At 40.1% G+C, this 60,647-nt stretch overlaps 3 protein-coding genes and 1 long non-coding RNA gene across 9 annotated transcripts; 2 read left to right on the top strand and 2 right to left on the bottom strand.

Moving 5' to 3' along the window:
* Positions 1-11,424: 11,424 nt before the first annotated feature.
* Positions 11,425-20,559, bottom strand: LOC122873781. The gene is made up of 2 exons (XM_044190932.1): positions 20,422-20,559; positions 11,425-12,671 (listed from the first exon to the last, which is right to left on the bottom strand). The coding sequence occupies exons 1-2, from the start codon at positions 20,435-20,437 to the stop codon at positions 11,737-11,739; spliced, it is 951 nt and encodes a 316-aa protein (XP_044046867.1). The 5' UTR covers positions 20,438-20,559; the 3' UTR covers positions 11,425-11,736.
* A 4,396-nt stretch (positions 20,560-24,955) lies between these two features.
* LOC122873725 (ladderlectin-like) lies at positions 24,956-30,034 on the top strand. 3 transcript variants are annotated; one of them, XM_044190824.1, is made up of 8 exons: positions 24,956-25,110; positions 25,219-25,327; positions 28,101-28,148; positions 28,584-28,637; positions 28,784-28,875; positions 29,013-29,138; positions 29,319-29,418; positions 29,612-30,034. In XM_044190824.1, the coding sequence occupies exons 2-8, from the start codon at positions 25,264-25,266 to the stop codon at positions 29,683-29,685; spliced, it is 558 nt and encodes a 185-aa protein (XP_044046759.1). In that variant the 5' UTR covers positions 24,956-25,110; positions 25,219-25,263; the 3' UTR covers positions 29,686-30,034. The 3 variants fall into 3 exon arrangements, with proteins under 3 accessions (XP_044046759.1, XP_044046758.1, XP_044046757.1); XM_044190823.1 differs by having other exon boundaries at positions 28,095-28,148; XM_044190822.1 differs by having other exon boundaries at positions 28,092-28,148.
* A 1,328-nt stretch (positions 30,035-31,362) lies between these two features.
* Positions 31,363-36,241, bottom strand: LOC122873799. The gene is made up of 5 exons (XR_006377515.1): positions 33,368-36,241; positions 32,818-32,868; positions 32,329-32,709; positions 32,035-32,135; positions 31,363-31,801 (listed from the first exon to the last, which is right to left on the bottom strand). It is a non-coding gene; the product is annotated as an uncharacterized LOC122873799 (long non-coding RNA).
* Positions 36,242-48,192: 11,951 nt separating this feature from the next.
* Positions 48,193-51,764, top strand: LOC122873183 (ladderlectin-like). 4 transcript variants are annotated; one of them, XM_044189570.1, is made up of 10 exons: positions 48,196-48,280; positions 48,375-48,444; positions 48,685-48,714; positions 48,803-48,847; positions 49,349-49,444; positions 49,730-49,762; positions 50,155-50,246; positions 50,691-50,816; positions 50,946-51,045; positions 51,475-51,764. In XM_044189570.1, the coding sequence occupies exons 2-10, from the start codon at positions 48,396-48,398 to the stop codon at positions 51,543-51,545; spliced, it is 642 nt and encodes a 213-aa protein (XP_044045505.1). In that variant the 5' UTR covers positions 48,196-48,280; positions 48,375-48,395; the 3' UTR covers positions 51,546-51,764. The 4 variants fall into 4 exon arrangements, with proteins under 4 accessions (XP_044045507.1, XP_044045505.1, XP_044045508.1 ...); XM_044189571.1 differs by having other exon boundaries at positions 48,201-48,280; positions 49,364-49,444; XM_044189572.1 differs by lacking the exon at positions 49,730-49,762 and having other exon boundaries at positions 48,193-48,280.
* Positions 51,765-60,647: the final 8,883 nt, after the last annotated feature.

The raw sequence follows: 60,647 nt of genomic DNA, 5'->3' as shown, positions 1-60,647 counted from the left end.
ACACCCCTTCCTTCCCTAACCCTACCCCCCCTTCCCTAACCCTAACCATACCAACTTACCTCTTCCCTAATCCTAACCACAACCCCCCTTCCCTAACCCTAACCCTACCTCTTCCCCTAACCCTAACCACACCCCTCCTTCCCTAACCCTAACCCTTACCTCTTCCCTAACCCTAACCACACCCCTTCCCTTCCCTACCCCTCCTTCCCTAACCCTAACCATACCAACTTACCTCTTCCCCTAACCCTAACCACAACCCCTCCCTTCCCTAACCCTAACCTCCTCTTCCCCTAACCCTAACCACACCCCCTCCCTTCCCTAACCTCTATCCCTTTACCAAATCCCACCCCCACCCTATTCCTAAAATTGATCCCTAAAGATATTAAAAAAATGTTTATACATAGACTTAAAACCCATAAATATATTTCAATAAAAACTATTAATAATTCATGTTTTGGGATATACAATATTAAAATCGGTTTAATTCTGATTAAAAACTTATATTTATCGACATACGAGGGGTTAAAAAACAAGTGGACAAAATACAAATTGTAAAACACAGATACAAGTTAAGAACACAAACCAAAGTTAAAACAAGTTACAAGGGAGGGTATAAATAGAGTGCAGTGGCTTTTTCTTTCATTCTTGCTCTGACCATCGAACAGTCAACATCTCTGCCAATCTGCAAGCCTTTTCAGTTTTCTTTTAAGTTGTGCCTTTGCCTGAAGAAGACCCACAGTGGTCGAAACGTTGCGCGTAGGCACACTTTATTATTAAAAAATACAAATATTATTTAGTTTGTTAAAAAAATATATATTATTTAGTTTGTTAAAAAATTAAAAATATAAAAAATAAATATAATTTGAGTTCACAATTTAAAATTTCAGTTAAATTTTGATTTTTGTTTTAGATATTTTTATTTACTTTCGTATAGGGATTCTAAAAACAGCAACTTCATCATGAGTTTTGCTCATGATGATGGATGGACCGTGGTGCGCCACGGCAAAAGACGTCGTCGATCCCCTGAACGGGATCGACAAAGACCATTTCAGGGTGGATATTACCACCAATCCGCCTTTGATAGAGGGGGTGGGGGTAGGGACTACCGGGGGAAGGACCGTGCACGTCCTGTCTCCCACTTTGCTGGGGGTCAGGTTCAGTTCCCCTACCCTAACCCCTAACCCTAACCCTAACCCCTAACCCCTAACCCTAACCCCTAACCCTAACCCTAACCCTAACCCTAACCTCCTCTCTAACCCTAACCTTTCCCCGTCTCCTTTTCCCTAACCCTAACCTCCCTTCCCCTTCCCTAACCCTAACCTTCCTCCCCCCTTCCCCTTCCCTAACCCTAACCACCTCCTCTCTAACCCTAACCTTTCCCCGTTTCCTTTTCCCTAACCGTCCTCCCCCCTTCCCTAACCCTAACCTTCCTCCCCCCTTCTCTAACCCTAACCTTCCTCCCCTTTCCCCTTCCCTAACCCTAACCACCTCCACCCTTACCCCTAAACCTAACCTTTCCCCCTTTCCTTTTCCCTGACCTCAACCCCAGGTTCTTGTCTTTTACTTACCTGTTTTCCTTTACCCTCTTACCTTCCCTACTTACCTACCTTAGTGGCATTTGATCCTCCTTACCTTTGGTTGAACGTCTCTCTCTTCTCCCCTTCTTTCCTGTCAGGTCCCTGGTGAGATCTCAGTTACCCGGAAGACAAAGATAAAAACCTATTACAAACATATCTTTCAACACGACATTGGCTCGTATTTTAAACTTTCAAACTGAATATTGATCAGGACCTTTATTTTAGTAATTTTTGGGGTGGGTTCCAGAGCTTTTATAAACCATATAGTAGAAAAATGTTGATTTTATGAACTTACAATATAAAGAAAAACTAGTGCCAGTGCATTATAACTCCCTGTGGGGAGTTAACCCCTTTTTTCACCTAACCTCGCCCGAGCCTAGTAATCTACCATTCTTCTGTCAACAAATATTGAAACTACTTTGGTTATAATCGCTACTCATACAACGTATGTTTTATTTTATGGGCTTGCTTTTACTTCTTTTATTTTTTTTATTTTTTTTAAATCTACTTCCTGCTTTTTCCTACCTCCATTCTTTTAGCAGCGACCTTGTGCCCCTCCCCCACAACACAAACAAACACACTGGAGGGTGGGTCCTTTACAAGGATAATGCCACACCCCACCAGGGGCTTGTGCACCTAATTAACCTATCAGCTAGGGACACATCAGCTCACACCTGTGTGGGGTAAGGCTATAAGTTTGCTGCCTTTCCTTTGTCTCCCATCTTCTGATGAAGCCGTTTGGCGAAACGTTAAGACAACTCTTTCTTCTCAGTTTTTTCTTATAAACAGTACTTGTTTATTCTTAATTCCATTTTAATCAGGAGGACTCCGCTTTTTATTGTTTTTTACAGCACTTGTCTTTTTATTGGTGTAAAATAGAAAACTTATCAGTGAACAATGGACCGGAAACCACCAACACAACAAAGCCTGTGAGGAGCATCAGGCCTACTCAGGCTTACTCAGGCCTACTACAACCTGCTACTATTACGACTGTGACCACACAAGTATCAGGCTCCTACAACTGCAAACGGTGAGTTGGTTTCCAACATAAAAGAGTGTGCGCACACAGAAGACTTCACAACGGCCTGGAGAAATATTCTCCAGAGATTCTACCTGGCATTTTTATGTCTGACACTGCTCCACTCTCCAGCAAAGCCCATCCAAGTTTACTGAACTGCTTTCCCACCTTGGACAAGACTGTTTTTCTTTTTTTTCCCCCCCTTCCTTCTTTGTTTAAAAATTCGTTTAGACACTGAAAACTGTTTTAACACACCTTCTCTCAGTTGGTGATTGTTTTAAGTGTGTAGTTCTGTTAACAGACCACCAGATGTCAGAACAAGCTTAGAAATCCCAGTGAGTCAAAATCTCCTCCTTTTTTCTTGGATTATTTGGATTTTTATGGTCTAAACAATTTACTGTTTATTATTACCTTTTTATCTCTTACTCTTAGATTTCTTAATATTTGCAGGTTGTTTATATTTGTTTTTTAATATTTTAAATTCATTTTTTATCTCTTTTAATTTTGAATTTTTTATGTTTTAAAGGTTTTAACCATTTTTTCCCCCTCCCCCCTTTTTTTTTTTTTATCAAAACTTACCTGTTTAACAGAGTTCTCTTTCCTCTGTAGTCTTTTAAAGAACCTACCTGTTTTTTTATGTCACCATGACTCTGCCACTCCAGAACCGGTTTACAGCATTGACCACACACAACCTGGGTGTGTGGGAAAAGGGCCCCCCCTCCTCCTTTGTGAGACCGACACAGGAAAACATAGTGACACAACCAGTAGTAGATCAGACCAAAAATTATTTTAAACTACTGCAGGCTATCCATCACTCTGAGATCCTGGTTAACTGTGTTCGGGATGACTCTTTCCCGGTGGGGATGATGAGAAAAGTAAATAAACTGACCTCGTTCATTAAACCTGCCTCACCTAACGGTGTCACGGAGGAGAGGGTCAAACTGAACACAGCACAATGGATGGATAACAATCTAGCAATTCTTAGGGATCATTACGATCAAGTCATTGCATCCATTCTTGGCAGTCTGGGTCCTTTTCAGGAGGAGGCTTTCGGTAGAGCCATCAAGTGGGCTAGGGCTAGATACAGGCGTAAACTTACAACTTCGTCTGTAGAAACTCTGAGGAATATGACCCTTCTGGGTAAGCCACCGCGTAGCCGCTTACCCAAGGAGTTGCCACTTGATGAGTTCTCACCTCTTCCACCTCCAGCTCAGTCTCAACAGATGGTTCAAAAACCCATAACAGAACAGTCAGGGAGCAATCTTTCTATCATTTCCTCACAAGACGAGGGAGGAGACGGTGAAAGCTCACTTACCAAAACCTCTAAGAGGCCTAGCACAGAGAGACGTGAGTCAAATTCCCATCGGATCTCACCCTCTCCTCCTTCTTCTACCTCATCCCCTAGAACTGTCAAGGCCCCTCCAAGTCCTGACCAAGACGGAGTAGTACAGGATTTGGAGTTAATCACAAATCAGATGGATTTTAGTGATACCAACAGGGCCCATTTCAGTAATGTGGCAGTGGAAATGTCTGACTCACTTTCTCCTTTGCTCACCCAATCACCTCCTTCTGTTCCCAAGTCTCCCCATCAGGATCCTGGGATGACGGGTGACCGTTCAGAGGCTTTCCAGACTTGTTCTAAGGTCATTAGTAAACCAAATCAGGTGACTCCTCAAACCAACAAACAAAAGGAGCATGGGGGACATGTGATGATGGGGAACACTGCTAAAACTATAATAGCTCAAAGCAGCAGCAGAAACAGCAGCCCCCAATCTGAGTCCTCCACAAAACCTTCCAAAACGCAGTTGCCTTCAATGCCTGGTCTTGCCTCTGTCCAGGAACCTACAACCCATCAGAGAACAGAACAGAAAATTAGAAATTGGCAATTACACATTAAAAAACCTGTCCTAGTAATAGGAGACTCTAACCTGGCTCGTATTCCACCATTCACCAGTGATGAAGTTCAAGTTGACAGCTTCCCTGGTGCACAGTTCCATCATATCGACCAGGTACTAAAGAAACTCCAACCTGTTACTACCGTCAGTGAGGTCATTCTCTCCTTGGGTCTCAACAATTGTCTGAGACGCCAACAACCACTTACCATGTCCAAACAATTGAATGCTCTACTGAAGACAGCTGAGGAGACATTTCCCAATGCCTCAATATACATTCCCATTATCAATTACTCACACAGATTGGAAAGAGAACAAAAGTTTTATTACAAAGCCTGAATCGGCAAATAACCAAGAAAAAGAATGCACTCCCGGAGATCAGTCCACTAACATTTAAGACAGAATCTTGTGATCCCATCCACTGGACCAGCGATACAGCAAAGGCTCTCATAGAGTTTTGGCTCGACCAGATAGACACGTAGAGGGGGAACAACCTGGACACATTTTAATCCATACTGTATTTTACGCTTTTACTTCATGGGCACTTTTAAATGTTTGTTTTTGAACATCTCAGGTATAGAGGCGTGGAGGGCAGAGACGGTTAGTCCACCCTACAGCGCAGACGAGCGGAGTGGAGAGGGATCGTTCAACTGAAGACGTTAGATCCCAGTGGATTAAATGAAAAACTGAAACATGCCCCCCCCTTTTTTCCTTTTTCTCTTAATAGGAACAAATCAAATTATCTTTTATTGGCTATGCCTGGGTTTGGCATTTGAAATTAACCGACATCCTCTCTGTAAAGAAATATAAATTTGGTGTTTTAACATGATTTTGAATTGTGTATATATGGTGTTTTTTAAATAATTGATTTGAATATGAACTTGCATGACTAACATAGCACTTGAATTCAGCACTTATGGTGCAATTTTAATGCACTAATAACTTACTTTTTTATCAATTTTGCATGCTTTCCTTTTTAAGATATATATATATATATAAATATGTTCATTTTTTATTATTTATTCCTTTTTATGAGATTATGTCGGCGGCAGTCATCTGCTAAACCTAATTCGCTTCCTATATTTTGATTTGTATCCGTCTGTCTTATTTTCTTCTTTTCCTTAACGGCTTTCCTTATACTTAACCTTCCACCCTTCCCCCTCCCTAACCCTAACCACCTCCTCTCTAACCCTAACCTTTCCCCGTCTCCTTTTCCCTAACCCTAACCTCCCTTCCCTAACCCTAACCTTCCTCCCCCTTCCCCTCCCTAACCCTAACCACCTCCTCTCTAACCCCAACCTTTCCCCATTTCCTTTTCCCTAACCCTAACCTCCCCCTTCCCTAACCCTAACCTTCCTCCCCCCCCTTAACCCTAACCCCTAACCCTAACCTTCCTCCCTTTTCCCTTCCCTAACCCTAACCTTCCTCCCCCTAACCACCTCCACCTTTACCCCTAACCCTAACCTTTCCCCCTTTCCTTTTCCCTGACCTCAACCCCAAGTTCTTGTCTTTTACTTACCTGTTTTCCTTTACCCTCTTACCTTCCCTACTTACCTACCTTAGTGGCATTTGATCCTCCTTTCCTTTGGTTGAACGTCTCTCTCTTCTCCCCTTCTTTCCTGTCAGGTCTCTGGTGAGATCTCAGTTACCTGGAAGACAAAGATAAAAATCAATTTTTTTCAACACGACATTGGCTCGTACTTTCAAACTGAATATTGGTCAGGACCTTTTATTTTAGTAATTTCTTGGGGTGGGTTCCAGAGCTTTTATAAACCATATAGTAGAAAAATGTTGATTTTATGAACTTACAATATAAAGAAAAACTAGTGCCAGTGCATTATAACTCCCTGTGGGGAGTTAACCCTTTTTTCACCTAACCCTAACCCCCTAACCCTAACCCTAACCACAACCCCTCCCTTCCCTAACCCTAACCACCATCCCTTTACCCAATCCCACCCCCACCCTAATCCTACAATTTATCCCTAAAGATATTTAATAAAAGTCTTATACATAGACTTAAAATACATAAATATATTTTAAATAGAAAATATTATTATTTCATCTTTGATTATATACAATATTAAGATCTGTTTAATTTTGAATTTAAAAAATATATATATTTTGGCATATAAGGGGTTAAAAACAAGTGGCTAAAACTCAAATTGTAAAACACAAGTACAAACTTATAACACAAACCAAAGTTAAAGCAACTTACAAAGGAGAGTATTAAAAAATACATATATTATTTAGTTTGTTAAAAAATGTATATTATTTAGTTTGTTAAAAAAATAAAAATATAAAAAATTCATAAAAAATAAATATAATTTTAGTTCACAATTTAAAATTTGAGTTAAATTTTGATTTTTGTTTTAGATAGTTTTATTTACTTTCGTATAGGGATTCTAAAAACAACAACTCCATCATGAGTTTTGCTCATGATGATGGATGGACCGTGGTGCGCCACGGCAAAAGACGTCGTCGATCCCCTGAACGGGATCGACAAAGACCATTTCAGGGTGGATATTACCACCAATCCGCCTTTGATAGAGGGGGTGGGGGTAGGGACTACCGGGGGAAGGACCGTGCACGTCCTGTCTCCCACTTTGCTGGGGGTCAGGTTCAGTTCTCCTACCCTACCCTAACCCTCCCTTCCCTAACCCTAACCCTAACCTCTTCTCCTAACCCTAACCACACCCCCCTCCCTTCCCTAATCTCTATCCCTTTACCAAATCCCACCCCCACCATATTCCTATAATTGATCCCTAAAGATACTCAAAAAATTTTTTAATACATAGACTTAAAATCCATAAATATATTTTAATAAAAACTATTAATATTTCATGTTTTGGGATATACAATATTAAAATCGGTTTAATTCTGATTAAAAACATATTTATTGACATACGAGGGGTTAAAAAACAAGTGGACAAAATACAAATTGTAAAACACAGATACAAGTTAAGAACACAAACCAAAGTTAAAACAAGTTACAAGGGAGGGTATAATTAGAGTGCAGTGGCTTTTTCTTTCATTCTTGCTCTGACCATCGAACAGTCAACATCTCTGCCGATCTGCAAGCCTTTTCAGTTTTCTTTTAAGTTGTGCCTTTGCCTGAAGAAGACCCACAGTGTTCGAAACGTCGCGCCTAGGCACACTTTATTATTATAAAATTTATTGTTTAGTTTGTTAAAAAATATATATTATTTATTTTGTTAAAAAATTAAAAATATAAAAATTTATAAAAAATACATATTTTAAGTTCACAATTTAAATTTGAATTAAAATTTGATTTTTGTTTTAGATAATTTCATTTTATTAATTGGGATTTAAAAACAACAACTCCTTCATCATGAGTTTTGCTCATGATGATGGATGGACCGTGGTGCACCACAGCAAAAGACGTCGTCTATCCCCTGAAAGGGATCGACAAAGACCATTTCAGGGCGGATATTGCCACCAATCCGCCTTTGATAGAGGGGGTGGGGGTAGGGATTACCGGGGGAAGGACCGTGCACGTCCTGTCTCCCACTTTGCAGGGGGTCAGGTTCAGTTCCCCTACCCTAGTCAAGTCAAGTCAAGTCTGCTTTATTGTCAATTCTTCCACACGTACATTACATACATACAGAGAATCTAAATTGCGTTACTCTCAGACCCCCTGGTGCATACAGATAACACTAACAGTAGAGCCTAAAATCTAGATCAAATATAAAATATAAGCTAAAACTATACAATAAATATACCCTAACCCCTAACCCTAACATTTTTTAAAATACCAAGTTTTTATAATTACTTTAAGGACATGGTAAATTAAAGGGACATAGTGGGGTTTATTCTTGCCTCGCTGCTCTCCTAAATCAGGCCTGAGTGCTTCATTCCTATGATTCAGAGGTGGTGTCTCAAATCTCCCCGGTACAGGAGCATTAACTCTGAGCCCCCTTGCCTGCTCGACTATGTGGTCACTTACTCCATTTCTTAGTTATTTTAGTATTTTTGTTTTTTTTTCCCCAATTCCTTTTTTGGGGTGGGTTTTAGAGCTTTTATAAACCACATAGTAGAAAAATGTTGATTTTATGAATTTACAATACAAAGAAAAACTAGTGCCAGTGCATTATAACTCCCTGTGCTTCCTTAACCCTAACCTCCTCCCCCCCTTCCCCTTCCCTAACCCTAACCTCCTCCCCCCTTCCCCTTCCCTAACCCTAACCCTAACCTTTCCCCTTTTCCTTTTCCCTAACCTCAAGTTTTTGTTTTTTTACTTACCTACTTTCCTTTACCTATTTACCTTCCCATACTTACCTATCTGGGTGGCATTTGATCCTCCTTACCTTTGCTTGAATCTCTTTCTCTTCTCCCCTTCTTTCCTGTCAGGTTCCAGCGAGATCTCAGTTACCTGGAAGACAAAAGAAAAAATCCATTAAAAACATATTTTTTCAACACAACATTGGCTTGTAATTTTAAGCTTTCAAATAGTATTGTATTGTATAAGTATTGGTAAGGACCTTAGGCAGACATGGCTGCAGCTATTCTGTTTGATTCTTTGTTGTGGGTTTGTGTATTTATTTATTCTTTTATGTACAATTATGATTTATTACATGCATGTTTTTCTATTGAAGCACTTATTAATATTATGCATTTCCCTTTGATTGATTAGCACTTACTTTTTCTTTTCAGCACTTACAGTTCTGTTTGTCTGTTTTCCCCAATGCCCTTTACATCAGTACCTTTTTTAAATATAGTTTTTTTTAATTATTATTATTTTAAGACATGGTAAGTTAAAGGGACATTATGGGGTTTATTCTGGCCTCGCTGCTCTCCTGAATCATACCTGAGTTCTTACTTTTTATGAATTAACAATAGTGGTGTCTCAAATCTCCCCGATACAGGAGATTTAACTCTGAGCCCCTTCGTCTGTTAGACTATGTGGTCATTTGTTCCATTTATTAGTTATTTTAGTCCCAGACACTTTGATTATTTTGTTGTTTCTCCTAATTCCTTCTTTTTTTGGTTTTTACATCTTTTATAAACAAGACGGTGTAGTCCCTCATTCGTCCAGGAGTGTTCTATCGTAGAAAAGGTTTCAGTCGTAGTCATCTGGACACTGTTTTCAGAATCAAGACGTCAAGACTCCCATCCGGAAGTCTTCCGGATGGGAGCCAAAACGTCTTGATTCTGAAAACAGTGTCCAGATGACTACGACTGAAACCTTTTCTACGATCTTTTATAAACCACATAGTAGAACCTGTTGATTTTATGAATTTATAATACAAAGAATAATTAGTGCCAGTGCATTATAACTCCCTGTTGGAAGTTATCCCTTTCTTCACCTAACCCCCCCTACTTCCCTAACCCTAACCTTTCTAAAGATGAATGCATAGTGGTTGATGCCTAACCCCTAATTGGTCAGTTAATTTCTATCCCTAACCCTTTCAGGAAGCATATTTGGGATGTATTTATTTGTTTATTTGTAATCTTATCTTTGCTCAGTATTCAATCAAAAAACCTTTTTCCAACATTTTTTCTTCTTTCTTTTTTCATAGTTTTTTTTTAGAAATATTTTCTTCAAGTTTTTTATTTTATTTTAATTATCTTGACTTAAAATGTATTTGGGAACTGTTCCCCTAACAAAAAAGAGCTATTATCACCATGACTTTAGACCTGTGCCAGTGCAAATACATGACTAACCATGTCATGTTTATAGTCCCCTAACCTAACCCTCTAACCCTGCTTATACATTAATGATATGTGCTAGATTTTATTAAAATTTGACAACAAATTGCCTTAGGAAAAAGTAAGCTTTTTATACTAATCAGAACCAATCGAATATGGTGGATAGTCTTTTGTGTACATTGAGTAAATGTGTAGAGGAGTATTTTTAGACACTACTGTTTAAAATTTTGGAATCACCTGTTATATTTATGTTTTTCTTCTTTCCTTCAGTAATGGCTATTTTAACATAGATCAGAACATTATAAGTAAATAAAAAATTCAGACACCAAATGTGTTATTTACACCTGAAATAGTTTTGGCCCCAAAAAAATAAGAATTAAATGATTAAAACTGTATTCAATGTCCACACAGTGTTGCATGACAGGGAAGAATACTGTTGGAACCTTTTTATTTTTCATTTGTTTTCCAGTCCAGAAAAGCATAAGTGACCCAAGATCATTATTGAACCACAACGTTCAATTTAGCTCTAAATATTTTGGGAACACGTTTTTCTTTGGGCCATCTGCAGTCTACTCAGTTTACTGTAATTTGTCAGTCCATAGTATGTTCAGCTGATATTCTGTGATCTAATTCAAATAGTCCTAATCCTAAGAAAAGGCACCTTTTTATCACATACACGCACGTGCATGTGCGTGCATCAATACTATATGGCTTCCAATGTGTGTATGTGTCAATGAGTGTGTCGTTTTTTGTGTGAATTTCTCAATGTGTGTGTGTGTTTCTAATTAAACTGAAAATATTAAATTAAATAAATTCTTTCTTGTGTATACGTTAAACAGTTGTACCGTGTAAATATCAGTTCTTGTGTTTTTCTGTTTGATTTTTATTAGAAAGCAACCAATATTATTAGATCTTTTTAATGGACCAAAATGGGTGTGAAAAGAATAATTTTTAAATTATAATAATTGTGAAGTTTTGAAAATCAAATAATATTTATATAATTTATCTTTTGCACATAAATATATATGCAGAAAAGTGGTTTCAGTGAAAAATGGCCACTAGATGATCATAAAATTGGCCAAAAGCTCCATGCTCCAACATACTAAATTTCACTGAGAAAAACTTGACTAAAAGTAACAAATGAAATGACAACAGTTTGACTAAAATGAATATTCATTTACAACAAGACTAAATCAAAACGAGGTGTCAAAATAAACACTGCATTGAAACATTTTTGTTCAATATTAATTAAGACACCAGAAGATATTGGTTACTGATTTTGAAGGTTTATTTGAAGATTATCAAACACAAACTGACGGTATTCCCCACACTTTAAAAGGTTTAAAGAGAACTTTCTGATTTACAAAATTAAACATACATAAACAGTATCACTAATATGTTTGGCCCACCATTCAAAGACATGAAGACCACACAGCATTTATAACCTTTAACCTTCAGTGAAACCACACATTTTAAAACCATCGCATGATCATTCTCCTTCTAAATCTGATTCCTGACCAGCAAATTCATTCTCTTCAATCCTGGCATCTTTTCGTCCTTCTTCCAATCATGCTTTTTATCACTACAGGACAGTGACATCACACAAATCTGCCTTTTTGACATCCTCCTGCAGAGAGTTGACTAATGCTATCTCTTCTGAGCTTCCCTTTTTATCTCCACTGCTCTCTCCTACCACAGCACTTTGGCATCCCTCACTTGCACTACTCGTTTCCTCCCCGTCTTCGTTCCCGCTCTGCTTCCTCTCCTCTTCCTCCTGTCTGCTCAACGCCCTCTCCCTCAGGTTGTCTCCCTCCATACTGGAGTAGTCATCTGAAGAATCACTGTCTACCTCCTTCTGTTCACCCTTTTCTTTGTTCCTCACTCCACAACTACTTCCTTCTCCCCCGTCGTCTCTCCTCTGTCCTTCTTCTTCTCCCTGTCTTCCCTCTGCCTCCTCATCATCCTCCTCTCCTCTCTTCCCCCCTGGCCAGTGGCGACGCCCCATCCGGTCCTCCAGGTTACCAATCGCAGCCCTCAGCCTCTCCCTCACACCCAGTAGGAGCCTGGGGACAGAGCTGTCCTGCCCTGAATGCCGGTCCCTCATGGCGTGGAGGCATCCCACAAACAGCATCAACACCACGATGGCCAACAGAATCACTAAAAGCATTAACTTGGAGTTACTGGATTTAGAGGAAAGGGTTGTGTTTGGGGTCGTTGCTGAGGAGGAAAATTGGTCAAGTTGGTTGGTTGTTGTGAGAGGTGATGCCACTGTAGATGACGACAAAGATGTTGATGCAGGGGTGGTATCATTCTGTTTGGTGACCTTTTTCTCCGTTGTCGTGGCAGTCCGGTCAGATGAAGAACCTAGTTTACCAGTTGAAGCTTCAGTATATGTTATGTTGATTGGGAGAGGAGTGGTGTTGCTGTTGTGTGTTTGATTATCAGCAGAAGATGCAGGAATCAGGAGAATTAACATGAATAACGTCAGAACTAAGATGACCTTGGTCCTCATGGTGACTGTATGGGTCAGTAAATAGACAAAAAACAGAAATATCTGTTAGAATAATTACAGCAAGCTATAATGACTTATTATTATTATTATTATACAATAATATGGTGTTCAGTTTTAAAAAAGGGAATAGGAAGAAGGATGAGCAGCAGCAGCAGAAAGGATTCAGAGAAAATCAGATACACTATACAGTATTTTAGAAAATACAAGAGGATGACTTCAGTGACAGGTTTAAAATGCATGAACATTTTATAATGAACCTGTATGGATTATACAGAAATATACTAGTCCCTCTGATATACAGTGTTTGTATATTAATTAAAATCTACAGGTTAACATTTAGAATACATATTCTAAATTAGTGGTAATTTTTTTTTTATTAAGCACAGTTTGTACGAGTAGAATTTATGTAAACCTAATTAATTTTGCAATGTTCCCTCTGTGTGCTTGTCCATCTCCCAAACACATGTCAGTCAGAATGCATAGACAGTAGAGGACTGCGAGTGTAGGGTTGCACCAACTAGGAATAATTGTAAACCCAGAACCCCATGAATAAAGATGCATTTTACCATTCTGTTGCACCCTTAAACCTGGCTGTAGACTACACAGGTTTAGTTTTGAATCTTTCATTTAATGTTGTTTTAGTTTTTTCCTAAATTAAACCCAGATTAAAATGAACCTGTTTGCTCCAGACTTTTAAACTTCAATTTAAACTCTGTACTCTGAGTATCTTTTTAAACTAACAGCTGAGGTGGTTTAACATAAAAAATCTGTAGTTGTTTTTTTGGATAGCGTAAAATGTGTAACTTAAGAAAAATGAGAAATAACTCTTCTGAGTTTTGTGAAGATTTTAGTTTTTAAGGCGCTATGGATTTAGCAGTTAGAGTCAAAGTTGAATCCTTTTCTCCCAGGAAGATAAGGCTTCTGCCTTACCTGTAATATAGCAGAAACAACAGTGATGGTTGTACTTGTGGGCTATTGGCTAACTTCAGTCTAGAGCTCATTTATTCTGGTCTACTTTATGGTGGTTTAACAAATATTCACCTTAAATTTGAATGATGAAACATTTAAATATCCAGGATTAAATTTAAACCTGCAACATTTTAAACAAAGTTTAGGTACACTATGCTCAACTCTTCTTTCAGCACTTGTAGCCAGGCTGACAGAGAATCACAGCTCTATTGAACCATGTATTCCTATAGCTCTCAGTAGCAACGACTTCATGAGCTTCTTTAATGATAAAATTTTAACTATTTGAGAAAAAATTCATCGTCCCGCCTTTAACCGGTGCCGACTTGTCTTCAAACACAGGAACCTTGGAAACAGCTATAGAGCCTGATGTGTGTTTTGGCTGCTTTGCTCCTGTCAACCTTCTTCAGCTGACTTTGACGATTAACTCATCTAAGCCACCAACCTGTCTCTTAGACCTCATTCCAACTAGGCTGCTTAAAGATGTTTTACCCTTAATTAGCACTTCTTTACTGGATATGATCAATCTGTCTTTATTAACAGGCTATATACCACAATCCTTTAAAGTAGCTGTAATTAAACCAAATTAAAAAACCCACTCTTGATCCTGGGGTTTTAGCCAACTATAGACCTATATCTAACCTTCCTTTTCTTTCTAAGATCCTTGAGAAAGCAGTCGCCAATCAGTTGTGTGACTTTCTAAATAACAATAGTTTATTTGAGGATTTTCAGTCAGGGTTTAGAGTGCATCATAGCACAGAGACAGCACTGGTGAAAATTACAAATGACCTTTTAATTTCATCAGACAACGGACTTGTCTCTGTACTTGTCTTGTTAGATCTTAGTGCTGCATTCGACACCATTGACCATCACATCCTATTACAGAGACTGGAACATGTAATTGGCATTAAAGGAACCGCACTAAGCTGGTTTAAATCCTATCTATCAGATCAATCTCAGTTTGTACATGTTAACGGTGAGTCCTCCGTGCACGCCAAAGTTAGTCACGGAGTTCCACAAGGTTCTGTGCTTGGACCGATTCTATTCACCTTATATATGCTTCCTCTAGGCAGTATTATTAGGAAGCACTCCATAAACTTTCATTGCTATGCAGATGATACCCAATTATATCTATCGATCAAGACAGATGAAACTAACTAGTTAACTAAACTTCAGGCATGCCTTAAAGACATAAAGACCTGTATGACCTGCAACTTTCTGACGTTAAACTCTGACAAAACTGAAGTTATTGTACTTGGTCCAAAACACCTCAGAGACAAATTATCTAAAGATATAGTTACTCTAGATGGCATTGCTCTGGCCTCCAGCACCACCGTAAGGAACCTCGGAGTTATCTTTGATCAGGATTTATCCTTTGACTCCGACATGAAACAAACTTCAAGGACTGCCTATTTTCACCTACATAATATTGCAAAAATCAGGCACATCCTGTCTCAATATGATGCTGAAAAATTAGTGTATGCATTTGTTACTTCTAGGCTGGACTACTGCAATTCCTTAATATCCGGCTGACCGAATAAGTAACTTAAGACTCTCCAGTTGATCCAGAATGCTGCGGCACATGTACTGACAAAAACTAGGAAAAGAGATCATATCTCTCCAATATTAGCTACTCTGCACTGGCTCCCTGTAAAATCCAGAATAGAATTTAAAATCCATCTCCTCACCTACAAAGCTCTTAATGGTCTGGCACCATTATATCTTAAAGATCTCATAATACCATGTTATCCAACTAAAACACTGTGCTCCCAGTATGCAGGGTTACTTGTGGTTCCTAGTGTCTCCAAAGTAGAATGGGAGCCAGACCCTTCTGTTATCAAGCTCCTCTCCTGTGGAATCAGGTCCCAGATTGGGTTCGGGAGGCAGACACCATCTCCACATTTAAGAGTAGGCTAAAGACTTTCCTCTTTGATAAAGCTTATAATTAGGCCATCCCTTAGTTATGCTGCTATAGGCCTAGACTGCTGGGAGACTTCCCACGATGCGCCTCTCTCCTCTCTCCTTCTCTCCCTCTCCATCTGTATGCATTTTTATCCCATTACTGCATGTTACTAATTCAACAGCTTTTCTCTCCCATAGTTCTGGGCTTGCTTGTTTCTCTCCTCTCTCCTTCTGTCACTTTCGGCAAGTATTTCTGCCTCCAGAGCTGCAGAGACTGGATCTGTGGTTGTGGGCCACCTGCTGCCGCCATGTTCCTACTCGACAACTGCTACTACAGTTGTTGTTATTGGCTCTGTTACTGATGCTGACATTATTCTTCCTATAGCTGTCATTCCTATTATTACTAATGTATTAATATTAACACTACAATTACTATTCTACTATAGAAAAAATAAATAAATAATAATAATTCTACGCGGTCTTTGCATTGTGCCTCCCTCTGATCCTGATCTGTATAAGTATATATTTATGCAAATTATTTGGTAACCACGGTAACACTTCTGTGTGTCACCACGTGAGTGCAGGGATTTCCCTTGATATCTCAGAAAGTGACAATGGGGTGTGTTTTGCTCATGTGATAGTTCAGAGTAGGAAAACGTGGCAACTACCCCCACCACGGGTAATATCCCCCGGGCAATTTTACGGTTACTCTTTCTACCCGGTCACCACTATATAAAATGATATCGAGTTGTAGTGTCGACTAATAATGCTTATAATCAGTTATTTCTTCACAACCTCTTGTTACACCAGATAACGATTTCCCCCATGTGGGTCTGATGATGCAGGATGACATCAACAAAACTGTCCATCAGTAAGTTACCTGTCAGTCCAAAACTAAAAGCCAACAATGTATCATTTTCTTTCTTGGTTCAGACCAAATGAACCGAAGTAGAGCTGTGAAAAGTGTTCTTTAAACTCTCAGGTCAAATGAGTGACACAAAAGGGAACCCAGTAATCTGTATAAATTAAACCCAAGACAGTGGGCCCAAGACAGTGGAGAGAAATTCATCATGGCCTTGAACTCACCTGATCTGATGAATGACATATCAGTATATAACCAAAATCAATATGTCCCTACCAAAGATGGTGTAAAGTAAAAAAGGCTATTGATGATATCAATATGATATTTCATAAGGAAGCTATTAAAGCTAACCTTATAAAACAAAAACAGAAGCCTATTAAAAAGCAAAACGCCAACAAATGGTTTGTTCAAGAATGCAAAACCATCAGAAGACTTGCAAATGAAAAGAAATAGCCAATCAAACAACCCAGCTTAACACATTAGGTACAATGACATTTTAAACAAATATAAATGTACTATTAGGAACAAAAAACAAAATTATACCCACAAGAAACTTGAACATATTGAAAACGTCATCAAAATCAATTCTGGGATATGTGAAACAACTTAAACACAAAGCAACAACAAGCACTACCCATCTTAAGTTACACCCGAGATAACCCAGCCATGCAGCATCTCCGTGACAATCCCAACCGTCTCTGATCAAACCCAACTAAAATCGTGGGTATCTTGTCTTGTCCAAAGGTACATGCTCGAATTCAAACAGGCGTATTTTTAGGTTTATGTGCATTTAGTATAAAACATTTAAATAGTATGAGTAAATCTATAATAAAACTTACGGTTCATTTCAAACAACACAGTTCATTTATTACAATAAGAAAATGTGTATTTATTTAAAGTTGTACTTAAGAAATTCTAATTCTCACAGAATCTTAATATTATAATGTAGAAGTTATGATAGTTAATTTAATATATTTTACTCTACCACAAAGTTCGTTTTTTCAGTGTACTTTGGACCTCAGCCATGTGGTTGGCATTCAGGGTAAGGCTTTTGAGTGGTTTACATCTTGCAAGATAGATCAGAGTCAGTTAGAGCTGATAACTGTTTGTCTTCCTATGTGCTGTACCGCAAGGTTTATTTTGGGTCCTGTGCTTTTTTTTAACTATACATGCTTCCATGGGAGTCTGCTTTTAGAAAACCCAACATACTTTATCATTATCACACCAAATATACAGAGCTGTACTTCCCCTTAGTCCTATTTTAAAATGTCCAGGTGTCACTTTTCATTCTGAAATGCAGAATTTATTTTAAGATTGTTTTGTTTTTAAAGCACTGCATGGGCTGGCACCAATTTATATTGCTAACCTCCTCAGCCCCCACTCCAAATCCAAACATCAGAATTTTTCCTTTCCACTCCACAGTCCCAGTCAAAAGTCATTCATCCATTGCTGTCCCAGGCTGTACCAGTTTACCCCCCACTGTCAGGTCTTTCCTGTCCACTGCCATCTTTTTACAACTGCTTTTGTGTCTCCACTTATATTATCATAACTGCATTACTGCTTTTGTATATTACATTTATGCATTATTTATACATTATTTATTTACATTTTATTCATCTGAAGTACTTTGTTAGATATTTTCTAAATGTAAATATATGTGAATATATTGACTTGATCACAACCCCAGTGACTTTAAAAAAACTTTGCCCACTCCTGAATTTTTGAATACAGAAATCTCATCAGCAGGTCTTTTTGTTTCATTAGTTTGTTCTATTACAGTCTTTTTGTTTCTGTACTTATGGCCATCACTACTGTCATTGTCAATGTCCATTACAAACATCCAATTAATTTGAGGATAACCACAGGCTGAGAGTGCATTCTGGACATGCCTTTCCTCACTCTCAGCCTGTGGTTATCCTACTTGGGCTATCAACAAAGTTAAAAGAGCCAAAAAACAGGACAAAAGTGTAACTGAACCAAGAAGGAACGGTGTCTCCATTCCTTATGTATCTGGACTGTCTGAAAAACTACAAAGGATCTTTAGACAGCACGATGTTCCTGTCTTCTTTAAACCAGGCAACACTTTAAGACAGAAACTCGTTCACCCTAAGGACAAGTTACCCACACAGAAACAGAGCAATGTTGTCTACTCCATTCAGTGCAGTGAGGAAAACTGCAAAGAACGGTACATAGGCGAGACCAAACAGCCACTTCACAAAAGACTTTATCAGCACAGACGACACGCTAACTCAGGATTACAGAGCGCCGTGCATTTGCATTTAAAAGCTACAAACCACACATTTGAAGACAGCGAGGTGAAGATTCTTAGTAGAGAGAAGAGTTGGTTTGAACGGGGCGTCAAGGAAGCCATTTTTGTGAAAAAAGAGAACCCCTCTTTGAACAGAAATGGTGGTCTGAGATTCAATCTGCCCAAAGTCTATCACAGTGTATTAGCACCTTGGTCACGCCTATCACATGCTAATCAGGCACTTAACAGTGATGAAGTAGATGCAGCCAGAAAACAATAGGCCTGATTACTGATTACTGGGCCATCTTGAAACTATTAGGTCAATTTCAGGTGAAACTAGCTATTAACAGATACTCAGGCAGATTCCTTCCTGAGGGCAGGGCTTATGTAACTCAGAGTAGCTTAAATTTCCAGTTCCCGTCCAATTTTTTCACAATTGAGAATGACTTCCGGATGGGAGCCGAAACGTCTTGATTCTGAAAACAGTGTCCAGATGACTACGACTGAAACCTTTTCTACGATTTATAGAGTTAGACTAACCCAGGACACTTTGTTACAATACCATTACACTATTCTACGCATCTTAAAGAAAACTGAGACTATACTATACAAAAACACTATTAAAAATTTTGCATACATCTATATAAGAAAACTTACACTATACTATACCAAAAAACTTTCTCCCCTTCATTCCACTACTCTCATGCATACACAATGGACACACAGCCTGCCCTGCAGTCCCTGTTCCCCACCCACATGCCCATCTGGCAGAGATCTGCACCTGCTTGAGTGCACTCTTCTAGTCAGGATGTGGTTGTTTCTGTGTGCATCATATCTCTGTGTCACACAGGAAATAACAGGAAATCGAGTTTTGCATTTACCTGCAACTTGTCTGCATTTACAACTAACTGCCAATAAGTAGGTGGTTCTCTAACTGGCATCAACATATCTTTTTTGCTTATTCAGTAAACTACAGGGGGGAAAGCCTCCCACATGTTCAACTGCTGACTATGATGTATATAATGTATGTATGTAATAAACACTTTATCTATCAAAGGCAAATAAAACACAGTTCATCAAAAAATCATATCCAACACAGAAAACACACAAACCTGATGATTACGGTCATGTGTTCAGTCATTCTGGTAGGCAGTCATGAGCAATCTCTGTACACTTTTTTGGCGGGACTTATAATGACTCAAACTGTTGATCGTATCATCTTATTTTCTGGGTTTCATATTACTTAGATATAAAGCCACAGTTTTGAGCTGAATTTGAATTATGACATTTTACAATTCTGGAAAAGATCATCAAGCTGCTTTTTAACCCTGTTCCATACATATCTCTTAATCTATTTTTCATTTGTTGTCTCTCGTTTTTTGGTCTATACACTAACACAGCAAAAATCATTCAGGCATTTTAACTCAAAATTACAGAGGGTTCAGTCAATCACATACTGTAAGAGAAAGTAAATAAAAATAAACAGATTTTTTTTTAAGTGAGAACTTGTAAATGAGGGGAGGGCTGAGAGTGAAGGGAGGGTCAAAGGGTTGACCAGACAGGATGTTTAATTAATAGGGATAATGGAAAGCAAACACAAAAAAGTGGATGGATTCTGGTTTCAAGAAACATGAGTGGCAGATGAAAGAAAGAAGACAAAATGAGCAGGAAACAGTAATATTATCAGCAAATAACCTAAGACATGTCTTTCAATTTGTGTGAACTTGTGTAAATAAACAAAAATGAAAAAAATTGAAAAATGAAAGTGTATACTTACTCACTGAGCTGATCATCTGGTCAAGTGATGAGATCAAGTGAATAAAGAGAGACAGAATAAAATGAAAGAGTGAAGGAGGTGAAGCTGTGGATGAGAATGTGAGGAGAGTGTTAGAAAGGAAAAATTACGCATGTGACAGACGAGGGAGGGAGGGTGGGGGAACAACAGTCAGAAAAAAAGTGAGACAAGTGTAAAGGTTTCAGTGTCTTCACTTCTTCAGAAAACTAGGTCACTACATGGCCATAGTTCTCAATTATTCTATATTCACTTCCATTCATCTTTTTTCCCTTAATGACGATAGTGTACCACGCTCCTGGTTCTCATTCGGAATTTTTAATCACTTCAATTCAATTCAATTTTATTTATAGCACCAATTCATAACAGAAGTTATCTCATTGCGCTTTTCCTATAGAGCAGGTCTAGACTGTACACTTTATAATATTATTTACAGAGACCCAACAAATCCCACCATGAGCAAGCATTTGGCGACAGTGACAAGAAAAAACTTCCTTTAAGAGGGCAGAAACCTTGGACAGAACCAGACTCGGGGCGGCCATCCGCCGCTGCCATGTTAGGTTTTGAGAGAGAGAGAGAGAGATTGGACCATTAACGTCACTGCAATACTAATACTAATGAAATAATTGTGCAATATTCTCTGTTTAATACTGCTGTGAAATATACCCTTTTCAGTTTAAAATTCCCTATTTATTGATATTTATTCATACTTCTATTACTGCTGTGCAATATCCACCGTCTCATAATCATCTTAATATGCTACACTTAACTTGACAGTACATGCACTATTACTTATTACTTATATTATTACATTGTATTATTATACCATACTACTTATCATCAACCGGTAAATGCACTTTCTACTTTATACTTATTTTAATTGTATACTTATATCCACTTTGTACTTAATTTATCTTGCCTGTATTATAGTGTATTATATTTTGATTTGCTTAGAACTTCTATTCCTGTGTGCACTGACAGGCACAAAAGACCACTAGAATTTTTAATTTTTTTTATATAGTAGAATAGTAATTGCAAATGTTAATATAAATAAATTAGTAATAATAGGAATGACAGCTATAGGAAGAATAATGTCAGCATCGGTAACAGGGCCAATAACAACAACTGTAGCAGCAGTTGTCGAGCAGGAACACAGGGGCAGCAGGTGGCCCACAACCACAGATCCAGACTCTGCAGCTCCGGAGGCAGAAATACCTGCTGAAAGCGACAGAAGGAGAGAGGAGAGAAACGAGAAAGCACAAAACTACTGTATTGCCTAATTTTGTGCATATATTCTGTAACCCTAACCCTAACTAACCCTTAACGACACTGAGTGGAGCACCACACCACTCCACTTCTCAGCACCCCCCCCTGTTTTTACATAATGGTATGATCCCATATCCTCACATCTGATTGGCTGCAATGCCATTGCTGACCAATCAAAACAAAGGTCTGCCTTGAGCAGAGCTCAGGCTGAGCACCGAGGTAAGCAGCGAAAGGAAAGAAACTGGGAGCCGGCTCTCACTCGATGCGAGCCGGCTCTTCTGATTCACTACAAAGCATCGGCTCTCAGATCCGCATCTTTTGCGCACGACACATCACTACCAGCAACCTTATCCATCTAACTACAACAATTTGTGAGCCAAAGCCTTCAGCTATCAAGCTCCTCTTCTAAGAGGCCGGCCCGATGCCCCTAGTGAAAGGAGTGAAACAGAAACCCACGGGCCTGTGAAAGCAGATGCCTCCGAACTGGGAGCCCATGGTTCCCCACAATACAACAATGGTATGTCTAAGAACCAGACCACGTGAGGCCAGTTCAGGGCTATCAGGACTAGCTGTACTTCCTCTATCTGAATCCTTTGCAGGAGGGGGGAAAGGAGAACAAAGGGGGGAATACTTACTGAAGGCCTTGGGGCCACTGACGGGCCCTGGTGTCTGTACCGACAGAAGGGTTGTCCCTCTCCAGAAGGTGAACAGATCCACAACTGCTGTCCTAAAGCAATACCAGATCTCTGTCACCATCTCCGGGTGGAGCCTCCATCATCCCGGGCTTGGCCGTCCTCAGGGCTTTCTGCTTGAGCAGCCTCTCTTGATGGCCTATGCCCATCCTGGCGGTGGCCAAAGGTACTGGACACCTCCTGAACACAACAACGGGCCTCCTGAGCTCGTTGCAGCAAGGCACTAGCCTCTTGGCCAAAAATGGCCGATGGCTCTACAGGCAGCTTCATTAGACAGACTCAGTCCTCCTGCTGCAACCTGGACTGAGACAACCACACATGATACCTCACCATCTACAGTGCAGCCATAGCCTTGCCATCCATCTCTTTCATCAGCCTAGAGAGCATTGTAAGCAATTTGTCTCAGCTGCTCAATAAGTTGAGGGCTGTAATCATTCCCTAAATCCTGTGTAAACTGCCGATGATATAGTGAGAGTATAGCCCCCGTGTTAGCTAACTGCACCTGGACAGCCATGGCTCTGTGCTTCTTAGCCAGCAAGGCATCCATCATCTTACAGTTCCTACTGTAACTGTGTCTTTACAGGTCTCTCTAAAAAATAAAAAAAGGCTCAGCTGATTCAGAATTCTCAAGTCCTCACTAAGACCAAGAAAATGGATAACATCACTCCAGTTCTGAGGTCTTTACACTGGCTTCCTGTCTGTTACATAATTGAATACTACTTTTGGTTTATAAAGCACTCTGTGATTTCGCACCAAACAACGCCGGATTCCACCACAGAACTACACCCAGACATGAAAGTGGGCATAACCACACAATACGCCCATATAGTGCACTCCTATCACCCCTGGCAGCCCCAGCACACCCCGCTGCTTCCCACCAACATCGGCAGATTCCACAGGGAGGCTACACTTGAGCACATAAGCGGGTCTCGCCACACAATACGTCGTTCGGTGTGTTTGATGACTGCCAGAGCCTCAATAACCTGCAAATGAGAGGCGACAGCAATCCAGAAAGGAGCCAAATGCCAGCTATCATCTGCACCAGGCAGTGGATAAATGTCTGTCTGTCTCATAAGCAGATCCCTTATTATTCTCTTTTTCTCCTTTCTTTTCTCTCTTTACACTTCTGCTTAGACCCACGTCTTGGACTGCTCAGTGGAGATCAGAGTGATCACGCACACCTGTGCCTTATATGCCCGTGCGTGCCAGTACTACTGGTGTGTCTTAAATAATTATCCATGTCATCTGTCAGGTGGGGACATTCCCCATACATATGGAATATGTAGCTGGGTGGAGAGAGAGCATTTAGCAGCTAAAGAGACAGATATTAGGAGTTGGTGGAGACCAAAACAGATCTAAAAGAGAGTGAATATTGGACTTACATTCATCAGGTGGACACAAACACCTGTATAAATAAGTTTGCTAACAAGTTCATCATAATTTAAAAGGTGAAATGTCAATGTTTTGTTCTCAGCTTGTTTCTGCTGCCCTCAAGTTGCTAAAAATGGTGTTATTAATGACTGGTTAAAGTAAAAGTACTCTCTCTTTAATTGTCCATAGACTTTTCTATATTTTCCAGGCTCTTATGTCTTCTCTTTCACTCCACACATGATGAGAACTTCCTGAAGATGGTACAGTAAATGGTAAAAGGGTTAGGGAACTGTATCTTATTTTCCAGAAGGAAGTCTCAGTTATTCCTCTGCTGAAGTTCATGGTAAGCTTATCTCATAACTGTTCCCTTGACTGAGTCAGCCTAATTAAACCCATCAAGTTACTGGTATAGTATGCTTGAAACAAGTGCATTATACTGACTGCTGTATGAAAGGAAAAATAAAAACAGTAACGAACAGGTATTAGTAAAGAAATAAATAAGGTTAAACCAGCTCATGGGCTTAATGTTACATTGTTTAACAAATTGAATCAGTACACCCATTCATTGGCTGATAGGAAAAAAAACATGTAGTAATCATTATGTTATTCAGTGATACTGAACATTTCCGTTGCTACATGGAGATAAGAATTTTAGGGTTAGGGCTTTAGTGTTAGATATGGCCACCCCAAACTGAAACTAAGCAGTTCATTTCTTTGCTGTTTTTGATGGTAATCATTCCCCCTCTAGTATTTCAGCTTGATTTTGTGTGTACATCCTGTCAGCTTGTTAGCTAGCAGCTAACACAGTTGGTTACAATGATAAATAAGTGTGGCTAATAAATCCACAGTGTGAGGGTTATTTTAGCTAACGTGCCAAGCTACAACTTAGCCTTGGGTGTGAGCATGGCTAGTCATCATATTGACACCGTGTCAGAGGGACAGAATAGCTTGTAAGTATTTCTCACCATCTGTACTTTGGTAACTGGCTTTAAGATAGGCATTCATACATACATACATAGTCATGAAAGTAAAGATAGTTTTTTGACTCTCCAACACAATGATTATTTTGTCTAAATTGTACTCTTGACACTATGTGAGCTGGCAGAAGTTTACTCTTCACTCATTAGCAAGGAAGTAATGAAAAAACAGTTTGTCTTCCTGCAACACAACTCAATACTGACGCAGGAGGCAAAGTCCAGAAGTTTTATTGTTAACTCTGTCACATGAAGGAGGTCAGTCAGTGTGGTTCAGTGTGTAAATAAAGAGCACAGACCCCCCTGTCATCACTGCATCACTGACCTGCCTGATACCTAAAAAACACTTCACGGGACTGCTGCTTCTCTGTGTAAGTCATGTTGCTTTTTTGTGTTAGTATATTTGTCTTACATTTTGTCTGTCTCTCTGTTCTCTTTCTTTTCTTTTCTGTATGTAATGCTTCCACTCATATTTGCAGATCTGTGAGCATCCATCTCCCACCAGACGTTTATTAGCTTTTGTCATGAAGACTCTACTGATCCTCTCTGTTATCCTCTGTGTTGCTCCGTCCATCAGGGCTGCAACAGGTGAGACAGAAAACTGATACATTCAAATACTTGTACTGTTTCAAGAATAACTGTGAAATGTAGATGATATACTGAAACATATTTATAAGAATAGAGATAATGAAAATATGGGTCATGGTCAAGGGATAAAATGAGGGTTTGGTACTAGTGTTAATTTTGTCAGCTATTTTTAGATTTAGTCTTGTCCTGAGATGAAAAGTCCATGGAATTTTACGTCATATTTAGTCAACCTCATTCTTTTTATTCTTAGTCGACTGAACATTGAACATTTAATAATGATAATAATAATAATAATAATAATAATAATAATAATAATAAAACATTATTTATAGAGCACTTATCAAAACAAAGTACAAAGTGCTTTACAGAGAGAGAAATAAAATACCACAGTGAATGATACAATATAAAATAAATAAAATACATAAAAACAATAAAATAAACAGACAGCTCAGGTAAGATCAGGATATGCTTTCTGATAAAAATGCGTTTATGTGGTCGAACCTCTTGTTCCTGGGTAAAAGCCTTGCAGCTGAGTTCTGTACAGTCTGTAGTCTAGTTTTAGTTGACAAAAATACTTGACGTTTTAGTCATCAAAAGATTAGTTGACAACATTTTGTGAACATTTTAGTCAAGTTTTAGTCAAGACCAAGATTAAGCATTTTAATCAAACTTCTGAAAACTGCTCAAATAAGATTTCATCCAATTGATTTTAGGCTAAAAGAAGTGGTACTGAAAATTAGCCATAAATGACAGGTGGTATGATTAAGTATGCAGCTTTACAGAGAGGGTGTCTGGTATGATGTTATTCATTTAACAAATACATCCATAAATGAAACATGTTCTGACTTGCATATTTATTTTGAACTAATACGTTTTAGCAAATGACTTCTGTAATTTTTTTATGCTTTAGTGGTAGTATCGTAGAAAAGGTTTCAGTCGTAGTCATCTGGACACTGTTTTCAGAATCAAGACGTTTCGGCTCCCATCCGGAAGTCATTCTCAATTGTGTAAAAATTGGACGGGAACTGGAAATTTAAGCTACTCTGAGTTACATAAGCCCTGCCCTCAGGAAGGAATCTGCCTGAGTATCTGTTAATAGCTAGTTTCACCTGAAACTGACCTAATAGTTTCAAGATGGCCCAGTAATCAGTAATCAGGCCTATTGTTTTCTGGCTGCATCTACTTCATCACTGTTAAGTGCCTGATTAGCATGTGATAGGCGTGACCAAGGTGATAATACACTCTGATAGACTTTGGTCTATCAGACCGTACATTTGACTTCTGATTAAATCTCAGACCACCATCTCTGTTCAAAGAGGGGTTCTCTTTCTTCACAAATATGGCTTCCTTGACGCCCCGTTCAAACCAACTCTTCTCTCTACTAAGAATCTTCACCTCACTGAACTATTAGGTCAGTTTCAGGTGAAACTAGCTATTAACAGATACTCAGGCAGATTCCCTCCCGAGGGAAGGGCTTATGTAACTCAGAGTAGCTTAAATTTCCAGTTCCCGTCCAATTTTTTCACAATTGAGAATGACTTCCGGATGGGAGCCGAAACGTCTTGATTCTGAAAACAGTGTCCAGATGACTACGACTGAAACCTTTTCTACGATAGAACACTCCTGGACGAATGAGGGACTACACCGTCTTTAGTGGTAGCGTTATAGACACTAACACTTACAATAGACTGTGTTATATTCAATGTTTATATTGGTTTGTATGCTACCAGTTACGCAACATTTTTGCATACAACACAAGCTAAGTACTAAACAGCTGACTAAACAGCATATTTTATCCAAGCCCGAAACTAATTTCCTACATAAAATGTGTGTTTTAATAACCTGTCGATGTCGCAAACAGGCTACATTCAAAACAGACTTACTATCAAATGTGTGTAGCAATTTTATTGTGTGTGCTTTAGCATGGATAACATTGTCTAACATTCCAAATTAAACAAACTTGTCTTAAGCAAGAGCTTATCCAATTTAGCTGGCCAGGCTACTGACTCGCATGCAAGCAGTGTCCTGTTGTTGTGTGATGCTAACAATACGTAATGTTACACCACTTCCCTTTGTTGCCTACTTGGCTTAAGTTAATATAAGTCGAAAAATTAACGTAATTAAATATCTTATAGTTAACGTTAGCTCAGTTTCTGTGTGGTGTGCCTTGAGGTGTCTCTTCAGGTTTATTCTACTTCCAGCTATTTTGTAGCCGCAGGGTTTCTCTACCAACAATAACATCACTACACACACTTTTTCTCTCTGCAAATTTTTTTTTTTTTGGGGCTTTTGCCTGAATTTGATAGGAACAGCTGAAGAGAGACAGGAAATGTGGGGGTGACATGCAGCAAAGGTGCTGCAGTACGGACTCAGCCTTGTACAGCCTCTACCAGGTGAGTACCCCGCAGCATTATAATTGAATTGGGTCCACATGTCGACCCTTTTTTTTCGACCAAGCCCCGCTGTTGCCATCATGTATTTTTCCCATCACATTGGCCGAGCTCCTACAGCTGTAGGGTGCAGCTAGCTCCAGACTTTAGCCCTGTTAGCAGTGTGCTGCTGGTGTGCTAAGTCACTGGGTAGATGATTCAGGCTTGCAGGAAGAGTGCAGCCATCCAATGACAAGAAGGAGATTTGAATTACGTGATTGTTTGAAAAAATCACTGTACAGGTTAGAACAGGAAATAGAATCTGTGAGGCATGGTCTTTGTTGCTGGAGTAGTACTTGTATAGTACATAACTTTTTAACTGTTCTTTCCCTGAGTTGGTCTAGCTGCGGCTGCTGCAGTACAACAGGAAGACAAACCTGCACCAAAACCAGGTCATTGGCACATTTCTAACTTTCTATGTTGAGTTAGATTACAGACCACTATGTGTCACCATGTATTTTTCTTAAACATCTTAACTTCAGCTGTTGTTGCTGTAACATGAAGCACCTTGTATCAACAGATCAGATGTTTCTCATTTTCTTAGTAAATCATTGCTGAAATGTGTGTGTGTAATATGTAGAAATAAACCAATCTGCTACTCTTCATCACCTGAAAGCTCATAAAGGTATCAACTACTGCTGCCATATTTAGGGATTCTTACAAGCTGCACAGTTAACTGATATGAAAATGATACAAACTAGACCTTTAAAATGTTTTCTATCTTTCTATCCAGCTATGTCTAAAGAGAAAATAATGCGTAATGACTTATATGTCACACAAAGAATTCATAAATCAGCTAACCAGACAGAGCTTATGTTGTTTTAAAGAGGTGGATGCTGACACTGCTGTTGCTGCTGGCAGAGCAGCTGTTCTATCTCAAGGTAAGAAAATCACACGACATACCTTTACAGTAACACATGAGGCTGCTTCTGGAGAATTAAAGCAAATTAATTTCTGTCCTGAGATAAAAAAGATCCATTTTGGTATTTATTTTAATTATTGTTATTGGTTTTTCTCATTGTTTCAGCTCGTTTTCATTTCTGCCTTGATGGTTGGTTTAGTTTCCGTGGTAACTGCTACTTCTTAGCCAACCATGCTGATACCTGGAGAAATGCTGAGGTAACAACATAATATTCATAAAGAAAGAAAATAGAAGGTTTGGAGCGCTTTCATAGCATTACTTGAATACAGTATTGTTTTGAAATAAAAAGTCCCCCTCCTTTACTCTCCTCTCCTCTCCTCGTCTTGTCCTGCAGAGCTTCTGTGCTGGCTTCGATGGCAGTCTGGCCTCAGTCCACAATATCTGGGAGTATAATTTCCTCCAGCGTATGGTCAAGACTGGTGGTCACACTTTCGCCTGGATTGGAGGTTACTACTTCCAGGTTTGTATTTTGAATCATTTTGTTTATAGAAAAGTGAAACAATTCTGGTGAAAATTCATCCAGTTTTTTTAATCAGAAATGTTCAAATCCTACACGAAGTTGCGTTAAACTAAAAGTGTACATGTAGAGACACTGAAACAAACTGTGAATGAAGGGGACTGTAATGGTGATTTCCTCCAGGGTGACTGGAGATGGGAAGATGGCTCAGTGTTTGGCTATCACAATTGGGAAACAGTGAGTTCCACTGACCATTACCAGTGCCTACTGCTCAACTCTCAAGGTATGAATAGAAAACCCATTCGCCGTCATCTGCTGGTCATGGTTAAAAAAAACATTTGAACATACAGTACAGCACAGAGACAGGACCATCAGGACCATCAGGCCTATTTGTACCATTAAACTTGATTGATGTAATTGTGTTGCCATAGCTGATGATGATGATGATGATGTTGATGAGGATAATGTTTTTGCAGAGTCCAAGGGCTGGTCCAATCATGGCTGCAGCATCCGCTTCCCATTCGTCTGTGAGCTGAGGTCAAACTGCTAGTCATCACAGTGTGTGTAGTGTTACTGCTGACTTGTACAGCTGCTGTTTGTTCTTTATAAGACTACATGTCACTGTCATGCTTATACATGCTGGACCAAAAGCATGCATATGTAACACCAATCTCAGCACAAATGAATCCACGTCAATATAAAGGGGGTTTTGTTGTTGTTGTTGTTGTTGTTTTGTTTTATATATATATATATATATATTGTTTTTTGCAAACAGCAGTTTGGAATGTAAGGCAGTTGTATAGGTTGTGGTTGGTGTTTGTATTTCTTTGCTAGTTTATCTGCCTAAAGAGTGTAATTGACTATCTATTCTTAAACAATTAAAAAAACCTTATTTGTGAGCTGTTGTCCTTCTTTAAATACAGGCTTGCATGTGTTACCCAGAGGCAAGTTCAATTATTATTAGTAGTAGTCGTCATAGTAGTAGTAGTAGTAGTACTGCTACACTGCTTGTCAGATGGCCTAACAGTGTCTGAAACCTCCTCCTGTGTCCAACCATTTTGTAACTTTAACTTTGGTCAGCTGGGTGGAGGTGAGAAAGTAGGCAGGGTTTGAACTTCTCTCTCAGCTCTCTGTTTTAATTTTTTACACAACTACTTCTGTCACTTTTCATATGAACAACAAAGTGTAACACTATGAATTTCTTCCAGGAGAGACTGTGCCGGTATCTCCATATTGCATTTCGACTTACACTCTTACTCTATGACTTACAGTGTGGCGGTTCAGAACAGATATTTATAGATATACAGTAGTTCTTTTTGAGCATACCAGCACCTTAAGTAGTAAGTACAATTGCATGGTCTGTATGCAGCTATACAAATATTTAAGAACTAATAATTGACAAGGTTCATTAACAGTATCTATAAGTCCCTTCTCAATAATGTATCAGCATCTATTATATATTCTTTGATTCAGTTATTTAGGAACTTGTTAACTATTAGTTACGGCCTGTCTTCCCCACTTGTTCTTTGGTACTGGAGCTGCTCAGGAGTTTGTGTACCTTTTTACTCAAAAATACCCAGCAAACAAACCAATCAGATCCCATAAAAATATCTTCAGTCAATACAGTGTGTCACCATGTTAAAAACTATAATACTATACTATAATAATATTTTTCCTTGATGGTTGATGGAGCTTTTACGCATTTCTTTAGCATTTGTATCAAACGTATTTTATGACACTGGTTGCTCACAGACCTCTCACTTGCTGTTGAGCAGTTGAAAGAGAGAGTATTTGGAGGTTAGCGGTGCATTCAGGAGACCCAACTAGCCACATGTTAGTGCAGGTTCCACCTTTTAACAAAATAGAGGTACCCAATGGAAGTAGAATTAGCATCATTGACATTAGTTGACCATGAAAGGAATGTTTTTGACCATGTATGGTCTGCTTATATACAGTAAATTGTATAGATTTTATGTGCAACAATGAACATTTACAGGTGTAGAAAACCTCCTTGGTCTATGCTACAACACCAAGCAGGTAACATTTGCTATCAAGTGTTGAGTTAAACTGAGTTTATAAGTTCATCTATAACTAAATGGAAGAATTACAATAGCATACAAAAAAGATTTTCTTGGAGATGTTGTGGATAGTATTCTATATTCTTCATTTCTACAAGACTTGAATGAAGCTGCTAATGTTGCTGTTAGCAAATACGGCATACGAATAATACAGTCCATCAAACATTATTTATTTATTTATTACATGTATTTTAATTTATAATAGAAATTAAATTTCAAAACTTGTATTCCAAAGTTAAAAAAGAAATCACCACTGGCCCTGTGTCCTCGTTACAAATCTGATTTTGTAGCAACAAGGAAGAAGCATTTTGTTCCATATGTACAGCATTAAATAATCAACAAGTCTGTCACTGTTAAAAGTTTAGATTTGAAAAGCACAGCACCAATACATTAAACTCCTGTGACAGGAGAGTCACAAAGCAAGGTTTGTATGCTAACACTTCTCCAAAATGTCCTCCATCACATTCCAAGGATTATGATTAAGATCAGTACACACAGCTGTATCCCAGGGTCAGGTTTAGCAGGTGTCAGTTCTCTTCATGCAAATGGATGGCCATCCATTATTGCAGTCATGACTGGACCAGCCAGCTGCAAGAGAAAATTCATTGTTGTGTTGAGATACACAAGCCTAATATTGCCTGTAATGATGATCATTCATGGGTTTACAAAACCTTTAAAAATCTAATAATTAAAGTATGTATCAAACTGAAAAATTTGCAGTGGTCAAGCTAAAAAGACATTTATCTTAATTCCAGAAGTATTATTAGCTAGCTAAATATAACTAAAGAGTTGAAGTGACAGATGGAAATGTTTTGTCTTACCCCTGGCATTAAGGTGGATGTACTGGTAGTGGCTGACAGTATTCTGTGAGCTCCAGTAGTCCAGTCTACTTGAAGGAGCTTTGGTCCACCCATCTCCAGCCCTGGACACAAGACACATGAGGTATAACAAGCAGAAGACTTTTATTGGACACTTCTGCCCACAACTTTCATATTTTTATGTTCATGTAGTCTAACCTGGATGGAAAATCATCTGTTATAGACGGTTTGATTGATAGATACAGTATGCTGACAGTGATTCATCTTCTTATTAAATATGTATGATGGTCTAATAACCTGGATGTAGAATCATCCCATCCAGGAGCCAGAGCTTCCTGATCTCCTAGTGAGCTCCTGGAGGAAATTGTAATCAAACACATGATGGACAGAAGGCTCCCAGACTGGCACAGTGAGCCTGGAAGGAGGCATACACACACACATACTCACACACACACACACACACACACAAATGTTGTGTTAATGTAATAAAATCTAGAATGAGTATTTTCATGTTAGTCAGTTTGTCAGATGAACAGCAGAGAAATACATTTTAAAAGGAACATTCTGACTGCAAGTGTATCTTTAAGTAAATCATTTAAATTACTGCAGCACTGCTCACATACAGATAGCAGCTGTTCTTGTATCTGATCCAACCAGAGGGACATGTGAAAAAACGACCTGCAGAAGAGAAAGGACCAGATCATAACTTGGACAGAAAAGAGATTTATTTGATTTTTTTATATTGGACAGACTCTATGTTCAATGTTTCATATAAAGACAATAAACCTTCAGAGGATGAAGCCATCTCTCCAGCAGAAAACATCTCAGACTCTTCCTCTGAAAAGAAAAACATTATGCTGTGTTAGCATTCACACTAACAAGAAGTATGGTGGATTATAAGTAGTGTGTGAATGTGCATAGCACATTAGGCACACTAGAGTCTCCAAAAGTAGACCGGGAGCCAGAGCCTTCAGTTATCAAGCTCCTCTCCTGTGGAATCAGATCCCAGTTTGTGTTCAGGAGGCAGACACCATCTCCACATTTAAGAGTAGGCTTAAGACTTTCCTCTTTGACAAAGCTTATAGTTAGGGCTGGCTTGGGTGAGTCCTGAACCATCCCTTAGTTATGCTGCTATAGGCTTAGACTGCCGGGAGACTTCCCATGATGCACCTCTCTCCTCTCTCCTTCTCTCCCTCTCCATCTGTATGCATTTTTATCCCATTACTGCATGTTACTAACTCAATATCTTCTCTCTCCTGTAGTTTTGTGCTTTCTCGTTTCTCTGTGAGTAATAATAATAATATGGAATAAGACAAAGAGACGGCAGGTGTCTTACCTGTCAGGTAAATGTGAGGTGTTCAGGTATCAGCTGAGTGATGCAGTGATGACAGGAGGCTGCCCTGGTCTTTATATACGCACACTTGAACAAGTCTAGATGTGAGTGTGTTTGTGGTCCTGTAATTTATCTCTCAAGGACACACTACTTAAATTTCTCCATGAGACCAATAAGCAAATACTGATATAAATAATACTGATATGACATTACTGATATGATAATATGATGCAACATTAATGTTAAGGATGTTTTCAGATCTGACAGCTTTCAACATGAAACATGAGGTGAACCATGTTATTGGCAAAAGGGCAAAATGACCAATGTATCATTAATTTCAAATGGAAATGCTGTCTCAGTAGAGCAAATGACAACTGTTCTTTTTCCAAAAAGATATCAACAATGCTGGGTGGCAGTTAACTGCAATTAACATTAACTATAAAACAAACATTTCTGCTCCATATTTTAATATACTGTATGTGAAAAACAGATACTGGATCAAAATACATGTTCCTATATGTAAACATATACAGCTAATATGTGTTCATACTGTATATGGCCATATATCAGATTCTAAAAGTCCTAATGCAGGAAAAAAAGTGGGTGAAAAATAATTGTGCGTGTGTCTGTGTGTGCATGTGCGTGTCCTTGGCTCCCATCAATAGTAAATTTTATAACAGCAACATGTCATGGTTCGGCTCCACCACCCATCCCTTTCCCAGTTGTTTTCCCATCCTGGTGTTTCCTGTTTGTCCTCTCTCCCGGACATATGTGTGCATATGTGTGTGTAAGTCTGGTCTTGGCACTCCACCTACTCACCTGCTGCTCACCCAGTAATCAAGCTCCTGCCACCTACTCACCCGCACACCTGGGACTCATCCATCATCAACCCTTGCAGTATAAAACCCCGGCTCTCCTCTCCAGTCTTCAGCAGATCGTTCAGTTTACCATGTGGTACAGACACCTTGGCCAAGCAATCACTGTCAGTAGTTTTGTGTATGAAGACTTTGATTTACCAGTATTTTCCCTGTGCTTCAGGTCCACACTCACCTGGGCCTTCTGCCTGCCTCATTCAGCCACACAGCCTGCTTACCAGTGTGCCTTGCTCAGCAACGTCACCTGCCTGCCTGTCTGCTCCAACCAGCAACTTCTCCATCTGTCTGCCAACGCAGCGGTGAAAACGTCAAATCTGCTCCCTCGAGTTCATTCATTACTTGGACATAGTGAAATAAACTATTGAACCTTTTAAGGATATCTGCCTGTGTTCTGCTTTTGGATCCAGATTTACACACTGCATACAACACAATGAGGAATTTCCTGCAGATTTTATCAGACATAAATGTTTGAATCTGCAAATGGTCATTCATGTCTCATTGAAATACATAAAGTGTTACGGTAAGTTGCAAAAGAATGAAAAGAGGAGAGACCATAGCAACCAAGAGATTAACCAAAAATTGTTGTCTTCATGTCGCATGAAACATTTCCATTGTATAATAACAAAAGACCAGACTCTTGTAATATATAAATATATATGTATAAATACAGCTGCAAACTACGGTTGTTTTAAAACCTTTATTTATTCAGGGAAGTTTCACTGAGAGGAAGCCTCTGTTTTGTAGGAATGCCCTGATCACATTCACACAGTTACACACATTCACATCTGGAAGCTGCCCAGTACAACAGTGATCTGCTGGTCACTAAGCAGCTCCACTAGTGCGGTTGAGGTTAAGGGCCTTTCTCAATGGTTCAAACCTCTTTGTACTCACCAGAAGGAAGAAGTTCAACTACCCAAAATTAAAGCTGCAAGCAGCAACAAGTGGGTTTCAGGCTTCACAAAGGTGAGCAAAGTCACTTCAGCTAGTTTAATTCTATTAAAAGGAGTGAGACCAAGCACACACTTGTTATATCAATATAATGTATGCAGTTTTTCAATAATTGCCCACACCTAATAATAATAATACTCCCCTTTCCTCCTTTCCACTAAAAGTTCAGGAAATCAGAGACATAAATGTCTTACAGTGATTGTGAGAATTCCTTCAAATAAGGTTTTATGAATTTTTAAGGTTTTATAGGGGTTATTTTAGTGGAGCACTGGAACACTAGAATGACTGGGAGGTGTTGGCTCCTCCTTCAGTGTATTTTGGTGCTGATTAGCCTTTTTTTTATGTTAACGCATACCGGTAATATAACCCTGTTTTTCATCTATCTGATGAGGGACATTGTTCATAATGAGGCAAATGAATCTCAGTGGGATTCTTCTGAACCTGGTGCTCTGTGTGTTTTTTGCATTTTGCATTTTCAGGAAGTGGATTAAGAAACTTTCACATTTTATATTAAAACCTTAATTTCTAACTTGGTCAAAGTGCGTGTAATATTAACATACCAATTTTACCAACTTCTTTAATGTAAGAAGTACAGGAGACATCTCTGCGCATGTATTGACGTTTGGTGTGCCCGCCAGAGGCTTCATCTTAAATCACCATAAATTGACATTTTAGCTAGTTTTTAAGCCACTTTTCTACGCTACACTTTTTTCCTGGCTATTGTTTTACCCATATGTTTTAACATGGTAAATGTTTTTAGTCATCGGACATATGGATCTTAAGTGATTTTAAGCTGGCTTTCAACTTTACATGATTTTACCGGACAGCCTCCACTGCTGCTACCTCAGCTAGGTTTGTTTTTAGCCCAGTGGCTAGGCTAGCCAGGCTAGTCACTTTTATTGAGGATTTTAAGCTTTGAGCACTTTTACGGACTAACTGCAAGCGTGATGGTTTAGTGTCAATCTTGCCACCTTACCGTCTCAAGGAGTTCTCTACTGTCACCTCGGCCCAGGCAAAACACCTTGCAGTCCTCAGCTCCTCTGGCTGCAGCAACCGGAATGCGACAATCCCATCTCACTCCCCTGACTGCTCCAGTACTGGACAATGATCACACTCTTCCGTGGCTCGTCTCCATCATCACTGGCACCCCAGAGCATGAAGCCATTTCAGCCAAACCTGAATGTTTGGTGGTTCATCGTGGGTGCAAAGCCCAAAGTAATGGCCATTTTTACTCCTTGCCGAGCCCCAGTGGATGCACGGTCACTCGTCGGCAGGGGTGGTGAGAAGGGCCCGGTGAGTTTGACTCCACGTCAACCGGAGCACTGGACTGTAGCCTGTGAGGACAGACATGGTGCAAAGCACCTGCCTCCCCCTCCTTCACATCGGGACCTCCCGCTGGCCAACAGGTTTGACATCCTGGATACGCAGGACTTTCCTCCACTGGAGGGACGCTCCCTTTTTCCAGCGGTCAAGTCTTCCTCCTCCACTCACAGCAAGTTATGGAAAGAGGCCGTGATCAGGAGAAGCTCTGGAGGTCTCATTCGTCCTGAGACGGCAGAGAACACTTCTGCTAAGAAGGACGTCGCCCCCTCGCCACAGCATTCCCCGGCCACAACTATCCCAGGGACAGCTGATGGAACTTGGCGGTCTCCACGATCATCGACTCTACCTCCTTTCATCCCCCCAACTACATTGATAGTTGGAGATTCAATAGTAAGGAATATCCGCTTTGTTAATGCAGTCACACACTGCTTTCCTGGAGCTACGACCCCCAACATCCTCGAAAACCTCCCCAGACTTCTGGCTGCACTCCCGACAACTATCACAAAAATCATAGTCCATGTGGGCACCAATGACACCGCCCGTCAGCAATCGGAGCTGATGAAAGCAGACTTCATCCACCTCTTTGACCTGCTCAACAGCACCGGAAAGCATTCTTTCATTTCGGGTCCAATTCCTACACTAGGTCATGGAATTGGCCGTCTTAGCAGGATCCTCAGCCTTCATACCTGGCTCCAGTCTGTCTGCAGCACGCATGACGTTGGTTTTAATCACAATTTTAACTTATTTTCGTTCCTCCTTGTTTGCACGAGATGGTCTTCACCCAAACAAGTCAGGTAGTCGCATGCTAGCGGCTAACCTGCAGCACGCTGTGCTGCCCTCCTCACGTAGTTGACTATTTACATCACCTGTTTCCCCTCGCTCTTCTTCTTTCTCTTCTCTGCCCACCAAAAACAGCCACGCACACTCTGCTGTCACTAACTCCCCCTTGTGGACTGATCATAGTGCTGCTATTTGGAGCCCGGATCCCTCTAGTGCTACTTCTTGTGGTAATTTCGGATAGGTCCTTAATACGAAACAGACACAGCCAACACAGCAATAATAATAATTTAATAAAGATCCAGGCTAGAACCCTACCTCCACTCTCAACCTCAAATCTGAACCAGCACAGACTATTTAAGATGGCTCTTCTCAATGTAAGATCCCTCTCTAACAAAACATTTATTTTAAATGATTTTATCTCTTCTACTGATTTAGATTTTATGTTCTTAACAGAATCCTGATTATGTCCTGGTGATCACAGTCAGCTGCCCTCCAGATTATGACTACTTTAGCTGCCCTAGGGTTTGTCATCGAGGTGGGGGCTTTGTTACTGTCTATAGGAAGCATTTCATGTGTGACCTCATAGCTTGCAATGATTTTTCCTCCTTTGAAGAGCTCATGTTTAAACTTGGTGGTCCCCTCCCAGTCATATATTATTTATCGCCCCCCCTAAACTAGCTGGCTCCTTCTTGTTGGAACTCCCTGAGATTTTATCCAGTCTTGTTTTAAATTATGATAGATATGATTTTAATATTCATGTTGATGACATGTTGAATGCCCTTGCTGCTGATTTTTTAAATATCACTAACTCTTTTAACTTTCAACAACATGTGTCTGGCCAAACTCATTCCTGTGGCCACACCATAGACCTAGTCTTTACTTTGGGCCTGAAAACTCCATCTGTGGAAATCAGGGACATGTTTGTGTCTGATCACCTATGCATTGTTTTTAACTGTGAATTAGAGGCTGCTAGTACTGTCTTATCCCACTCTAAGCCTCAAAATTCTGTAAACTGTTCAATTCTCCTGGCAGTGTGTTTCCCGATTCCTCCAACACCAACGATTTGGTTGTTTCTTTAACTACATGTGTTCTTCAACCTTAGATCTCATAGCTCCTCTGAAAAATAGACCAAACCCAAAGACTAGAAAACAGCCATGGTTAAATAACAGTATTCAAAGCTGTAAAAGGAAATGCAGAAGAGCAGAACGCAGATGGAAGAAATCAGGTCTCCAGGTCCACTTTGTGGCTATGAAAGAGTTAAATGGTAAATGGACTGTACTTACATAGCACCTTTCTAGTCTTTCTGACCACTCAAAGCGCTGCTTTAGTAGTCAGTTATTACTAGTTATTACTCCTTTATAATAGGATGGTGAAGGATGCAAGAACATGTCATTTCTCTGCACTTATTTCTGCCCATCAGCACAACCCTAGATTCCTATTTAAGACTGTGGATCAGTTAGTTAACCCAGCCTCTCCTTGTGCCCCTGCTGATTGGGATGCTGATTGTGAAAAGTTTCTTTTGCACTTTGCTAGTAAGGTGGAGTTAATAAGATCTGATATCACCCCCAATCCTGCCTTTTTAGATGTGGATCACCCGCTCAGGGATTCTTTGAGCAATTCTTCTGCTGTTACTCTGCCTGAACTCGCAGACATCATGTCTCTTATGAGAGTATCCTCCAGCCCTCTGGACAAAATCACAACTAAGTATTTATTGGAAGTTGTATGGATTGTATTGCCCACCTTTTGCTAATTATTAGACAGCTCACTGTCTACTGGCTGCATCCCAGATTACTTTAAAACTGCTTGTGTCCAGCCAGTCCAAATAAACCTGGGCTATCCCACCCTTCTGGATAACTATCGCCCAATCTCCAAACTGCCTTTTATTTCCAAGATTCTCGAAAAACTTGAATCTAAGCAGCTTCTTGCTGCTGTGGAAAACAATAATACCTTTGAAACGTTCCAATCTGGCTTTCGTCAACACCACAGCACTGAGACAGCCCTTCTCAAAGTCAATAATGACCTATTAATGAATGCAGATGCAGGCATGTGTTCAATTCTGGTGCTGCTGGACTTAAGTGCTGCCTTTGACACAATTGATCATGGCATTCTTTTAGATAGACTGAGGCACTGGGTGGGCATATCTGGCACTGCACTAGACTGGTTCTCATCTTATCTATCCAATAGGAAATTCCGTGTCAGCACTAATAACTTCATGTCATCCTTTTCCCATATCAAGTATGGTGTGCATCACGGTTCAATTCTGGGACCAATACTGTTCTCTTTATACATGCTTCCTTTGGGTGATGTCATCCGCAGATATGGTATTTGTTTTCATTGTTATGCGGATGACACACAGTTGTACCTCCCTGTCAATTCCCACTGACCTTAGTACGCTGAGTTTTCTGCAGGACTGCCTGTCTGACATAAAAAACTGGATGTCGATAAATTTTCTTCAGCCCTGAAGAAATTAGGTTGTCTGAGTCAGTTTCTTTGTTTAAGTCTCTTCTCCAAACACATTTTTATCTGGAAGCATATCCTGATTTTACCTGAACTGGCTGTTTATTTTATTGCTTTTGTGTATTTTATGTATTTTATTTCTTTATTTCATCATTCACTGTGGTATTTTATTTCTCTTGTTGTGAAGCACTTTGTGCTTTGTTTTGATAAGTGCTCTATAAATAAAGTTTTATTATTATTATTTTATTATTATACTGGAAGCCATGCACTCTTTATAACACTAAATCTTATCTGTTACCTCTTCTTGCTGTGTCAGCACTCTGCCCTGCTTTTCCCAACACTCCACACCCTTTAACTCACTATCATAAATCTGAATCGGAACCAAGAAACAACATAATATACCTTTTATCCGACCATATCACTCTGATAAGTGTAGTTCATAGTTAGTTTTACAATTAAAACAATGTATGATTCACTGCAGATTAAACAAACCATCAGTAAAGGCAGTGATCAGACTCACCTACAATATCAAAATACTGCTTACATGTTAACACATTAAAAATGTAACTTTATATATAACCACTTTTCCTCTTCTGTTTTCAAAACCACTGCACCAAACTCCTTTCTAAAACCTTTCAATTTTAAATGTGAACATTTTCCCAAGCTCAAGCTGAGCATAGCCTCTGAGAAAACGCTCTGACAAAAACTATCTAAAGACACCTTTCAAGCGTACAGAGAGTGAAAACTTAAAAGATTTTGGGGCAAGTATAATTTTAATTGTGCCTTGCTCAATTGCAAACATACCTCGAGAAAAATGAAACATGAGACTTTTACCAAACATTTAGGAGTTTTGTTAAATTCAGCTATCAGCCAAACAGCTCGTATTTTGTAGAAAAATCTAAACATTAACATTCATCTCCTTGCATAGAGAAAAATGGGGCAATGTAGAACATTTAACCAAAATCAGAGCAGATTATTATGATTTTATTTTGGTTTCAGGTAAAGGTAAAACCATAGACTGTATAAAAAGTGACGTCACCTGTAGGTTTCTGAAGAGCCAGTGTGAAGCTCAGGATGGTGGCTCAGGCCGACACCATCTTGGCTATGCCATACTTCGCTGGCTTGGCTAATTCAAATATGGGCAAAGACATGGCCCATGGGTGGAGCTGCCAAATGAAGCCTAGATGCTGAAACCAGCCACCTGTGATGGCACCCACCTGTCACTCAAAGTGGCCACGGCCTTAATTATGCATAACTTTAAGCCTTAATATCATTTAAATGGTTTATTAAAAAAATTCACCCCCTCGCAGTTGTCATGAACGGGGAAATAAGACCAAAACTGTTTTCTGTACCAGGCTGTAAACATGTTTATTTCTGCTGTGAAGTTGGGCATTTTAACATGGGGGTCTATGGCGATTGACTCTTTTGGAGCCAGCCTCAAGTGGCCATTTGAAGAACTGCAGTTTTTGGCAATTCTGCGTTGGCTTACTTTTTCATCCCCGGAGGTTGCCGCTCGGGTAAAACACAATCTTTGCAAACTAGCAGTGAGCAGCACACGAACATCACTTTGAAAAGTTATTTTCTAAGTCAGCTTCTTACTCTGAGTGATGATGAAATGAGTGATGGGTTCCTACATGAACACAGCATTTTGTGCCAAACTTAAAACAGGTTGGATTCTATTTCTGATTTCTGTTATTTTCTCTGTGCTCTTCTCACTGGTCAGAAGTGGGCGAGGCTTCAATTAGAAAAAGGTGATGTCACGTACTTCCGTGCACCAATCAGGATTTAGCAACATGTGAATCAGAGTTTAGCGTATTGATGTTTAGAATAAACAATTGACAAATGTAATACATTTTCTATAGTTCAATCTGAAAGTTGCGTGGAAGTAATATTACATCAGTATAAACAGTATGATCCATATGATCGAGGATTTTTAAACCTGCAACAAGCTCTTGCAGTTTTGACTGAGTCAGCAGCAGCTAACTAAAAAGACAAATATCTTAAACATTCAGGCTTAAAATGTACGTGCTGATTACTACTTTGTGGTGTTTTATTCAACATATTATTAATGATGCGTCATGTTTCACATATTGTAGATGTCCATACTGTCTATCCTCAGAGTCAGCAACTGTCAGTGCTTGTCAGTGGTCCAATCACATCTAAAGGATTCGATTTAAATCCCCCTCATAACCTAACCTCACCCACATATTCTGTGGACACAGGACAAAGTTAATGCTGATCTTGATCTGTTTCACTCTAAAATATGTCACATGACTGAAGATAAAGATGCTCTAACATGGTAAAAATGGAAAAACACTACACCACAATGACGTGCATTCTCAATGAGACAGACCAAATCCAACATATCAGAAACAACCGCATCAGTTCTTCAAATGCCTAAAGAAACCTATGTTTACGTTCAGCTGACAAAAACCTGTAGTGGCTGTGAGAATTAATCTTTCTGATCTTTTTCTAACTGTAACCAAGTAGTTTTTACACCTAAACCTCACCAAACTTTTCCAAGGAAAAAAACATAATTTAATACCCAAATCATGTTCTCAGGAGACTGGTGAAGTGGGTAAATTTCCACCAAAATATGGAAATAAAACCATGACATCAAGCTAGCAACCCAGTTCGTTCTATTTCACTGCAGGAACAGTAACATTCCCAGCAGCCATACATCAGTGTAGATGCCGACTCTACTTTAATCACATGCAATTCTTACACAAGAGTCTGTGTACTCATAAATGGCTGTAATCTCTGGAGAAACAAACAATAAAACTTTCCTTTCCTTATGATTGTATAAAGTAGGCGTCTTGCTTCCTTGATTGAGACAGTGATGTCAGGTGTTTCTCTTAGATAATCCACTGTTACAGGAACAATAAACAGACTTTTGACTTCTTTATTCCACTATGAGCCTTCAGATGTGGACACAGTTTCACATGTAACTACTGATGGTCAAAATTATGACCTTCATTCAAGGCCTCACCATTATGAAGAAATAGTTTGAATCCTGGAGAGCTATTTTCAATAACTGATCAATCACCATATTTGCTGAGTGTCTTTTCAATGCTTGAAGCTACACATTAACAGCCTGTTTTGTTTGAGTTGGTTAAGTATTTTCAACAAGCCAAAGAATAATCAGCACATGAACATTCAGTCAGTAAAATGCAAGAAAGACAAACAAGAACCCAGTTTCATAAGCAGTAACTATATTTGCTCAAGTACAAGTTATTTTATATTTTTCTTACTTTCAACATGAACGATCAAAACCAACCTATCCTACTAACAAATGTTGTGTGTGATATACCGGTAATGCTTTAGATTACAGCTCGCAATGTACAGCGTAATTACTCCTGAGTTAATCTGGTACAATCTTTTGTACCAGTACAGTACGTACCAATACATATATGTAGGTACTGGGGAAGAAGATATGCAGTTATGGTATAAGGGGGTAACAATTTGGGATCTTACAAAGAACTTATGCTGTAGTATTTTTTTAACTACTTGAAACCTATTCTATTATTACAGGGTATGTATGACCTACGCCACAATAATCTAGTTGTTTTAGGGAAGATGGAGTGATGACTTTTGCAATAAATCTGATTTTTTCAAAATGACCTTATTAACCACAAACAGGCAAGTTACATTGTTCCTTTATAATTTTGGAGTACTCCTATTGTGTTTGAAAAGGGTTTACACCCTTAGTGTTTGCAGGTCAAATTTGACCTGTGTTTGAATTGAATTAACAAGCACTGAAAAAAACACTAATTATCATCCAGTAAAATGTTTTATCTGCTAAGTAACTTCACAACATATATATATTTATATACTTTATACTTTGATATTTTATGTACCTTAGGACACATTTGTCTATTTTATTGCTTATGATGAACAGAACAGTTCTGGAAAATACAACAGCCAATTCTATTTGTTATAGTGTACCGCGCTCCTGGTCCTTATTCTGAGTTTTTATCTGAATTCTCAGAGTTTTTATCAAGTTTAGTCCTTAAAACAGATAAAGTGGTTATTGTAGGTGATTTCAATATTCATGTGGATGTTGAAAATGATACTGTACTATATGTAATATAGTACTATAGTACTGCGTTATTGCTCTATTGAACCATGTTTTCCTATAGCTCTCAGTAGCAACAACTTCATGCGCTTCTTTAATGATAAAATTTTAACTACTTGAGAAAACATTCATCAAGTCCTGCCTTTAACCAGTGCCAACTTGTCTTCAAACACAGGAACCTTGGAAACAGCTGTAGAGCCTGATGTGTTTTGGCTGCTTTGCTCCTGTCAACCTTCTTCAGCTGACTTCGACGATTAACTCATCTAAACCATCAACCTGTCTCTTAGACCCCATTCCAACTAGGCTGCTTAAAGATGTTTTACCCTTAATTAGCACTTCTTTACTGGATATGATCAATCTGTCTTTATTAACAGGCTATATACCACAATCCTTTAAAGTAGCTGTAATTAAACCAAATTAAAAAACCCACTCTACACTCTCCAATTATAGACCAATATCTAAGATCTTTGAGAAAGCTGTCGCCAATCAGTTGTGTGACTTTCTAAATAACAATAGTTTATTTGAGGATTTTCAGTCAGGGTTTAGAGTGCATCATAGCACAGAGACAGCACTGGTGAAAATTACAAATGACTTGTCTCTGTACTTGTCTTGTTAGATCTTAGTGCTGCGTTCGACACCATTGACCATCACATCCTATTACAGAGACTGGAACATGTAATTGGCATTAAAGGAACTGCACTAAGCTGGTTTAAATCCTATCTATCAGATCAATCTCAGTTTGTACATGTTAACGGTGAGTCCTCCGTGCACGCCAAAGTTAGTCACGGAGTTCCACAAGGTTCTGTGCTTGAACCGATTCTATTCACCTTATATATGCTTCCTCTAGGCAGTATTATTAGGAAGCACTCCATAAACTTTCATTGCTATGCAGATGATACCCAATTATATCTATCGATCAAGACAGATGAAACTAACCAGTTAACTAAACTTCAAACATGCCTTAAGGATATAAAGACCTGGATGACCTGCAACTTTCTGATGTTAAACTCTGACAAAACTGAAGTTATTGTACTTGGTCCCAAACACCTCTGAGACAAATTATCTAAAGATATATTTACTCTAGATGGCATTGCCCTGGCCTCCAGCAGCACCGTAAGGAACCTCAGAGTTATCTTTGATCAGGATTTGTCCTTTGACTCCCACATTGTATCTTAAAGATCTCATAATACCATATTATCAGACTAGAACACTGGGCTCCCAGTATGTAGGGTTACTTGTGGTTCCTAGAGTCTCCAAAAGTAGAATGGGAGCCAGAGCCTTCAGTTATCAAGCTCCTCTCCTGTGGAATCAGGTCCCAGTTTGGGTTTGGGAGGCAGACACCATCTCCACATTTAAGAGTAGGCTAAAGACTTTCCTCTTTGATAAAGCTTATAATTAGGGCTGGCTTGGGTGAGTCCTGAACCATCCTTTAGTTATGCTGCTATAGGCCTAGACTACCGGGAGACTTCACATGATGCACCTCTCTCCTTCTCTCCCTCTCCATCTGTATGCATTTTTATACCAGTACTTTATGTTACAAACTCAACATCTTCTCTCTCCTGTAGTTTTGTGCTTTCTCGTTTCTCTCCTCTCTCCTTCTGTCGCTTTCAGCAGGTATTTCTGTCTCCAGAGCTGCAGAGACTGGATCTGTGGTTGTGGGCCACCTGCTGCCCCCGTGTTCCTGCTCAACAACTGCTACTATGGTTGTTGTTATTGGCTCTGTTACTGATGCTGACATTATTCTTCCTATAGCTGTCATTCCTATTATTACTAATTTATTAATATTAACATTACAATTACTATTTTACTATATAAAAATGAATAAATAAATTCTACGTGGTCTTTACATTGTGCCCCCACCTCTCTCAAAACCTAACACGGCAGCGGCAGATGGCCGCCCATCATTGAGTCTGGTTCTGTCCAAGGTTTCTGCCCTCTTAAAGGAAGTTTTTCCTTGCCACTGTCGCCAAATGCTTGCTCATGGTGGGATTTGTTGGGTCTCTGTAATTAATATTATAAAGAGTATGGTCTAGACCTGCTCTATAGGAAAAGCACAATGCGATAACTTCTGTTATGAATTGGCGCTCTATAAATAAAATTGAAATGAATTGAATTGAACAGGCATATATATTATTAGACCATGGCCATGACTAATGATAATTACCCCAAATAATACCCAAAATAACTTGTTAGTATTTTCTTATCAGAATCAAAAATACTTTATTGATCCCAGAGGGGAAACTCTTTTGTTACAGCTGCTCACTATCACATCAGTGCACACAGGAATAGAAGATCTAAGCAACTCGAACTATAATACACTATAATACAGGCAAGATAAGTTAAGTACAAATTGGATATAAGTATACAATTAAAATAAGTATAAAGTACAAAGTGGATTTACTGGTTGATGATAAGTAGTACGGTATAATAATACAATGTAATAAAATAAGTAATAGTGCATGTACTGTCAAGTTAAGTGTAGCTTATTAAGATGATTATGAGACTGTGGATATTGCACAGCAGTAATAGAAGTATGAATAAATATCAATAAATAGGGAATTTTAAACTGAAAAGGGCATATTGCACAGCAGTATTAAACAGAGAATATTGCACAATTATTTCAAGTATTGCAGTGATGTTAATGGTCCAATGTCCAGTTTAATGACTTATGGTTACATAGACTAACACTTAGAGGGAGGAGTTAAAGAGTTTGATGGCCACAGGCTGGAATGACTTCCTGTGGTGCCCTGTGGTGCATTTTGGGAGGATGAGTCTTTCGCTGAAGGTACTCCTTTGTTTGACCAGCACGTCATGGAGTGAGTGGGAGACACTGTCCAAGATGGCGTGTAGTTTGGCCAGCATCCTCCACTCTGACACCACTGACAGCTCCACCCCCACAATGTCACTGGCCTTACGGATCAGTTTGTTGAGTGTGTTAGCGTCCTCTACCCTCAACCTGCTGCCCCAGCAAGCAACAGCATACAGGATAGTCAGGATAGCAGACTCATAAAACATCCTCAGTATTGTCTGGCAGATGTTGAAGGACCTCAGCCTCCACAGAAAATAGAGACGGCTCTGGCCCTTCCTGTAAAGAGCTCGAGTGTTCTTAGCCCAGTCCAGTTTATTGTCCATGTGTACTCCCAGGTACTTGTAGTCCTCTACAATGTCTACACTGACCCCTGGATGGAAACCGGGGTCACTGGTGCCTTGGCCCTTCTTACGTCTACAACCAGCTCCTTAGTCTTTGTTGCATTGAGCTGCAGATGGTTCTGTTCACACCTTGAGACAAAGTTACCCACCACAGTCCTGTCTCAACACCACTGCTGATACATCCCACCACAGCAGAGTCATTAGAAAACTTCTGAAGGTGTCAGGACTCTGTGTGGTAGCTGAAGTCTGTGGTGTAGATGTTGAAGAGGAAGGGAAAGAGGGCAGTCCCCTGAGGGGTCCCAGTGTTGCTGACCACGCTGTCCGACACACAGTGCTGCAGACGCACGTGCTGTGGTGTGGTTCAGCAGGAAGATGATGGCATCCTCAACTCCCAGCCGGGGCTGGTAGGCGAACTGAAGGGGGTCCAGGAGGGGTCTGACCATGGGCCACAGCTGTTCCAGCACCAGTCTCTCCAGGGTCTTCATTACATGGGCAGGTCAGTGCCACTGGTCTGTAGTCCTTGGAGCCACTGGGACGCAGCATCTTCAGCACAGGAACGAGGCAAGATGTCTTCCACAGAATAGGGACCCTTTTGAAGACTCAGGCTTAGGTTGAAGACATGCTGAAGGACTCCACATGGGGGGGGCACAGGCTTTTAGAACCCCGGGGCAAATGCCATCGGGGCCTGCAGCCTTGTTTGAGTGGAGTTTCATCAGCTGGGGGGGGTCGTCAGTCATGAGAGGGCCGTTAGCCTGAGAATCAGTTGAGGGGGGAGTAGGACTCTCCCAGGAAGATGGAGGAGGGGGGAACAGTGGACACTAACATAACACTGACAGCGGTCATTCCTCCTGCATGACTACGTTTACTTTTATATTTAGATCACATTTTGCTGCTGATACTTTTGTACTTTTACTCAAGTATAATTTTGAAAGCAGGACTTTTACTCGCACACAATAGAATTTTTTTAAATTGCAGTATTGTGCAGAACACACAGCTGACACACATGCTGTAATTCCATATCCTGACCAGTGTCATTTCTTTTAAACCATGAACCTGACCTGATCTGAAAACAACAACAAGGGAGTGGTTTGTGCAAACTGTTTACTGTTTTAGAGTTCAGGTTCAGATCTTTATGTGCATGCTGTAATCATCTTCCCGCACACAGGGCTGAGTCATAGACAACGTTCTGCCATCCACACGCCCACATGAACGTGACTCAGTGTGGTTCAGGTGTGTGTATATAAAGAGCACGGTAGCCTCCTGTCATCACTGCACCAACAACAACATCACCTCACATTTACCTGACGGGTAAGTCACCTGCTGTATTTCTTTTCATTCTATGGAGCTCATGGTTATGCTCTATCTCTGTATATTTATTGGCAGTTTTTTTTTGTCCACACAGAACAATCAGTTGATCATCACCATGAAGACGATCCTGGTCCTGTCCATTCTCCTCTGTGCTGCATTTGCAGGTCATATTCAACACACGGTTAGGGTTAGACCATTTATATAGAACACACACACTATCATCCATGTGCTCATGAGTCAGTCAGCAAGGCTCTACCATAGTGTGACACCCTGTGCACTCTGTTGTAAAGCTGTGTGTAGCAGTGCATGCAATATGTGCACACACACACATAGTATAAACAGAAAGGGACAGAAGAGTAACTAGTACACTACTGTTACTGACAGTTTCATGTTTCTCTCTGCAGCTCCAGCTGAAGACAAAGAGAAGGCTCCAGGTCAGTTTGGATGTCTTTGCTTTAATATACACACAGACAGTAAGACCTGCATCTGTCTGACACCATCATTAATGTGATTCATCCACAGAAGCAGCAGTGGAGGCCCCGAAGGAACAGATGGCTGCTGCACCTGGTTAGTGTCCTCTCTAAAGTGTGTTAAACAGCAGTCTGGGTGAAGAGACCAGGATATTAAAGAACAACTGATGCTCATTGGATTGATAAAGGAAGTTTAGGACTGTTGGCCAGCTCCCTTGTTTTGAGTTGTTTTGACTAGTCAATCTGTTTGTGGTTTGAAGGGAAAAATAATTCAAGATAAATTGTTGACAAACAGCAGTTTCAACAGCTTGTGTGGTTACCTTTTGAAGGACAAAACAGTACAACAAGAACTCAGCGTGGTACATAACAGCAGAGCCCCTGAGAAGTCATGGGCATCAGATTAGAGCTGGTGTTGCTGACTTGTGCTTGCTGAGATATAAGACCAACATTTGATACCGGTCCCTTTTAGGTTCAGTCAATTTGTGGGTTCTTTGTGTACAAAGTGACCTTTGCACACTAAAAGAAAAAAGTAACCATCACAATTTGAAATTCAATGTCAAAATATGGCACATGGGAAACTTGAGTGACTTCAGTGTAGCTGTTGATGTTTCAGAGATGGACAAGAAGATGATGATGATGGCGAAAGATGAGGAAGTATTTGTGCCAGAAGATTCTGTCCTGGTTCCCAGAAACGGTAATCAGAAAGGACTGGCTGCTCATAGTCAACTAAACACTGAAATACATATCTGAGTTATCAGTTATACTTTGTCAAGTAGTCCATAACTTTTCCACATATTGTGCTATAGATAAAAGTTCAATTAAAGAGATTTTTAAACAACAAATTTGCACACAATGAGAAGACTTAAGCTTATGTAACCAACACATATTGACACATTTTGATAATGCAAAGTAGTGCACATTTGGATAATATATGTATATATAACTATACAGTGTGTTGACTGTGTTTGTGTTTGTGCAGCACATGTGTTTGAGGAGGCAGCAGCACCTGAATGTAAGAGCCACATTATTGTTTTAATCTTTCCTTTATATTCCTTCATGAGTGAGGTCTTCATGGCAACAATAATGATACCACTGAAATTAAATGAACTCAAATAAACACCTCTCTCCAAATATCACAGATGTCACGTAGAAGTATAAGCATGATATGCTTAAACGACCATAGCAGTATTTTTGCATGTGTTAGGCTGTTAACTACAACCTGCCTAGTTTTTACTCCACTCCAACTATTCTCCAAAGTTTATCAGATACATTACAGACAGCTGTTTCAGCTGTAGGAGGCTGTAAAATGTGAGATTAGAAAGGACCTATTATCTGTGTATTTCAGTCAATGAAACTGCTCTGTTGAAGTAAACTCAATATTCTCTCTCTTCTTTCTCTCTGTAGCTCGTTTTAACTTCTGTCCAGACGGCTGGTTCAGCCACGGCTCTCGCTGCTTCACGTTCATAAACACTCCCATGTCCTGGTACAGTGCTGAGGTACTGCTACTGTAACACTTCTATGTTGCTATTGTGAGCCGTCAGTCCCATTAAGCTTGTACACACTGTGAACAATGCAGCTGAAGTTGTAGCTTTTCCTCTCATCTGATAGACTTTGTTATTCATTCAGTTAGGCTACTTTAGAACTTACCATCAACGCACATGATGAATGCAACATGATGTACAACACAGAGGCCAAAGCCTCTGGATGGTACCTGTTCATCTGTCATTTGCAGTCCATGAAAAGATGAGCTTTATGTTCACATCGAAGCTAAAGACAATTCTATTTGGAGGAAGAAAATGAAATGACACAACTATTTAGTTGTAAATGGTAAATGGACTGTACTTATTTAGCGCCTTTCTAGTCTTTCTGACTACTCAAAGCGCTTCAACTACATTGTTGTATAGCTACAAAGATTCCTCTGTGCTTCCTCTGTCCAACAGGAGCACTGTAACAACATGGGTGCCCACCTGGCCTCGGTCACCAACCCCAGAGAGTACAGCTTCCTCCAGAGGATCACACAGACAGCTGGTCAGAGCATTACATGGCTGGGAGGCTTCAACCTGCAGGTCTGGAGAAATACCACCTCAGTCAGTCCAGATCAAGCCCAGGACCTCTGGATTTGATGGACATGGATATGAGAGCAAATGAAGAAACTTAGACAATACTTCCTTACACTCGTGCTCTTTGTCTCTCAGGGCCGGTGGATGTGGATTGACCGTGAGGGTTTCTATTACACCAACTGGTACTCTCCGTCCTCTTCCAGCAGCTACCCCTGCATCTACCTACGCACCACCAGTAAGTCCACCTGTTTGCTTTGGCTGGCTAGCTACATCACCTAACCGTTAGCTTTTTCTATTTTCTCACAGGGAATATAACATGGTGAAAACATAGCTATAATCTTAGCTAATGTGTTAGCCACGTACATTTTATCTGAACTATCTGTGAAGGTGCTGCCTGGCTGTTTTGCTGAAGAGGGCAACATCAGACATTTATACATTTTTTGTCAAATTTGACAGTGATATTTGACAATTTTTTCCATGCCAGGTTATAATCTGTATGGCCGTCTCGAGTTTCACACGTAAACACGACCAAACTAGCAATGGTCGCATGCTCTCTGTCAAATTACAAGTCCAAATAAGAGTTACGTATGTAATTACAGTTTTTCACTCAAAAAATGGATTTAGTGTTAATGTTATTTTTTCTCTTTTTTAAATCAAATTTCAGATGGTTGGGGTAACACCCAGTGTGGCTCAACTTATCGCTTCATCTGCTCCAAGAGTCCATTCAGCTGTTAAAATCCATACTAAACATCAGGAGCCTTGGGATAGATCAGCTGGGACATTTTTCTGTTTAAAGCCAATTCATGAACTTTGTTGTGTGTCTTACAATTTTCCCTTGTATATTATTGAAAGAGTTAATTGATTAAGTGTTAAGTAACTTTTGTGTAAAACCATTTCTGTTTGTGATTGTTGCAGTAGGCTTCTTTTTCATAATAAAAACTTGTAGCAATGGGACAATGTGTGATCTTACTTTAAGAGCTTGGTTGAAAAGTGGTTGTTTAAGTCCAACTATAACTTAAGATGAAGATAACGGTCATTCAACTCAGAGTAACTTAAATCATTACAGAGTAAAGTAACTAACATCCCTGGTTCAGAAAGTACAATTCTGTGTTTACCAGGCTTGTTTCAAAGCAGTTCAAATAATGTACATCTCAGAACTAATGCTTTGATTAATGGTTTTGGTGCTATAAGCTGTGTATGCCCCCTTCCTGATTTCTTGTTTTTTGCATGCTTGTAACAATTAAATGTTTCAGATCATCAAACAAATTTAAATATTAGTCAAAGATAACACAAGTAAACACAAAATGCATGTAGGTTTGGATTTTGTTTTCCCATAATAATATCAACATTAATTTAAAAACTGCATTTTGTGTTTACTTGTGTTATCTTTGACTAATATTTAAATTTGTTTGATGATCTGAAATATTTAAGTGTGACAAACATGCAAATAAAATAAGAAATCAGGAAGGGGGCAAACACTTTTTCACACCACTGTAAATCACAAAAAAAATGATATGCTACTAAGAGCTACTGATTACTGGTCAGTCTCCCTCAGTGAGGTAAATAAGATGCTAGTTTTCCAAGTTGGGGCATTTTTTCTGCAAGTTTTCTTTCTCTCAAAATGTGGAATTGCCAGTTCCCTTACACTGCAGTCCTTGTTGCGACTAAATCCCTGTGTTGGGCTGGGGATGGCGTAAACACCCATGTGAAACCTGTGATACACACAAAGTCCGAATCTTTGTGTGTACACACTGTTTTAGTTGTGAATCTCCAGAAATACAGTGGTGTGAAAAAGTGTTTTGTCTGCAGCTCACTTCATCATCACTCAGAGTAAGAAGCTGACTTAGAAAATAACTTTTCAAAGATGTCAGTGATGTTCGGGTGCTGCTCACTGCTAGTTTGCAAAGATTGTGTTTTACCCGAGCGGCAACCTCCGGGGATGAAAAATTAAGCCAACGCAGAATTGCCAAAAACTGCAGTTCCTCAAATGGCCACTTGAGGCTGGCTCCAAAAGAGTCAATCGCCATAGACCCCCATGTTAAAATGCCCAACTTCACAGCAGAAATAAACATGTTTACAGCCTGGTACAGAAAACAGTTTTGGTCTTATTTCCCCGTTCATGACAACTGCGAGGGGGTGATTTTTTTTTATAAACCATTTAAATGATATTAAGGCTTAAAGTTATGCATAATTAAGGCCGTGGCCACTTTGAGTGACAGGTGGGTGCCATCACAGGTGGCTGGTTTCAGCATCTAGGCTTCATTTGGCAGCTCCACCCATGGGCCATGTCTTTGCCCATATTTGAATTAGCCAAGCCAGCGAAGTAAGGCATTGCCAAGATGGCGTCGACCTGAGCTTCACACTGGCTCTTCAGAAACCTACGGGTGACGTCACTTTTTATACAGTCTATGGTTTTACCTTTACCTTTACCTGAAACCAAAATAAAATCATAATAATCTGCTCTGATTTTGGTTAAATGTTCTACATTGCCCCATTTTTCTCCATGCAAGGAGATGAATGTTAATGTTTAGATTTTTCTACAAAAAATAGCTGATAGCTGAATTTAACAAAACTCCTAAATGTTTGGTAAAAGTCTCATGTTTAATTTTTCTCGGGGTATGTTTGCAATTAAGCAAGGCACAATTAAAATTATACTTGCCCCAAAATCTTTTAAGTTTTCACTCTCTGTACGCTTGAAAGGTGTCTTTAGATGAGAGGCTATGCTCAGCTTGAGCTTGGGAAAATGTTCACATTTAAAATTGAAAGGTTTTAGAATGGAGTCCGGTGCAGTGGTTTTGGAAACAGAAGAGGAAAAGTGGTTATATATAAAGTTACATTTTTAATGTGTTAACATGTAAGCAGTATTTTGATATTGTAGGTGAGTCTGATCACTGCCTTTACTGATGGTTTGTTTAATCTGCAGTGAATATAGTGAATATAATCAGAGTGATATAGTCGGATAAAAGGTATATTATGTTGTTTCTTGGTTCCGATTCAGATTTATGATAGTGAGTTAAAGGGTGTGGAGTGTTGGGAAAAGCAGGGTGCTGATACAGCAAGAAGAGGTAACAGATAATTAATTAATTGATAATTGGTGTGGAGGAAAAGAAACGGTAAAAGATTTAGTGTCATAAAGAAGAGTGCATGGCTTCCAGTATAACATTTTATCTTTTCATGTCATAACTAGGACGACTGATGCAGACTAGACTCTATGTAGGAGCATATTTATGATGACAGAAAGAAATAAAACCAAATCACTGAGTCATTTTCCCTGCAAGATCTAAAACGTTCACAAACTTTCTGAAAAGATTTACAATCCTGTTACTGATTCAATCATTGCTCTATGTGTTTCATGGCTGCAAACTATGTGTTGAATGACGATCAGTCATTTCTGTCTTCTATTGATTCCTAATCTAGAAGGGTTCCTTTTCGGACTCCCATAGAAATGTACAGGACAGTGCTCAGTGCTGCAGGCTCAGTCAGACCTTGCTCATTGTTTTTTACAGTGCATTCTGGGAAATTGCCTTTAGGACACCCTGAACCTACCTACTGAACAGGGTGTTAAGAGTGACACCTTTTACTGTGGTGTAACCATATATTCATATATTCTGTTACAGTAGATAACATTAAAATTAAAGCACTCATCAATCACTGCATCAAACTGCTATGTCCAAGGTTAACACTTGATATAGGTTGAAAACTTTCCTAATCAGAATTTTTCAAAATAAAAGAGACAAAGTTCAGAGAGAGTAATTATAGTTGAGTTACTTTAGTTTCTAATCAGCAGTTGGTTTCCAAAGGAATTACTTAGCTCCAATTAAACCCATGTAAAAACTAAATCATCATTGGAAACTTTATTCTTTATATATGTTGATGTATATTTGAAGACACTTCACAGTTTTGCTTTTTCAATTGACCTGCTGTGTACTAAATGAAAGAGTCTCTAGCTCACAGCACATGAGCAGTTCATTAGAGTTTGTTCATTGGAAGTGCACCAACTGAACACTGCCTCCATTTTTCCTTTTATTCGTAACACATTTCCAGAAACATTTCTAGGTCCACATTATTGCTTTGGTGCGGCTGTGGCTTGGAGGTAGAGTGGGTCATCCACAAATCTGAAAGATACTGAACCCCAAATTTCTCCCGAAGGCTGTGCCATCGGTGTGTGTGCATGTGTGTGTGTGTGTGTGTGTGTGTGTGTGTGAATGATGAGCAGTTGGCACCTGCCGTCAGTGTGTGAATAGGGTGAATATGGCATGAAAATCACCTTTACAACATAAATGCTTTTTCTGCACGTCCCCTCCACCTGTCTGCATGTCTCAGCAGTTCTGGGGTTTTGTTTAGCCAAAGATATGAACGTATGACATAAAATTTAGCCAATCAATCTCAAATCTAATCCAGAAAGGGTGATTATTGTGTCGCTCAGATCAACCTGACCTCACAATCAGACAGCAGATTAGCGAGAAAGGGAAACAGCGCATGTGAGGCTTCTCTCGTAGCTGGTACACCAGGAAGGCCTGGCTAGCTGGATGCAGACTGACTCTTCGGACAACCCTGGCATTTTCAGGGGATTGGTGGATTTTGTTGCCTCCCTGGACAGTGTGCTGGAGAAGCACCTGCTAACTTACCGTTTTAAAGGCAGTCAAATATGGTACAAAATGAGCTGTTGGACTTCATGCTGTCAGTGCTAGAGGATTACATTCTGGAGGAAGCTGACTTTATCGGCATTCAAGCAGACGATATGACTGACATTTCCACCCACTGCCAGCTGGTGCTAAGCTATATCACAAAGTGATAAGCAACCCTTTCTGCCACTTTTTAATCGACAGGTGATGGATGGTGACCTTTGACATTGATTAAACATGAATTAAACCCCACCCCCTCTATCCTCCCTCCCTCCAGAAGTGGGCGGCGCTATGCGTGGACCAATGAGCATGAAGCAGGCGTGGTTAGCAGGGGCCAATGAGCATGAAGCAGGCGTGGTGAATAGGAACCAATGGGAGTAAAGCAGGCGTGGTGAGCAGGAGCGAATGGGAGTGAAGTATGTGCTTCCCATGTCTAGGTGTGGGAATGAAAAAAACCCTGTAAATTAAATAATATGATTAAATAATTAAATCATTTAAGGGAAATCAATAGTATCAAAATTATTTACAAACTTACCATCTGTAAAATCTAATCTTTCAGGAGAAAAAGACACGTCCTTCTCTGTTGTCTGTCTGGTGCAGAGTGAAATGTGACTGAATTGGAAGAATGTGGGAGGGTAGGGGGAGTTTGCGTGAACCAATGGGGAAAAAAAATGAAAAAAATAAATAAAAGCAGAATATTTCTGGTCTGAAACATCAAACAAGATGAATCAGTTGAAGATGATCAGCCAGACGCCTGTGACGAGTTATCAAAAAGCAACACCAGGGGGCGCACCCAAGAAATAGGTGTTGTATTTGAGTCGGATCCAGACGACTACCCCCAACGCGCTTCAGGAGGAATGGCTTTTAGAAGATGGAGGTGTGTGGGGATACGCATTCAACAATGAAGTCAACGAGTTTTGTTTTTACCAGCTGGAGAAAGGAGGAACGTTTGGCCCTCTCACTCCAAAAGCAATGCTCACATCAATGGACTGGTCTGTGCTGAATCTGCTGGTTTCAAACAACCTCAGAGCAACCCTCGGAGCAAATGAAGGAAAGAACCTGTGACAAAAGACAAACAGACGCAAACGCTTGTGCGGGTTAAACAGGAATTTCCCCCCGTGCTTGCCCCGAAACAAATTGTAACCTGCAGCATTTGAGAGACGAAAAGCTTGGGTTCCGGCAGATGGTTCTACCGTTCGAGCCGTCAGGTGGTCGAAGGAGATGAACACAATATTTCGGCTATTACGGCTGCCCCTCAAGGTGTGGATGAAAATGATGATTGAAAAAGCAGAAAAACTGAAGGCTCTCTTCCTAAGGAGTCAGACATCGAGAGACAATCTGATGACAAAAAAAGACTCTGTTTACAGAAGACACCACCCCCAACTCCTCCTCCTCTAACTCCGCCCTGTAATACATTCCGCTTAAAATGGGTACCCTAGCAACTTCAGACTCACACACACACACTCTGAGAAAAAGCATGTCTCTTCCTCTTCTACCACAACCAGAAAGCACAGAATTGTCTCCAACTCTGACAAAAGCTATGTCTCTCCCTTGTATCCCGCGACCCGGGAGCCTGGATTCCATCGCGACCCCTGCAGCAGCACCATCAGAGGGCGAGATCCCTCATAGAATATGACCAACCTGTTTTGCTATGCATCATAAATCTAGCTGCTGGCGCAAGCTCTGAGAAGAGGGTGGGAATGCGACAATCCCTTCTCCACCACCACCTCAGCCTATCCCACGGAGGAAGAGGACCATGCATACGATCCCAGTGGAGAACCCTGCAGCAGCACCGCAGCACTCAAAGGAAGTTTTTTCTTGCCACTGTCGCCAAATGCTTGCTCATGGTGGGATTTGTTGGGTCTCTGTAAATAATATTAGATTAGATAGATTAGATTCAACTTTATTGTCATTACACATGTACAAGTACAAGGCAACAAAATGCAGTTAAGTGATTGCCCTACCTGTTAAAACATAACTGTGGTTTATCACACCTGAGTTCAATTTCTCTAGCCACACCCAGGCCTGATTACTGCCACACCTGTTCATAATCAAGAAATCACTTAAATAGGGCCTGCCTGACAAAGTGAAGTAGACCAAAAGATCTTCAAAAGCTAGATATCATGCCGAGATCGAAAGCAAAATCGCAGCAACGACTTATCCAAGAGGTCACAAAAGACCCCACAACAACATCCAAAGAACTGCAGGCCTCACTTGCCTCAGTTAAGGTCAGTGTTCATGAGTCTGGGCAAAAACCCTAACCCTAACCTTAAGGGTCATCTCATTTTTGCCATGATGATCCCCAAGACTTTTGGGAAAATATTCTGTGGACTGACGAGACAAAAGTTGAACTTTTTGGAAGGTGTGTGTCCATTACATCTGGTGTAAAAGTAACACCGCATTTCAGAAAAAGAACATCATACCAACAGTAAAATATGGTGGTGGTAGTGTGATGGTCTGGGGCTGTTTTGCTGCTTCAGGACCCGGAGGACTGGCTGTGATAAATGGAATCATGAATTCTGCTGTCTACTAAAAACTCCTGAAGGAGAATGTCCGGCCATCTGTTCGTGACCTCAAGCTGAAGCGAACTTGGGATCTGCAGCAGTGTGATCCAAAACACACCAGCAAGTCCACCTCTGAATGGCTGAAAAAGAACAAAATGAAGACTTTGGAGTGGCCTAGTCAAAGTGAATGATGTGTCACGATTTGATGCCTATCCAATGCCTCGGGTCGATGAGCTCCTGGATCGGTTAGGCACCACTCGTTTATCATGACCAAGGGCTACTGGCAGATTCCCTTGTCTCCAGAGTCTAAGGGAAAGACGGCCTTGTCCACTCTGTATGGGTTGTCACAATTTACCACACTTCCGTTCGGGTTGCTTGGGGCGCCGGCCACCTTCCAACGCCTCATGGACAGAGTACTGCGTCCACACGCTGCATATGCGGCCGCCTACCTAGATGACATTATCATCCACAGTGACAGCTGGGCGGAACATATGCGGCGGGTGGCTGCGGTGCTTGGGTCATTGAGGCTGGCCGGTCTCACCGCCAACCCAAAGAAGTGTGCGGTTAGATGGACGGAGGTACGGCATCTGGGGTACTACTTGGGTGGAGGGCAGGTGTGCCCCCAGGTAGACAAGACAGCTGCGATTGCCACCTGCCCGAAGCCCAAATCAAAAAATTAGGTGAGGCGGTTCCTGGGGCTGGCCGGCTATTACCGGCGGTTCATTCCTAACTTTGCAGAGCTGCCCAGTTCCTTGACTGATCTGACCTGGAAAGGTACCTCAGATCCGGTCCAGGAGTAGGTTAGGCCGGATGGCTCCCCGGCCTAAGTCGGGCGGTGGGGGTATGTGGAGGTGGGTATGGGTAGCTGTCAGCTGCAGAGGGAGAGGTGGTGGAGTGGCTCAGGTGAGCAGCATCATGGAGAGGTAATTGGCACAGCTGAACCTGGTTAACTAATTATGTGCTCCCTAAATACAGTAGCATGCTGGACCCAAGTTGAGGGAAGCTAAGGCGGTCGGAGGAATGGCGGATGCTGACAGAAAGATTGTGTGTGGAGAAAAAGAAATAAATAAAGAATATAAACTGGAAACGTGGTCTCAGCGTGTATGTCAGGGCCAAGGGAACTCACGGTTACATACATACTATTGAAGAAGGCCATACTAGATGCACAGAAAAAAATATTGACTTTAAATCTCAGAACTTTGTCATGTGGCCTAATCCTCTTCTATACAGAGGACTGCTATTAAAGATATATTTTCACTAAATTTAATTCAATTTTGGTATATAGCGCCAGTTCAAGATAGAAGTTATCTCATTGCACTCTTCCTACAGAGCAGTTCTAGACCGTACTCTTTACAATATTATTTACAGACACCCAACAAATCCCACCACAAGCAAGAACTTGGCGACAGTGGCAAGGAAAAACTTCCTTTTAAGAGGCAGAGACCTCAAGCAGAACCAGACTCAATGGTGGGCAGCCATCCGCCGCTGCCGTGCAACAGAAGGAGAGAAGAGCGAAACGAGAAACCACAAAACTACGGGAGAGAGAAGATGTCGAGTTAGTAACATGCAGTAATGGGATAAAAATGCAAATGAGAGAGAGAGAAGGAGAGAGGTGTATCATGGGAAGTCTCCTGGCAGTCTAAGCCTATAGCAGCATAACTAAGGGATGGTTCTCAACTCAAACTGGGATCCGATTCCACAGGAGAGGAGCTTGATAACTGAAGGCTCTGGCTCCCATTCTACTTTTGGAGACTCTAGGAACCACAAGTAACCCTACATCCTGGGAGTGCAGTGTTCTAGTCGGGTAATAAGGTATTATGAGCTCTTTAAGATACGATTGCACCTGGCCATTAAGAGCTTTGTAGATGAGGAGAAGGATTTTAAATTCTATTCTGGATTTTACAGGGAGCCAATGCAGAGAAGCTAATATTGGAGAAATATGATCTCATGTCCTAGTTCTTGTCAGTAATGGTCTGATAATGAAGGATTCTGTACTACTTTATACTTTATCTGTTAAGGATCAAACTTCTCTGAGAATTCAGATAAAAAGTCAGAATAAGGACCAGGAGCGCGGTACACTATAACAAATAGAATTGGCTGTCATGTCTTCTAGGTTGGTTGTGAAAGACTAAGAACAAGGCTTTCAAACAAGTTCTAATTTAATTTAGGTTTAGGGTTAATTAATAGGCTTGAGTCGAAGATGGCTGCAACTCCACCTCCTCAGCCGGTGCCTCGAGGAATGTGAGTATTAATATGGCTGGGCTGAGTGGATCCATTTAGGTTAACATATTCTTCATGACCCAGCCAGGTTTCAATAAGACAGAATAAGTCTGATATTAAATCATTCACTAGTACAGCTTTAGATGACAGAGATCTGAGCTCATCATCTGTGAAAGATGATGACATCTTCAACATCTCACTGGAGACATGCCACATGCCAGCCTGCTTCAAGTCCTCCACCATCATCCCCATCCCCAAAAAACCAAGGACCACAGGACTTAATGACTACAGACCCGTTGCCCTGACCTCTGTCGTAATGAAGTGTCTTGTGTTGTCCCACCTCAAGGCCATCACAGACCCACTCCTGGACCCCCAGCAGTTCACCTACAGAGCCACCAAGTCTGTAGACAATGCAGTAAACATGGCCCTCCACCTCATCCTCCAATACCTGGACTCCTCAGGAACCTACACCAGCATCCTGTTTGTGG

Source organism: Siniperca chuatsi, linkage group LG3 (genome assembly GCF_020085105.1).
Source record: "Siniperca chuatsi isolate FFG_IHB_CAS linkage group LG3, ASM2008510v1, whole genome shotgun sequence".
NCBI classification, from domain to species: domain Eukaryota; kingdom Metazoa; phylum Chordata; class Actinopteri; order Centrarchiformes; family Sinipercidae; genus Siniperca; species Siniperca chuatsi.
Note: the sequence above shows the minus strand (reverse complement) of the source record. Positions and strands in the feature narration are given on the sequence as shown.

Excerpts from the sequence above, each read along its gene's own strand:
- LOC122873725 (XM_044190822.1), top strand. The coding sequence starts at position 25,264 with ATGAAGACTCTACTGATCCTCTCTGTTATCCTCTGTGTTGCTCCGTCC. Across the intron at positions 28,876-29,012 it reads ATACCTGGAGAAATGCTGAG|AGCTTCTGTGCTGGCTTCGA; the intron begins GTAACAACATAA and ends CTTGTCCTGCAG. Across the intron at positions 29,139-29,318 it reads TTGGAGGTTACTACTTCCAG|GGTGACTGGAGATGGGAAGA; the intron begins GTTTGTATTTTG and ends GATTTCCTCCAG.
- LOC122873183 (XM_044189570.1), top strand. The coding sequence starts at position 48,396 with ATGAAGACGATCCTGGTCCTGTCCATTCTCCTCTGTGCTGCATTTGCA. Across the intron at positions 48,848-49,348 it reads ACAGATGGCTGCTGCACCTG|CTGTTGATGTTTCAGAGATG; the intron begins GTTAGTGTCCTC and ends ACTTCAGTGTAG. Across the intron at positions 49,445-49,729 it reads TGTCCTGGTTCCCAGAAACG|CACATGTGTTTGAGGAGGCA; the intron begins GTAATCAGAAAG and ends GTGTTTGTGCAG.